This window comes from Castor canadensis, chromosome 7, assembly GCF_047511655.1.
Source record: "Castor canadensis chromosome 7, mCasCan1.hap1v2, whole genome shotgun sequence".
Classification (NCBI taxonomy): domain Eukaryota; kingdom Metazoa; phylum Chordata; class Mammalia; order Rodentia; family Castoridae; genus Castor; species Castor canadensis.
This window is the reverse complement of record NC_133392.1, coordinates 49,987,757-50,057,411: the sequence shown is the minus strand read 5'-3', so window position 1 is coordinate 50,057,411 and position 69,655 is coordinate 49,987,757. Positions and strand designations below refer to the sequence as shown.

General features: G+C 36.7%; 2 protein-coding genes across 6 annotated transcripts; both read right to left on the bottom strand.

Annotated features, from left to right (window-relative positions):
• Positions 1-11,825: 11,825 nt before the first annotated feature.
• On the bottom strand, positions 11,826-22,065 carry Tfam (transcription factor A, mitochondrial). Of its 2 annotated transcripts, XM_020167401.2 has the most exons (7): positions 21,824-22,065; positions 21,129-21,247; positions 19,581-19,651; positions 19,078-19,227; positions 16,845-16,940; positions 13,506-13,562; positions 11,826-12,639 (listed from the first exon to the last, which is right to left on the bottom strand). In XM_020167401.2, the coding sequence occupies exons 1-7, from the start codon at positions 21,922-21,924 to the stop codon at positions 12,478-12,480; spliced, it is 756 nt and encodes a 251-aa protein (XP_020022990.2). In that variant the 5' UTR covers positions 21,925-22,065; the 3' UTR covers positions 11,826-12,477. The 2 variants fall into 2 exon arrangements, with proteins under 2 accessions (XP_020022990.2, XP_073934990.1); XM_074078889.1 differs by lacking the exon at positions 19,078-19,227.
• A 15,916-nt stretch (positions 22,066-37,981) lies between these two features.
• On the bottom strand, positions 37,982-68,041 carry Ube2d1 (ubiquitin conjugating enzyme E2 D1). Of its 4 annotated transcripts, none has more exons than XM_074078891.1 (7): positions 67,811-68,041; positions 59,070-59,154; positions 45,776-45,839; positions 45,651-45,682; positions 42,391-42,496; positions 39,493-39,586; positions 37,982-38,855 (listed from the first exon to the last, which is right to left on the bottom strand). In XM_074078891.1, the coding sequence occupies exons 2-7, from the start codon at positions 59,097-59,099 to the stop codon at positions 38,810-38,812; spliced, it is 372 nt and encodes a 123-aa protein (XP_073934992.1). In that variant the 5' UTR covers positions 59,100-59,154; positions 67,811-68,041; the 3' UTR covers positions 37,982-38,809. The 4 variants fall into 4 exon arrangements, with proteins under 4 accessions (XP_073934992.1, XP_020042546.1, XP_020042545.2 ...); XM_020186957.2 differs by lacking the exon at positions 59,070-59,154 and adding an exon at positions 43,550-43,627 and having other exon boundaries at positions 67,811-68,034; XM_020186956.2 differs by lacking the exon at positions 67,811-68,041 and adding an exon at positions 43,550-43,627 and having other exon boundaries at positions 59,070-59,146.
• Between the last annotated feature and the right edge of the window lie 1,614 nt (positions 68,042-69,655).

The following is a 69,655-nucleotide window of genomic DNA, read 5'->3' as shown; positions in this document are numbered from 1 at the left end:
AGTGTGCTGAGTTCCTGATTAGTCTTTCTAAGCTGTCTCACTGCCATCTTCCAGGTAAATGCTTGTTGAAAGAATTAGGGCTATCTTCAGCCTGCAGTCTGAGAGATGGCCTATCACATCTGTTACACTAGCAGCAGCCATGGATCATAGGTACTTACTTTAGAAGTGGGCAAAGCACAGTTGTTACTCCTGAGGTTTCATGTTGGCACTTCCCTTCAACTCACCTGATAGCTACATGGTCTGAGTCAATAACAGACACATGGTCATGGTGCTGTAGCTGGGTTGCAGCTTTTGCTACAGTCATCTAGTATATCATTCCAGGTCAGTTAATTAAACAGGAAGGGATTTAAGAAATGCAGATGACTGGGTGCATATAAAACAGTGGAAGCTAAACAGTGGGAAAGGTAGAGAAGCAAATTTGAGGGTGGGCCTCCAGGAATGCTCCTAGATCAATATCATTAGAACTAGGCCCCAAGGGACCAGCTACCCTTGCCATAAACAGAGTAGAGAATCAGTTCTAGAAACTCATACCCTAAACAACAATTATTCAGGGATAAGGCTATACCACTGCTGTAGGTGTTACCTTCAAAGTCACTCTACCCCTGCAAGAGCTGCACCAGCAAAACCTGCATGCTTGTCAACCTGTGCTTGACCCCCTGGGAGCCAGTGACCGGGCATCCTAAGACCATACAGAAAGCCAGTCCCTTTACACCAGGCTCGGTCACAGGTACAGAAGCAGCAATCACAATCCTCCAGGCACACTCGTGCCTTATGAATATCTCACCAGCCCATCTGACACATCAAGCTTAAATCACATCTTCAACCTTAACCACAAGGGAATTGGAGGTGGAGTCGTTGTTTTCCAAGCCATTCAGCAGAGGAAGGCATCCTAGAAGGATGAGCACTAAATGAACCTCTGTCAGCTCCCTGTGTCTCTAGAGGAAGAAGGGAACAGTGGGTTGTGGAAAGCCATTGGTAAAGGCATTTCCTGGCTTGAAAACACAAGTAGCACCAGGGAAGAGAGAAGAGCAGAACATTTAGAGATTGGACATGGAACAGCTGGTCTGTCTATTTGGAATCCCTATCAAATACTGCCCTCTGATGTCTGTAGAACAAACTACTTTTGAGACAATGCTGAAATACAACCTGATTAGACACTGTATCTACTTATGCTTTTCTGGGATAAATATCCATAGAAACCAGGAAAAATCTACTGAACTGTACACTAAAAGTACTGTAAAATGATTTGGTCAATTGATATCCAGATCAAGTTTTGCCCAGCTGTTATTGACTCAGACTTCAATGCATAGGTTATTTTTTCCTCCATAATCAGAGCGAGGAAGTTTTAAGCATTCCTTGTGGTTTGGAAAACAATCAAAAGAGTAGATGACCAATTAAATTATGGTTTGTAAAAACTATGAAGATTTCCAATAAAGTGTTTAACTTGTTGCCAGTATTGTGAATTTGGCTTTTCTTTGCTTTAATTTTTTATCATATTATTATTGTACTGGGGGTACATTATGACATTTACAAAAGTGCTTACAATGTATCTTAGTTAAATTCACCCCCTCCATCATCCTCCTTTATTCCCCTACCCCCATTCTTAGAATAGTTTCAACAGGTCTCACTTTTTCTATTTTCTACATGAGTATGTAATATTTCTACCATATTCACCTTCCTATACCCTCTATCCTTATATTCTCCCCCTTCCCACTGGTACCAACCCCCAGACTGGCTTTTCTTTGTAACCTATCTTTACAAGGTCTCCTCCACTAACCATACAACCATCATGGGTGGTGATCAGTAAAAGTGACATCAAAGATTTTCAGAAGTGTATATGCCAGTAGGAAATAAGTGTCTACCAACAAATCTTCTGGATAAAGTATTCGTCATCGCAATGACAAAAGTCATTGTTTAAAAATTTATAGCTATCAGTTCAGTTCCCAAACACCTGCTAGAATTGTGAACTAAATAGTAAAATCCCAGAATCAGGGGAGTTCCCATGGACATAGCAAGCTCCTGATTTGGTGTCCTTACTTTTCCCTCTGCTTGGAATATATTGCTCCCCAATATCATATCCAAAAGGGTGTGGTTCTCTGTTGTCTTCCTTCTATACTTCTAAAGTGGTACGATCTAGTATCCATGCTCAAAAGAAATAAGCCACAGTCACATTTTTCTCTTCCCTCTCCTTTCCTCATGGTCATTTTGTGGTAAACTGGAACTGTAGCCTAAGATGTTTGTATGGATTAAGATAGATTAGAGTAGGTCTAACTTTGGACAGTTTTATCTGAGCTGTCTACATTGGGGTTTGGGTCAAAAGTATATTCATCAATCATGTGATAAAGTGTTTTCCTTTGATGACCTCCCTTCAGTGTATACCTTCCTTTGCTCTTCTTTGACAAGATTTAAATACTTCTTGGTCTCTCTCTTCTCACCTAATTTCGAATAGCTTCTCCATCTCATTCTGATTTCTAATTGGAATGCAGGCTTGAGAAGTAGATGAATAAGCAAAAGCCATCATGGCTGGGGATGTAGCATTCTTTTCTAAGAACCATCTCCATCCCAAGACCACCCTCTCTGAGAACCTCTAAATATTTGCAAACACTTTGACAAACAGTATCAAACCATCTGAGTTTGGGGCTAGAGCAGTAACTAAAATACAAGCAGGAGACCCTCCACAGAAACCATGTCTATCTTTTCCTTTGATTGCTAAATCTTCAGCTTCAAGAGCTGTCCCCCATTCTCACTTCTCCCTTCAATCCTCTAATATTAGGGAAAAGTATTTGCAAACAAGACAAGGCAGAGATCAGAGGGTCCCTCCCCTCCTCTGTGTAGCCTGGGGGCATGCATCATGCTCTCTGCCTACTCCACTGTTTGCTTTTCCCCTGGGGAAGAGATGGGCTTCTCTTCAAGACACAGGGATGAAAGGCTTCAGAAAACAACAAGCTTGGAACTGTGTGTGGGGTCAGGACCATGTGTAATCAGTCATTAGGGGGCCCTGATCTGCTGATCTTTTCAAGGCTTTGGTATTTGACTTAAGGGATATCATCCTGCTGGGTTCACAGAAGAAATTCCCAGGGGCTAGAGGTGAGGTCCAGTCACAAAAGTGAGATCATAGATGGAGAAACACTGAGCAAAAGAGTTTGTTATGCTGTTGTTATGATAATGAGAACAATAATAAGCTAACCTCATGGATCCTCCCAAAATTGTCAAATCTCCCATGTTGAGTAGTTTAGTCATAAGACAGTAAAATAGTGTGGCTTTGAGAGCTAAATAAATGTGGGATAAATAATTACAAAATTCACGAACAGGAGATAAATAAATCATAGTAACTTTTACAATGGCATAATATGTGGTCAATAAAAATTATGTAGTACACACATTGCTAGTGAGTATGTAATTGGTACTACCTCTGTGGAGGGCAACTTAGCACAAGAGATCAAAATTACAAATGTATATACCTCTAATTTAGCATTCTACTTTAAGAAATTTGTCCTATAGCTAGATCTCTTTTGTACAAGGCAGGACAAATGGTCTGAGGTACGGCATGTAAGAGGCCTTTTATGGTCCTTAGAGACAAGCCCAATTACGTCATCAATACTCTCTGAAAAGACAGAACTTATCTTTGCAGCCCATGTCCGCTCTGGAACCTCAAATCCTTCCCACCATAAGCAAAATGCCACCTCATGCCCAGTCACATGAAGTGGTTCCTTCCCAGACTCTGGGACAACTCCTCAGGCCCCAAACAAACCCATTTATCCCACCATGCCTGAACCAACCTTGCCCAGTCAGCTCCAATCTCCCTTGCTTGTATGCCCACTCCAAGAAGTACCTCAAAGAGAATCTTGCCCTCTTTCATGGGTGCTGGTGGTTCACACCTGTAATCCTAGCTACTTAGGAGGCCAAGATCTGGAGGATCACATTTCCAGGCCAATCTAGGCAAAAGAAAAAAAAAAAATTGTGAGACCCTATTTCAATGGAAAAAAAGCCGGGTGTGGTGGCACACACCTGTCATCTCAGCTAAGGTGGGAAACATAAAATAGGGAGATCATGGTCCAGACCAGCCTTGTAAAAAGCAAGACCCTATCCCCAAAATAACCAGAGCAAAAAGGGCTGAAGATATGGCTCAAATGGTACAGAGCCTGCCTAGTAAGCATGAAACCCCAAGTTCAAATCAAAGAAGTGCAGAAAAAAAAAATTGAAATCATAAATCTACACTAATATTAGTCAGGCATGTTGTACACTCCTGTAAACTATAGCTATGTGGGAGGCAGAGGCAGGAGGATCATGAGTTTGAGGCCAGCCTGAGCTAAGGCAAGACCCTGTCTTGAAAACTTGAAAAATGGCTCAAATGGTAAAGCACTTGCCTAGCATGTACAAGGCTCTGAGTTAAATCCCAGCAACACACACACACACACACACACACACACACACACTCACACACACAAAAGGGAGGGAAGGAGGAGAGAAAGAGAAGAGAGAGAGAAAAAGAGAGAGAGAGAGAAGAAAGGAAAGAAAGAAAATATATCAATACTGACCCAAAAGAACTCATTTTACTGGGATACTGGGACCCATTTTATTAGACAATCATCATGAGACATCAGAAGAAATCTCCAAAAGTTAGCACTGCACCTCCTCAGACTCAATTGCTAGATGTAACTTTCTCAGTCTTTTAACAACTAAGATCAAGCAGAAGAATAAAGACATAGGGCATGAAATGAGAGACAAAATCAGAGGCTACATAGAGCCACTCACTCACACATAAGAGGCAAGCCAGGTTTTAGGTCACCCTCTGATGACTTATGATGCCTCTAAGTCACTCGGGAAGTACTCCCTTGCAGGCCCCAAGTAAAGGGGTTTGCTTTAACTAGGCACTGGAGCAATGAAAGTCCTCAAGTATGACAAAAACCAAAGATGCCCTGATCCATATGTAAACAAAAGGTGAAATGGAAATGGGATTGCCCTCAGCTATGAAGGGAGCTGCTATCAAGTCCAGAAGGGCAACTGTTGGCCATGTCCAACTGAAGCTGTTAAGGGTCCTCTATGGCTCTCTCCAGGACCATCTGGAGCCTTGTGTGAATTTGGACATGTTCAGTAAGCCTATCCAATCCCATATTGATATGGAGGGCCTAGAGGTCAGGGAGGAGCACCTTTCTGGTTTTATTCTCTCATCCTGGTCCATCTTCCAAAACCAGCACTATTATTGGGGTGGAGGAAAAGCCTCCACAATGGAGGTTCACTCTTCCTCTCTCCTGTGCCTGGGAAAACCAAATAATTACCCATTAATTTGCCTGTTATATCCTATACTGCAATTACAGAATTAATAAAGATTTGGGGCTCTTTATGTATTTTCTCTCCCTTTGCCCTTTTTCTTGTTTGTGCTATGATAGTTTTGTTGTTCAAGGTCATTTAGGACTTAGGTTGTCTTAGCTGTCCCTATCAGGAATGTAAAACTCTGTTAACTCAAAGGCTTATGTGAGATCAAAGGAAAAGAACATTAAAGGGGCCTTTTTTGTTTTTGTTTGTTTTTCTGGCAGTACTGGGGTTTGAACTCAGGGCCTCACACTTGCTAGGTGGGTGCTCTTAGTGTTTGAGCCACTCAGCCAGCCCTTTTTTGTAGTGGGCTGTTTTTTTTTTTTTTTTTGAGATTGAGTCCCAAGAACTATTTGCCTGGGGCTGGCTTCAAACCACAATCCTGCTGATCTCTGCCTCCTGACTGCTAGGATTACAGGTGTGAGGTTAAAAATAAAACAAAACAAAAAACACAACAACACAATTTCTCAGGGAGGTTTTGAAGTTCCAAATCAGAACAGAGCTTCTACAAAAGGAAAAAATGGCATGAGCCACCATGCTTCTCTGGGCAACTGAGAAGTGCTGCAAGAATCCCAAGGTGGATGGACCCCTATGTGTCAAAAGCCAGATCCCTGACAATTGGTGTATCTCTACCAATACCTCAGATGGCAAAATTAGAAGCAAGAACTGCACCCCAGCTTCCCTCTGACTGAAAGGTGAAAATAGCCAGAAAACACTTTCTCAGTAAGGTTTGGAAGTTCCAGATCAGAGCTGAGCCACTCACTACACAGGACTGCTGTTGTAAACCACCATGATCCCCCCCTCCCTGTGACCAAAAGCCAGCTAGAAAGCACTGCAAAAGTGACCCTTGCAGGAACCCTGCATGTCAAAAGCCAAACTCTTGACTGCTGGCACAGCTCTGCCACTATGCTCATTGATTCTTAGTGTGAGTTGAATGGGAAGACAGTTGGAAATCTTGGCACAAGCTTAAGTGGCATGGGTGCAGAAAGTGTCAACAAACACAGAACCTAGCCAAGAATCACCAACAGAGAACTGTGCAGGCTGAGAGAACAACTTGTAAGCTGGTGAGGATCTGGGAGACATAGAAGTCACCACGGGCCAAGAAGGAGGTAAAGCAGCCTGCAGTGAACTGGGAGCTTAGGAATCTGGCTCCTGGGAGCCAGGGTGGGAATTTGAAACAGCTCCCGAGCCAGACAACTACGGCTGGACTAACATGTTCAGACTGAAGAAAAAAACACTGTGCTCAGGGGCACCCTCCTCCCCAACTTTTTATGTTTGTTTGGAGGTTTTCTATTCTCTTGCTTAATTATTTTCTTTAAATAATTGGTATCCTCTTTCCTGTTTTTTCTTTGTATGTATTCTATTGTGTTCTCTCACACAATTATTTCTAACACCTTCATAATGTATGTTTTTCCCCTCATCCTTATCTTGCCTTTTTACCTTTCATTCCCGATTCCATCTTCTTTTTATCAATTATAATGCCTGTACCTTTCATTTTTTTTTTAATTCCTAGATTATTCTACAAATATTCTAGCTCCTTTCCTTTATAACCTTATTGGGGGAGTAGCTAATGTGTACAATTTTTTTTACTACATTTAAATATCAGGTTTGTTTTTGAATTGTTTATTTTGTTATTCCTGACCACCTTTTCTCTGAGTTGTAGTCAAAGAGATGTCCAACCTAATAGATGTGCAAATCACAACACAGAAACACCAGTAATATTAAAAGCAAGGCAATATGACCCCTCTAAAGGGCAACACTCCATACTAGTGGACACAAATGATAATGAGGTGGTTGAAATCCCTGACAAAAAATTTAAAAGAATGATTGCAAGAATGACCAATGAAATAAACGATAACTTAGATAAATACCTGAATAAACTCAAAGAGAATACAAATAAACACCTGAATGAAATAAGGAAGTCAATGTAGGATATGTAGGAAGAATTCAATAAGATACAGAACTTCTGAAAAAAAGTCAAATTGAAATTCTGGAAAAGTTCAACAAGTCAAATGAAAACTTCATTGAAAATCTTGCCAAAAGACTAGAAAAAGTTGAAGACAACAATATCCAGGCTTAAAGACAAAGTAAAGAAACTAGAATATTCAGAAAAATATAAAGAAAAAAATTAAAAAGTTTTGGAAAGGAACATGTAAGACCTCTGGGTCACCATTAAAAAAAAAACCCATGAATCATGGGCATAGAAGGAGAAGAGGGGCAAGTTAAAGGTATATAAAACATATTCACTAAAATAGCAGAAAATTCCTGACACATTGAGAAAGAGATCCTAATCCAGGTTTAGGAGGCTTTTAAGACATCAAACAGTCACAACCAGAAAAGAACATCTCCAAGGCATATTATAGTTAAAATGTTAAGTACACTGAACAAGGAAGGAATTCTGAAAGCTAAAAGAGACAAGTGCCAAGTCCCCTATAAAGGCATCCATCAGAGTAACAGCATATTTCTTAACAGAAACTAAATGGAGAGCATGAATTGATATATTTCAAGGTCTAAAAGAAAACAACTGCTAACCTAGATTAATATTTTTGGTAAAACTAGCTATCATAATTGAAGAAAAAATAAAAACCTTTGATGATGAAACAAAGACTAAAAAAATTCATGGCCACAAAGCCAGCACTGCAAAAGATTCTTAAAGTAATCCTATGCCCAGTAAAAGAAGATAAATGCAACCATGAAAATACAGGGAAGAAAAAAATCTCACTAGATGAACAGATAAGCAAATGAGGACTAGGGAAGAATTAAACACCACATAAACAACAAAATGGCAGGATTTCTGTCATTTAATAATAAACACTGATTGTTAAGAGTTCTCTATTCTCCAATCAAAGGACAAAGACTGGCAGGTTGGATTAAAAACTAAGACCCAACCATTTGTTGCCTACAAAAAAACATACCTCAACAGTAAAGACAAACACAGGCTAAAAGCAAAAGGATGGAAAAAAGATATTCCAAGCAAATGGAGCCAGAAATTACACAGGAGAGCCTGTACTTATATTTGATAAATCAGATTTCAAATCAAAATTACTCAAGAGATACAAAGAAGGTCACTTCATTTTGATAAAGGGAATAATCCATCAAAAGGATATAACAATTGTAAACACATTGTACCAAACACTGACAAACCAAATTTCATAAAACAAACACTTCAAGGCATAAAAGCACAGATAGACCCCAACACAATAATCATGGGTGGTTTCAATGCCCAACTCTCAACAATATATAGGTCATCCAGACCAAAAAAATCAACAAAGAAACCTCATAATTAAATGACATTATAGATCAAATGAACTTAACAGACATCTACAAAATATTTGACATAACCACAGAATAAATGTACAGTGCCTGACTAATGAGCATAAGACCATGAGTTCAAACCCCAGTACCCCTTTCCAAAATCTAAATTTAAATCTTTTTGCAGAGGATATGTGCAAAGAGTATTCAGAAAATCTTTTATGGAGGTATTACTTATAAAAAATTATAAGGGTACAGTGACATTTAGAATTTAGTTGTGTAATCATCACAACTAATGATATCTGAAAAGTCAGAAATAACTAATCTGAGTGTAAACAGGGATAGGAAAGCAAGAAGTGATTCTTGCTTTTCTTCTATGACCCTTGTGACTAATGTTTTTATTTCTATGTTTCTAATATCTAAATCGTTTTAAGTGTATGTTATGCACATGAAAAAATGCTCACCATCTCTAGCAATAAACGAAATGCACATTAAAACCACACTAAGATTCCACCTCACCCATTAGAATAGCCATCATTAGCAACACCACCAACAACAGGTGTTGGCGAGGATGCGGGGAAAAAGGAACCCTCTTACACTGTTGGTGGGAATGTAAACTAGTACAACCACTCTGGAAAAAAATTTGGAGGCTACTTAAAAAGCTAAACATTGATCCACCATTTGATCCAGAAATACCACTCTTGGGGATATACCCGAAAGACTGTGACACAGGTTACTCCAGAGGCACCTGCACACCCATATTTATTGCAGCACTATTCACAATAGCCAAGTTATGGAAACAGCCAAGATGCCCCATTACTGATGAATGGATCAAGAAAATGTGGTATCTATACACAATGGAATTTTATGCAGCCATGAAGAAGAACAAAATGTTATCATTTGCTGGTAAATGGATGGAATTGGAGAACATCATTCTGAGTGAGGTTAGCCTGGCCCAAAAGACCAAAAATCGTATGTTCTCCCTCATATGCGGACATTAGATCAAGGGCAAACACAACAAGGGGATTGGACTTTGAGCACGTGATAAAAGCGAGAGCACACAAGGGAGGGGTGAGGATAGGTAAGACACCTAAAAAATTAGCTAGCATTTGTTGCCCTCAACGCAGAGAAACTAAAGCAGATACCTTAAAAGCAACTGAGGCCAATAGGAGAAGGGGACCAGGAACTAGAGAAAAGGTTAGATCAAAAAGAATTAACCTAGAAGGTAACACACATGCACAGGAAATTAATGTGAGTCAACTCCCTGTATAGCTATCCTTATCTCAACTAGCAAAAACCCTTGTTCCTTTCTATTATTGCTTATACTCTCTCTTCAACAAAATTAGAGATAAGGGCAAAATAGTTTCTGCCAGGTATTGAGGGGGTAGGGGGAGAGGGAGGGGGTGGAGTGGGTAGTAAGGGAAGGGGTGGGGGCAGGGGGGAGAAATGACCCAAGCATTGTATGCACATATGAATAATAAAACAATAAAAAATTTTTTAAAAAGTATTTTATGATTTGAACTCAAAATGTCCCCCACTCACAGCCCTATCAGTGCATCTAGGAATACGAACTGAAACTTCTGCAACTGTGACCAAAATTAGTATTTCCCCTAAGTTGTCAGGTAGTTTGTCACAGTAACAAAACTAACACAGCGGAGAACTGAAATATCTCCATATATTTTGAGGAAAGGAAAACAACAATGAACAACCCAGTCCCAGAGTTCTTAAGGGGCTGGCTGGGATTTTTGGGGGCAGTACTGGGGATTGTACCATTCTAAGATACTACAGGAAATTGGGCTTAATTTCTCCTGGAAACCTACTTGAAAAAGACTGGTGAGGCACTAGATCACTTTGCCCTCTTTCCCTCTACTTCCAAACTATCCTGGCCTCAACCCCATGGAATCTATTTTTCTAATGTCAGACTTTGCCCTGTATTCAAATTCACAGAGGGAAATTGAAGTCTGACCATACCCATCTTTTTTTACTTGATTTTTGTGGTGCTGTAGTTTGAACTCAGGGCCTGCACATTCTAGGCAAGTGTTCTATCCCTGAGCTATATCCCCAGCTCAAAACACACACATACGCTCTTGTTTCTTCTCAACCTATACTCTTCTCTTCAGTTCCTACCTTTGTCAAGTTCAGTATGTAACAAGTCATCTTTTTGTGACTTTTTAACTCATTTTTGATCCATAAACAAAAATCTTCAAAGCTTTTCTGGAAATCTAAAATATACAATTTCTAAGTATTCTGAATAATTTGTGAAGTACACATAAATTCTGAGTTATCCTATATATTTGAATTCATGACGAAAGATAAATTACTCTGCTCAAAGAGGTGGTGTAGGTTTTTAACACTTTTGCTTGACTATCCTAAGAGAATAAGCAAGTCCTAAAGAATAATGACTCCCAAACACAGTGAGGCTTTTGTGAAATGTGCTAGCTAGAAAACTTACGGTATATTACCGAGCCATAGCAAATAATATAAGAGAATTTCATTCCACAAACTAAGGATTTTTTTCTTTATACCACAACATAATGAGACTAAAAATTATTTTTCTTGCTAACATTGAGGAGCAACAGCTTATTTAGCTTATACAGTGATGATTTTTTTCTCTTAAAACAAGGATGACAATGATTCTTAAAAAAAGAACATCTGAAGCAGTTGAGAAAACTATCCCAAAACATCAGTACATCAGTACATGGGAACAGTAGCCATGCCACACTATGCTATAAACCTTGGGTTGGCAAACTGTCCAGAAAGGGCTGGAGGGTACAGATTTTAGGCTTTCCAGGACAATCTCTGTAGCAGTCAACCAACTCTGTCACTGTAGCTCAAAAGCAGCCATACACAGTAAGTAGAAGAATGAGTATGGCTGTGTTCTGATAAAACTGTGGTTGTGATACTAAATCTCATGTTAATTTCCATTCACAGTCTTCTTTTTAAAAAAATCTTTAAAATGTAAATGTAATTCTTAATGTACAGACTATAAAAAGCAGGGAGTGAGCTAGACTGGACCCACATACCATAACTGGCAGTCTTTCATATGTGACTTTATATGTTATGCAAAATGCTTCAAATTTGACTTTGGAGACTTTCAGTTTTTAGATTTCTCATTTAAAAATTTATACCACACGTTTTCTTTGTGATTAAATACACTCAGATGAAAAAGAAAAATTCAGAGAAAAGCACAATCCCTTCCTTTAAAAAAAGCTGTTAAACAAATATTTCTTTTAAAATATACAGTTCAGAAACATGTAAAATGAAGTATTAGAATTTTTATTCTATGCAATATAAAACAATACGCATAGATTTAGTATGTAATTTCTTAGTTGTTACTTTACGAAAAAGACAATGAGAAAATGGTTTATAAATCTCTCCATCTCTTTTATAAAAAGTTGCTACTGAAACCCACAATCACCTGCCTGTACAACCCTCAGCTCTGAGTATAACATGAATTACATCTAGTAAATGGGATTTACATTGATAGGAGTTCTGGCTGCATTTTAGAACACATAATTGTATCATAGAACACTGTGGCTTCTACAGCATGTAGACAATTTTGAAAAGAAACTCCTGCCTCCGTAACATAAGGAAACAAGAGTATCTTTTACACAATCGGCATCCAGTATAAAAAAAGAAAAATCTCAGTCTGATTTACCTTTATCAAAGGTAAAACAATTTGCTGCTACATCTGCACGAAATATTTTGATCCTTAGTAGTTCTTTAAAATGTTGCATGAACTTTCACCTATTTGGGTTTCAAAATACAAAACATATTCGACTCACAGGAATCCATGGACTAAAGAAAAAGGATTTGGATATAAAATGTTTACCAACTTTATCGTTTCTAATTTTACTACTTCACGTATTGAAGCCTAATTGGTTTCTTGTGCCTAACCATCAAGAAGACAACTCAATCTTCTATTTTGAACATCATTTCAGTGCCATCTTTTGTTTGGTGCTTCCCTTTGCCACGTACAAGGTCACTTCGCCCAACTTCAATCATGTGTTCTTCCCAAGTTTTCATTTCAGTATTGTAACGAATTTTATCATCTTCAGCAAGCTGAACATACACCTGAGAAAAAGCATAATTATTAAAATAACTTGTTTAGAGAAGAGCAATTAATTTCTTGAATGCTTCTTTATGCAGTAGACCACTGGTATCCACAGATCTATAGATTCAAGGAGGCCACTGTGGAGGAAAAACCATGAATGCTCAAGATACACAGAGTTCAGTACCGTACTGTAAATGCTTAATTCATTTTTCCCAAAATGCCCTCCAACTTCCACTGAAGACATGCCGCCTTTCAAAAACTTTAAAATTTTCAATTGATCATTTCAATTAAGGACATTCACTTTTACCTTACTTTTTGGGAGACATATTTTCACAAAACTAAAGGCAGCAAATCACAAAATAATTTAAACACAACTTAATGACAATGGGACTAAGAGTTTCTCTCCATCAACTGAGCTACAAATACATATTTAAAATTTTTGTTTGTGAAATTTCTTTTGATTTAAAAAATATGTATGATTTTCTTTTGACCATGCTTTATTGATCAAAGCCATAAGTAAAAAATCTGCAAATAAGGCAGACTTACTGAACATGAGATATTTTGTCACTATTTTCCAATGTATGAAAGGGAATATTTTTGTGAGATAGATGTTAGATGAGAAAAAGGTTTTAAGAGAGACAGTTTTTATATGTATTAGTCAAGTTGTTAAAATTTCACAGGTTGGGGTATGAGAAAGTAGTAAAAGTAGGATAAATACAGTGGACACTCCAAGATTTAACTGATACTTTAATTCCCAATTTTATTTATAGTCAAAAACTACCAAGAGAGAAAAGCCAGATTGGTTTTTATACTATGAAAATAGTTTTAAAATACTATTACTAAAATATATTCTCACTGGGGCTGAGACTAAAAGCCTAATACTTACTTGCTTTTCAGAATCAGACAAATTTTTCCAGGATTGATTTACAGACTTCAGCTTTGCCTGTAAAACAATATATATTTAAGTAGTGCATATAAGGATTTCAGCAAAGAAAAAAAACCATTTTTAAATTGTTCATTCAAAAACTGAGATATCAATAATTAATAGGCAACCTGCATCAATTAATAACTTCTGTTTCTAAACAAAAACTATTAAACTGTTAAAATTTGCAAAAATGAATTGAATGAAGGTACCTACTTTTTTTATTCAGAAACATTAATATCCAGGTATACTCTACATTCTTTTGCAGACTAACTTCAAAGGTTGTTTTTACTTCTTCCCTGTCATTTTATATTTAATTCTAAAATTTGTGCCTAAGCGTTTAGGTATAGTCATAGGGATCAAACAACACAAGTCACTAATTCTACTTAGCTGAACTTAATTTTGTGACCTGAAAGCCACAACTTTGGCTTGATTCTTCAACTATAAAATTCAACTATATAACTATAATATAGAAAGATGTTGCTCCCTCCTGAAACTGCATTGAACAAATAATTGTTAAAACGTAAATACAAGGACAAAATAAACAAAAGAGGGCACTGCCAGCATGAAATTTTAGAAAGTGAAAAGCAGATGGAGAAGTGGTAACTGAATTAATTGACAGAGCTAATTGCTAAGGGCAATCTAAAAGCAATTTGATTTACAACACAGAATTCTAAATGGCAACAGGCACTGGCAACACCAGTCAGGTAGGTATAAAACAGAGGTAAAGGCAGGACTGGTTGAAATAGTGTTTAAGAGGAGGTTAAATCCCCACCATGGCAGGTTCTCAGACATTTTTCTTTTCAAGAGTAAAGCAGTCACTCTGTGAAAATCAGGTATAGTTGAGGATCAACAATATCATACAGAAAACAGAGACTAAGTGAAAATATATAAAATATTATAGGTGAGGGGGAAGCCAGAAGGCTAGAGGAAAATAGTACAAAAGTCAAGAAAATTAGAGGATCGGTTCAGAAATCCATCCAAAAATAGTATTTTATTTAGAATCAGAGCAAAGAGAAAGAAAGTTTTGAAAAGGGAGAAAAAAGAAGCTAGATCATACTCAAACGAGCAATAATCAAAATGGCTTATTTGCTTTTTTTTTTTTTTTTTTTGAGACCAAGCATTGTATGTCCCCCAAAGGCTGGGACTATAGGCATACACCACCATGTTGGACCATTGAATATAATACCATTTCTATGCTCAGTCTAACAAGCATGTGAAGACAAGCACAGTTTTTAGACCTGTAAAACTTAAAAAATTAATCTCCTGTGCACCCCTACTGGGGAAAATGCTAGACTAGAATCAGGGTAAACCAAAAAAGATAATAGAAGCAAAAGGCTATATAATAGGCATAGAAGGCAAGAGCCAGGCTGGAAAAAACCAGAAGCTTCAGATTGAAAGTAACAGACTATCTAATATATCTAAATATACTGAAAACTGGCAAGCAGTGAAGAGGTTGAGATTGAATTACAGACAAGTTTGTATGCCCTCCCCCACAATGCAAACAAAAGGTTTGCATTGGAAAATTTTACATGAAAGAAAAAATAACTGAGCATATGGCACAGCTCAGCTGTGAATAGGATTCACATAATCATAATACTATAAATATGCTCAATACTGACCTAACTAAAATTATGATAACCATATTGGAAGGCAGAGGAATGGCAACATGTGAAAAACGAGCTTTAAATGTTTATCTTAAACAGTGGGGTAAGGTTTAAAATATAAAACATAATGCTTATGATTGAAAAAAATCAAGAAGCAACAATACAAGGAAGTTAAGAGATGATGTGGAATAAATAAGAGAATGTTAAGAGATATGGAATGTTTCTGGAATAAGGAATATGACAGAACAATGAAAACTGCCTTTTCAAAACACCTGTAAGAATATTTTGATTCTTGTAACTATGAGAGTACAAAACTAGTATTTTTTAGTTAATAAAAACACAAACAAGATATATTTTAATTTCCAGGGATAAGGCCCAGCTTTCTAGGTGATTCACATGTATTGACAGAGTTGAGCTCTAACTTAGGATTCTCCAGCATGTAACCTTCCTATATCCGTAAGAAACTAAATCCAAGCTAAACCAGTGACAGCAAATTCTAACTTAAAAAAAAAAAAAAGATACACTTGCATTTTGGTAATATAGACCCACAGAATTAAATAAAGTCCCAAGAGGAGTAAGTAAATGAAAGGACATGTAGCCAGGGAAGACGCTGTTATATACAGACATTATTTAATAACATGGTGAACCAGATTCATGACATGAACTACAGACAAATAACCCCAAACAGGCAGTGTCAACAGTCTCATTTTGCATTGACAATGGGATTTCTTTCACCATGTTACATTATATATATTGTACACACATATTACATATGTATTATATTCCATTTCTTTCACCATGTTATATTATACAAGGAAAAATACAATTGCCCATTTGGATCTCCTAGGAAAAAACAAAATGAAAAGACTAAGCCCCAGAAATGACTGACAAGCTTTATTTCCCTTTTACACATTCACATCAGGACAACCACATGTATAATATTCCCATGGGCATAACCAAAATTTTATTAAAGGATATACTCAATTCCCAGAACAAAATATTACAGTTCTACTCTCATTCTTGCCAGTGATTGTAAAACAGTTAACATCACTATAAATGTGAAAAATTTATAGTTTTTGTTTTTGGTGGTACTGGGGTTTGAACTCAGGGTTTCTCGCACTTGCTGTGCAGGCACTCTACCACTTGAGCCTTGCTTCCCCCTGGTCCTTTTCTGCTTTTTAGTAATTTTTCAGGTAGGGTCTCGTGTTTTTACCCAGAGTCAGCCTCAAACCACAACCCTCATACCTATGCCGCTTGGTAGCTGAGATAACGGGCATGTGCCATCACATCCTGCTTGTTTGTTAAGAAGGGATCTCACTAACTTTTTGCCCTGGCTGGTCTCAACAGTGATCCTGCCTGTCTTTACCTCCTGAGTAGCTGGGATTAAAGAAGGGAGTCACCCTGCCAGGCTGAAATTTTTTTTTAATTTAAAAAGTTGGTAAGATATGTATGTATTGGCAGCTACATACTAAAATTAATTGTATATGATTCAAAAAAAAAAGTGTTCCACCACTGAGCTACATCTCTAGCCTCAAGGATTTTTCTTTAAGAAAGTCAAACAAGAAGGCCTTAACAAAAGAGTTTAATTTCTGTAATCCACTACTTTCCTTCACCATCTGCTATTGAGACTCCTAGAATATCCAAAGTCATTTTTAAGTTAAACAAAAATCTAAGAAAAAAATGCCGTTCTATTTACCTGTGATGAGTTATCTTTGGCTTCTTGGAAGCTTTCAGATACAAAAATGTTATAAGCTGACCGAGGTCTTTTTGGTTTTCCAAGGATTGTTAATTCCTGAGTAACAAAATAGAATGGTTAGATATAGTTTAATCTTTGTGATGATTAATTTTACCCACAGAAATTATTCACTACAATGCATTACAGGATTAATTAGTGAATGTGACAATTTTTATATAAAGTATGTGTTTATTATATATATTGGAGTACGAAATTTTTGATAGCATTAATTTATTTTTTTGATGGGACTGGGGTTTGAACTCACAGCTTCACACTTGCAAAGCAGGTGCTCTTCTGCCTACAGTTCTTTTTGCTTTGGTTACTTTGGAGATGGGGTCTTGCAAACTATTTGCCTGGGCTGGCCTCGAACCTGATCCTCCTGTTCTCAGGTTCCCAAGTAGCTAGGATTATAGGGATGAGCCCCTGGTACCCAGTTAATAGCACTAGTTGTAAAAGTTGTATTTCATGAGTTACTTTCCATATAACAAGTATTTCCTGTTATTTCATGTTTTCAATTGAATAACTGAGCATATACATACAAAAAAATTTTTCTAAAGATTTCAACAAATTCCAGCTTCATCCTTGCAAACAGTACCATCACATTGGTCAAATCACTACATGCCTCCATCACAACTCAGGAACACAGAGACTACCTTTCTAACAATGTCTCATCCATTCCTTCTCTGAAAGTCTCTTAACATTTAAAGTTCAACAGATGTGTTACATTCAAGTCTTTTTACTAGGCAGCAAGGGAAAAAGAAGTTATGAAAAAAGACAAGTATCCTTTCCTATTTCAGTTTAGTTCCCAAATTCAGAGAATGAGGGACACTGCATTATTCTATTTAGCTTATGAATTTGGATACTAATGTTTGAATTTATAAAATTCTGTGGTTCCTGACAATTTGTTTCTCATCAATAACAATTTAATTTTTATCCATATGTAAAAGTAAGGAGCCTCTGATTTATATGTAGTGATCACATTCTTTTTCCTGAACCTTTCAATTACTTAATATTGAAACTAGTGTAGACTCCAAAGACTTCAATTTTTTTAAATTAAATTTAACAATTTTGCCCTTTGTTTCTAGAATTGCTGCTAAAGATTTCTGTTGTTTACATGCTTTACTTATAACTTCCTGGTAACCCACAATTCTCCCTTAAGCCAGTTGGTACTGGGAGTCTTTAAGAGGAAGAACAATTACACTAAGGAGTAGACTAGAAAGGGAAAATCCTTATGTTTGCCCAATCCTTATTTCCAGTCCTCTCCACCCTTAACACAGACTGAATGCACTGAGGAGGAAGGGAAAGGGAAAGAGGGAGAATACGCTTTGGTAATTATTCTTCCAGTGACCATCTCTATGCAAATGCTTTTTCAGTCTAAGCATACTTTCTGGCTCCTTTTTACTAATTGAACTGGCAGCCTTAGATTATCATCACTGACTAGAAACTGGGTGAGTCCTCAGCCCCAGTGCTTAAAACACTACAGCTTAAAACATTAGGGTTAGGGAAAGATGCCTTGGCATCTCACATTCAAGGCTGGAATTTACTTTTTCAGAGAAATAGTTTTAACTCTGATGCCCGTATCTTTCATCACCTAATATTGGTTCTACAAAAAATAGTCTAACTTTCAAACAATGGCCTTGATGTTGACTAACATTTTAAGCTGGGAACTACAAATTTTAACCCATGCTGAATTTCTCAGTTACTTCTTCGAAAAAAAATGGAATTCTAACCTAAAGACATTTCTTACTTGATTAGATAAACTGGCACTTTTCTCTGATGTTTTAATGAATGAACTCAGTCTATTCAGCAACATTAGTATCAAACTCACCAGTACCTAGGAACAATTCAAACTGGAAATTGAATTGATAGGGTAAGTCTAAATAAGACTCAGAAGCAAAATTCTTTCTGTTCCTCGTTTGGCTGTTTCATTACTGATTCTATAACCTTCATACTGGTTCTCCTAACTAGATATATATGAAAGCAGCGACAAGGATTTCCAAGACAGCCTCAATGACAAGTGGTTGTAGTGGAAAACGATAACTATCATATTTTTGCCTAACTGGAGTACACATAATAACATTCTATCACCTCTTCTCTAAATATTATCATTGAAATAGAGAAAACTACCTATATTCTATAGTTATGTAATTTTCAATTCTTTTTCATAGGGAAAGAGTATTTCAATGATACTCACTCTCTTTTTTATTAATGATTTCCTTTTTAAACGTCTTTGCAGCATTTCTTTTTCCAAAGATAGTCTCTGACTTGGAGTAAGCTGCTCTTGAATTCTGTTTATCTCTTCTTTGTATGCCTGCCAGTCTGCCCTATAAGCATCTTCATACAACTATTAAAAAACAAAAAAACAGCAAGTCAATAAGCTGTTGCTGGAAGATTTAATATAACATCTGCCAGAGAAAGACAATGGCATGACTTCAGATAAAGAATGAACCACCAGGTGAAAATGTGCTGTGGGGTAGAATGTATTTTTAATATACTTGCTAACCAACGTGAGAGGAGCATTTAGCTTCCATTTTCAAACTTCTGCTAACCATTCACTTCTCCCCTCTTACATCCACATTCTCATCATCTACCTGGGCCAGAAAGTATAAAGTAACAAAAAAGTATAGGCCATCTGGTCCTTTACAAGACATGACAACTGTTCCTAACCGGTCAGCAATATTGAAAACTTATACTTACTTTTTTCTCTGAATCAGGAAGTTCCCTCCATAGCGCCGCAATTTTTCTAATTAGTTCTGAATTTTTTGCATCTATGAATTGAAATAAAATGAAAAAAGATGTCACAATTTTATGTCTCAGGGATAATTCCTACCAACCTGCAGGAAAGCACAATCCATTAGTTCTAAAAACAAGCTATATTACAGACATCTCTCTATCACACCTAAAGCACCAATTTAATTTTTCCTTATTCAACGATTTAAATATGGTCAATAATTTAAAACTTTATGCAACAATGTTAAAAAATGTAATTTAATAACTAAGAAGTACATCAAAACCATCAAAAATAGTCCTCAGAAATCAACTGAGTAATCAATTGCTTCAAGTTTTTTACTTTCATATTTCAATTGAAACTTTTTTTAATCTTGCAGGAATTAAGTTCATAAAATATGACTACACCACAAAATATACTCTTGGTTCATATAATACAACCTTGCATTTCAATTATAACTTTTTAATTTGATTTTAGAATAGTTTGAAAACAAGCTATTCTTTTTTTTTTTTTTTGCACTACTGGGGTTTCAATTCAGGGCTTGAAGCTTGCTAAGGCAATCACTCTACCACTTCAGCCAAGTCCTCAGCCCTTTTTGCTTAAGTTACTTTTCAGATAGGGTCTTGTGTCTTGCTTAGCTGCCCTGGACCCCTGATTCTCCTACTTACACCTGGGACATAGCTGAGATTACAAACATGCAATGCCTTGCCCAGCCTTATCCAAACTATTTAAAAATTAATCCATTATTAGAATATTTTAAAAGCAAACTATTCTAAGATTAATCCATTATTTGCCATTTCCGTCCTTGTCTTAACTAGAATGATGATCTAATAACCACCTGTTAGTCCCAAGTCTTACTTTTAAAAAGATGCAGGTAGTACTTAAGCATAGCTTTAAAAACTAATTCCTTATTTATAATATGATTGTTTTTATTACAGCTCATTTGATTTTTGCAAGTGCCCTGTGCAGTACTGCATATAAAGGAGCTTCAGAAATCATAAGCAAACTATATCTATTATTAATTTAGCTATTCCCTTCATACTATAACCCAAAATAAAAGTCTTAATTATCTTTCTATGGAACTCAGAAATGATTTTCGGTGAAAAGGCTCTTAAATTTAGCAGTAATTTGCTTTACAGTTTATAGAACACTTCCACATAAATTATTTCATTGACACTTTAGGAACAATGTCCTAATACAGAAGCAGCAGTAAAGCAAGAGGTAAGCCAAAGGCAACTAGGCCCTAAATTCAGCTTCCCCCGCCCCCAACACTACAGGCTTTTTATTTATTTTTTTTAAAAAAGTATTTAAGTATTTTAAAAATACTTTTCAGTAGTTCTCATTTATATTTAAAGCATTTGTATTTGGTATGAAATGTTATACAGACCATCAAACAACATTATTGTTCCAGCAGCCACTAGATGCTTTGGTACTGCAAATTTAAGTTTGCATGTAAGTGTTTAGTGGCCTTCTTATTACATCAGATAAGAAAGAGTACAAGCTCCTAAACTCCTTACCTGGGTTCTGAGCTTTAAATATGGGTAGCTGTTCTTTAGAAAATCGAAGGTATGAAGTCATAGGTTTCTTCGGATAGCTACTCAAGGTGGATGAAAACCACTTGGGAACATACAGAAAACTATATGTAAATAAAAACAAAATAATGTCAGATTCTTAATTGTCAGTATTCACGTGCACATGAACAGATTCCAAATAAGATGTCATGAAAATGCTATACGGCTGACACCTTCTTCCAAGAATGCTAACGCTCTGCCACTGATCCCCTATGACTTTTAAAACTCCCTGCCCAAGCCAGAAGGACAAGCCTGCAGGGCTCAAGTTCACAGCCCTTACATCCTACCAGAGGGGAGGAAAGCATCTCTTCTCCAGCTCCTGGGCCCCGCCTCCGCAACGCCTGGATGACGGCGGGAGACTGCGGCGACATCGCAGGGACGCCGCAGCGGTGCTGAAGCTGGACAGTGGGGGTGGGGAGCGGAGGGGACTAGGAAGCACGATGCGGGGTACCTAAAGAGCACGGCCTGGTATCAAAGCCACCGTCCCCTTGGCAAAGTCGCGATCTGAATCAGGTGGCCAGGGTGGCTCTGATCGTTTTGGGTGGGGTAGGGAGAGGAAAAAAGTGGAGGGCAGTGTCTACACTGCAGCCCCAGGACGCCCTGGGCCCAGCAGTCAGGTAGGCGCAGGTGGGCGGCCCTACCTGAACGGTGAGCGCAGTCGGCTTCCACAACCCGCGCACAGCTCGGCTCCAGACCTTCCCAGGGCCCTCAGCGCACCCCACATGCCCCGGAGCAGCGCCATCGACTAGGCAGTGGACGCGCCTCCTTCACACTTGCAGAGCAGCTCCGACTTTGACAACCTGAACCCGCGTGCAAATCTCTGGGATTTGTTATCATGCCCGCCACTCGCGAAGCACTATGGGAGGTCAGCTAACATCCGGTCTGGAGGGAGGGCGGGGCAGCGCAGAATTGACGCCGGCGCCGTGGTGCTTCCTTCTGGTGGGCGGAGCTGAGAGGAGTTGAAACGCTGCGGCGGGGGCGACCGCACCCCGCTCGACTGTGGAAGGCGCTGGCCTCCAGGGGGCGCTGATGAGTTGCCTCTGCCCAGGGCCGCCCCCCGCCACCGCAGTTGGTTCTTCTGGGCCCAGAGGGTGGTGGTGGGACCCCGGCGGCTTGGTGACGGCCCACGCGCCGTACGTACGTAACAACGGCCTTCCCGCCAGCGCACGGGAAGGGCTGTGCCGCCCGCGCCGCCCGGCTGGAGCTCCAAGGCCAGCAATGATGCCCAGAGGGCAGGGGAATCGCAAGCCTGCAAATGCATGCGGTCGGCTGTGTGCCGCTCCCAGCCTCGTGTTTAACAAGTTCTGGCGTCAGTGGCCTTGGGACACTGGATCCCGACTGTCTGCGATCTGCTGCTCAGTCTTCAGGTTTCGCCGCCAACAGACTTAATTGAGCTGAGACTTTTTGCCTCGCTAGTCCTCAAACTCGAGTTCTAATCCCAGCCGTAACCACTGACGTTTTGTCTTTACGTCTTGTCCTGGGAACGCCAGGTCCCTCACTAAGATTCGGCTTGTCCTTCTGCAAATGAGGAAGGGTTAGATGAGTTCCAACAACCAAAGCCCCGAGAACGTGTGGCAAGGATCGATTGGTGTGATGTAGTTTTGGTTTTTGTTGTACAAACACCGTTTTTATGTAGGCAATGATATGAAAAAGATTAGGAAGATCTAAAGCTATTTAAGGGCTCTTCCAGCTGTTAAATGCTAGTTATTAAAAGATACCTACCTCCTGGGACTGTTTTTATTCTGTTCAATACTTGTAACTGTTTAAAAAAATAATCCTGTAATGTAGGATTGAAACACTGGCCCTGTGGATCTGGAGGACCAAACCCACTTCTTTTAAGTGGTAAACAATTATCACCACTTCCCTTTTTATCAGTCTCGGGTGAGGGGACCTTCCAGGTCATCTATTAAAACTCCCTATTCTTGTGACCTCGTGGCGCAACGGTAGCGCGTCTGACTCCAAAACTCCCTATTCTGTCATAGGTTCAGCAAGATTTTTGTTGTTGTTATTGTTTTGAGCATATACTATGTGCAAGTCCCCAAACATAAAGAAAAGACAGCATTTCCTAGTCTAGTGACACAGGCAAAGAAGTAAACAATTTATAACAGTGCTGAGATATATGGGATAAATTCCTTATAATTACATTTAAGGTGATTTCTAAAATAATTTGTTTCCCTCCATGTTCCTAGACATTTTTTCCCTCCCAGATACTTGATTTAAAATGAAAATTCCTTTTTTTGTTGCTGCTGTTTTCAAGTTTCATTTTGAGCATTTACAGAGGAAACATAGCTCCACCTACTTACTCAAACTGTCTTTGAACAAAAAGATACATAATTTTTGTATCTTTCAGAACCTGAAAGATTTTTTTATTCTTTCAGAACCCTTTCCCAGGGTTCTGTTCCTTTATTTTGTTTTGAAAGTTCATCCACTCACATGATTTCACCTGCCTTCATGAGCACCATATTTTATATTGAATCCAGAGCTCTCCTTTTAGTTCCATATCCACATAACCACTGTCTTCTGAAGTGGTTATGAAGTACCTTTATATCTCACAGGTACTTCTATTTCAATATTCCCTGAATAGAAATCACTCTTTCCCCGTCCTCAATGCTCTCTTAGTAAAGGCACCAGTTTTCCACTTTAATCATCCAAGACAATAACGTGATAAGTCATTTTAAAATCTCCACATCAAACTCCCCTTCTGTTAACCAAGTGATGATGACTATTGCTGAGTCTACTTCACTCGTTCTCCTAATACGTATTCCCTCCTCTTTAGCCCCATTTGCTTTTATCTTTGTTCACTCTAGAAATATGCTGTTACAACAGCTCCCCAAAAAAGAAATCCCTAATTTGTAGTGTTAGCTGAGTTCTGTGGTGCAAATACTTTCACCAAGGTTGATTTCAGTCCACCAACTTGAAGTCACAGAATCTGAAGTTGGAAAGAGATGAGCACAGTTGGTTCTCCACAGCCTAGCAGCCAGTTCCTATGAGCCACAGGCTTTAATTTTCCTACTTCAGTCTTACTTCCCTCCAAACCACATACCACATTTATAATGCCAATCTTTCTAAAAGGCAAACCCATTCATTCATTTATTCATTGAATATGTATTGAGTACCAATTCTATTCCAGGCAGGCAAAGGTCCTGTTTCTGTACTTAAAACCTTCAGTGGCTCTTGATTACCCACAGAATCAAGTTCACATTCTCACATATGACATGCAAATCCTTTGTGAACTAACTGCAATACTTATTTTTTCTTCTGATTTAACAGACACATCAAATCACTTCATTTGACTTTTGGATTTCTCACTGCTTTTTGTGGGACATGCCAATGCAAATTACTCAGTAATAATACAAGCTCCGACCCAGAGATTCCCCCTTTGTAAAATGGGGTTAATAGTTGATTCTTAGGACTGTTGTGAAGATTAAATTATACAATATACAAAAACTTCTTAGCAGAGTCTCTATAACATAGCAATGGCTCAATAAATTACAGCAACTTTATCCTTATATTTTCATAGCAATTACATTTGGTTTCTAAATTACAAATGTAATATGGATTATCTTCCAACAAAAAGTCAGATTTACATCATTTTCTTTATCTATCATTTTCTCTCCTACTCAATAACATACATACACACTAAATAACCAAGATTAATCCTCTCTTCTGATTGAATTTTTAATATTTCTCGAATCAGTAATTTAGAGAACTCTGTGATAGTTGGTGAAATATTAATGCAACACATCCTTACGTTGGAATCATACTTTAATGTTTTCAGACATTTTAAGTAATTTTATTTGTGTGATTCATAAAGAAAAAGAAGTTACTGTCATGATCATTGTTCTCAATTTCTGGATGAGAAAAATTATGAAATTCAGAGGACTCAAGTCAAATGGTTCCAATAGTTACTTGTAGAAGTGAAAACTTGGTCTTCTAATTCATTGTCCTGTGCTTTTCCTATTATATCAAAGTATTCCTCAGACTTGGTGAGTGCACCAGATCTTTCCAGTACCACATGTCTTTATTGGATCTTCTATAGTGTATGAGTTTATATCACTTACTATGACTTATCATATGCCACTCTGATTTCTAGGCTTCCTTATAATCCCTTGTAGGACCTAGTTTAGTCCAATGAGCATGGTAGATGGATAAACAGATGGATGGATGGATGGATGGATGGATGGATGGATGGATAATGTGAGAAGATTAGTATCTGCACAAATTATTTTTATACAAATTTGGTTCCATAGAAAATAACAGTTTCCTGTTAGAAGAAATGTCATTTGCCAGTAAAGGGTCAGTTGTATGTAGAGATGAGAACTACATACAATCTTGAAACATACATATGAAAGAAATTATCTTGATTAATACTTGTACATTGGTGAGGCAGAAGGTAGTGCCAAATAAATAGCGGTACTGGCAAGAGGCTTGGATAGTTCCCTGCTGAATATGGAGTTAGATGCATGGATCTCACACAAATGAAGGAAAAATGTTCCCAAAAGAAAAGGCAGTCTTGCTTTTATAATTATAATGGATAAATTTAGCCACAATAGGAGCAATCCCCTAACAAGTCTAACATAACAGATAAGTGTGATTCTGAACTTATAAGTAAGACATATTTCTGAAGATAAGTTCATACTGCAAACATTGAATTACAAGATAATTTACTCATCAGCAGTTATATAGCACTGAGATAGGAACTAGAAGGGGCATACAATGATAAGAGAATGTTATTGTCCCAAAGAGGTCACACTCTGGAGAAACAAAGTATAAATACACAAAAAGTATAAAAGTATAACAATTCATTGCAACAATATGTGAAAAATTTATAACTTGAATAAATATCAATTTATCTTTTCTATAAATCAAAATTTTAATAAAGCATATGTATGAAAACTACATGCATAATTTTTCCAAACATTTTCATTCACTTAAGGTCTATTTTCTCACCACGGGATTTGCCTTTAAAATCTTTATAAAAAGGAACACAGAGAAATTAGAAGGAAAACCTATTGCATCTTAATAGTTCCCAGCTCTTCAAATTGGTTTGTGAATTACTTCTTACCTACAACAAAGTCTGCATACAGCCTTCCTCATTAAGGACATATCAGAATTATTTTTAGTCATTGCTGTAGCAGCATTAAGAAAAATAAATATAACCTTTCTATTTTAAAGCCTATTCTCTGAGTCATCAGGAGGTAGGACAAATAAAAATGACCACAATAATTTTGTGTAAATGTATAAATCCCAATTTATATTACTGGAAATTCCTGAGAGCTGACTTAAATATTGGAAGAAATCCATAATGATTGTATTGATGGAGTAATGCTATTAATGAGACAGCCTACTGTGTCTGCCCTTATTGTAAAGCACCAATCAATACCAATGATACAAATTCATTGTTCAACTATATGTCAAATGTTTTACATACATTTCCTCTCAACCCTTCATAAATCCTGCAAGATGGTATTACTTCTATTATGTAGGCATGAAGTCTGGTATTCAGAGAGCTATATAATAGGAAGGATATCTTACTTGTTACATCTTGTTAATAAAAATTTATATTTCTACATCCATTGTTTGCAGCTTTTAAATTTTATTCTATATAGGTACAACATAGGCAAATCAGTCATGGATTGTAGGTTTATTTTAACACCTGTTCACATTCTATTATTTCTTTTCTGTTTCCACAAATACTTTCTTGACTTTTAACTGAGTGGATTATTAACATAACATCTTAATTTCCTTTATTCACTCTCATTCAGTCATTCAAAAACACTTAGTAAGGCTTGAATTTAAAAAACACATTTACATATGCATGGGTATGCATGCATAAAAACGAGTATGGATGCTGAGTCTAGTGGCTCAAACCTGTAATCTCAGCACTGGAAGAGCAGGAGGTTCCTGAGTTCCAGGCCACCCTGAAATACATAGTGAGACCCTGTCCCAAAACAACAAAAAAGTGCAAAGTAATACAAAATTTGGTTTAATAGTGATTATATCTGAAGATTAAAGGGGTGAGTGGGTGGAATTCATTTTTTACTTCATATGTATGTATTTGTATTTAATTTTTTCTAAAATACAATTCATGTTTTGTAATTTTTTTAAAAAAGCAATTCAGTTCCTAGGAGAGACCAGTACTAAGTTAGACACTGTGATAAATTCTAAAAATACAAAGATGACTAAGGCTTAATCCATCTGTTGAAATCTGCCTGGGAGAGTAGGAGATGACTTCAGAGAGTAAGTGACATTTGAACTGTTTTTTCAAGTAGAGAAAAGTGAAGGTGCTTTCCAAAAAAAACAAAAAGGAGACAGTATGTGCAAGTCACAGATAGACATGCTATGCTTAAGAAAACAAAATATATGTACAAAGGAGCAGTATGAAACAGAGTGGTCAAGTGGGGTTAAATCATGAGGGACTATGTATAGGGAGATTGTTAGCAAAGCTAGCAGAACAACTTCTTGGCATGTTAGAAGCACAATTAAACTTATTTTTAGAAAATCTTTTTGGTAGGAGCATAGCAGATGACAGGAGTGAGGAAACTGAAAAGGAAATCAGAGAGGAAGCTGTTGCCATAACCCAGGAAAGAGGAGCTGAGGTTCTGGGCAGAGAGTGCCACAGTTCACACTCTACAGGCATTTCCAAAGCAATGTTTATGTACAACCAACAGGATTCCATCAACCAGGTAAGCCCAAGGAAACTAAGAATTAAGGATTCTAGACTGATAGACAATTCTAATTCAAATTGCATACTCTGCTAAGTAAATATCCCTAAGGAAATGCTTTCATTCTGTCACTTTGATAGTTACAAACTTACATGGACTTCATAAGGCTATCAAGTCATTACATCCGGTGGATCTGTCTTCTCCACCTACTATTTTCTCTAATTGTACAGACCTTCTAATGCCATTCTCACTTATTTCTACCTTGTTACCTTTGTTTTTACCTGTGTTCATTTATGCCTTCATTGTTTGAAGTAAAAATATAGGACCCAAAACTAAACCATTAGCATCTCCTTTCTTTTCCTCCAGGTTCCTCTGCAAAACCACTGCTGCCATCAGATTTTTTAAAGCTGATGACTACAAGATCAGATTTGGGTTAAATAGAATATTTTGCTACATCTGTGTTTAATGGATCAAAAGGATTTAAGGGCACCTAGAGCGTAGATAGGGAAAAGATAAGAGATGCCATCAAAAAATGAAGAAGTAGGGGGTTTTTGCTTCCAGATAGGTGGTTCCACTAAAGAATCAGGAGAATTGGATGTAATAAAAAATTAACTCTGAAAATGTATAAGAGCGATGCAAAAGGCATGAGACTTTTGGAGGGGAGCTCTGGATATGTGAAGTCATTTATCACATGGCTGAGAATTTGGGGTTAGCACAAGCAGGCGCCCACTGTGGTTGTACAATGCTGGAGTGACAAAACTAAGATATAAGTGACCTCAACATGCTACAGGTTTTCTCAAGATACGTGCTAGTCTTAATCTATGTTGGATAGGAAGCTGAAGAAATAAGCTTCTGAAAAATGCAATAAAGTTTTCTGCTGTCTCACAATGTTGAGATGACAAAGCCCTTCCAGGGAAGGGGACCTCAAAAAACAGACAAGGAGATTAAAGACTGAAATGGTGTTAAAATTAACTACATTTGGCCTGAGGAAGCCTCTGCACTGGACTCCTTGGGTAATGAACTGCAATTTGACTTAGGGTGCAAAGCAGCTGAAAGCCTAAACTAGGAGGAAACTTTATAACAAGCTGTTAATGTCTTAACCAATTACAGCAGTCAAGCTTCTGTGAATCCCAGGCATCCAAAAGTTTAAAGTGTCCAAATAAGGTAAAGGTGAAGCTATAATCCATTGGGCTCTCTGTATCTCATATCAGTTTTCTGCCCCAAAATGCTTCCCAACAATATGCCAGACAGGAGGGCTCTGAACCTGACCTGGTTTAGAGGGCTGTCAATTCTAGGATCACAAATAAAAGCCTAATTAAGATCTATGAAACTAGGGACTAAACATGGTGGAGCACGCTTGTTGTGCCAGCTATGCTGGAGGTGGAGATAGGATGATTGAGGTCTGAGACCAGCCTTCGCAAAGTTGATGAGACCCTATGTGAAAACAAACTAAGAGCAAAAGGACTGGGGAGTGGCTCGAGTGGCAGTGTTCTTGCCTACCAAGTGTCAGGCTGAGTTCAATCCCCAGTACCACAAAAAATAAAATAAAAAACCCTGAGAAACTAGAATAATTTTAACAGTAGTGAACTGACACTAAGGATTTACAATCTCTTTACCCCAAGGCACTTAACAATTTGGTTGTGGCAGCAGGCTGAGAATTCAGGCTTGATTCCTCACCCAAGATTGCTGCTCTTGACAGAAAAACTAGTAGTACTTTCATATTTTCATAGAGCAAAGTAACAAAACTATAGATATGAAAGGCTGCAGACATAAAACTAAGATTTCCCTCTCCTGGTGTTTGCCTAACTCTGAATTAAAAAGCTAAAACTCTGAATTAAAAATACTGAAAAGCAGGGTGGAATTTCCTGTAATCTGTGCTGAGGAAACAAAGACAGTCTTAGAGGGCTATACACTATGAACAAGGACAAACCAGACCCAATTGGAGTGACAAAACTTCAAGCCATCCTCAACTACACACAGGCCCTGATTGAACTAAGATGATCATCTTCCACTCTTTGAGTAACAGAGCCCAAGGATGAGCTCTCTGGTGGAAGATAACATCATTTAGAGTTTCTCTACTTTTTATGTACGATGTCTGGCATTCAGTAAAGCAGATCAAATGTGATCTAGATACAGAAGTCAGCAAGGACTTTAAGATACCTGTGATTGGGCTAGGAGTGTAGCTAAGTGGTAGAGCACTTACTTGCCTAGCTTATATGAGGCTGGGTTCCTTCCCCAGTACTGAAAAAAAAATAGAGAAAATAATTTAAGAACTCATCAAAAAACTAAAATGTGTTTTAAAAAAATCAAATGGTAATTCTAGAACTAAAAAATACTTTTGGAATAACTACAGTATCTGAAATTGAGTGCATGGATTTATGAACATGTTGAACACACCAGAAGATAGGATTAGTGAACTAGAGAAAAGGTCACTACAAAATTCCAAACTGAAGCAGATGGTGTGTATATGGGGGTGGGAAGCAGACCTGAAGCATGTGGGACAAAACAGCCTAATATATTTTATATTGGGGTCTTAAGAATGGGCAAAGCATATCTGATGAAATAATTGCTGGGATTTTCCAAAACTGATGAAAATATAGCAATCCACAGATTGAAGAGGCTCTGTAAGTCTCAAGCAAGATAATGACAAAGAAAACTATACCTTGTAACATCAAATTAAAACCTCTGAAAATAAATAAAGAATAATCCTAAAAGTAATCAGAGATAAAGGACACTTCACTTTTAAAGCATCAACAGTAAGACATCTGATTGCTCCACAAATTATGGAGTCCAGAACACTTATGGAATAATGGAACAATTGTAGAGTTCTATTTCCAGTGGAAATATCCTATAAAAATACAGGAAAATAACATTTTCAGAAAGCCAAAACCAAAAAGAGCAATTCTTGCTAGGAGATATACATTAAAAGAAATAGTGAAAGGAGTTCTTTAGTCAGAAGGCAGATGATCCCAGTTGGAAATAGGAAGGCAATGAATAACCCTGGAAAAAGTAAATAAGGAGGTAAGTGTAACAACACTGACATATAACAGAGTAACATTCATGTCTTGTAGAATATAACATCTACATAGAACATGATACGTGGCAGTAATAATGCAAAAGTGGGGACAGAAATAATGGAGTTTAGGGACATGGGAAAAGTAATAATTTGTATTAAACTGCAATCAGTCAAGATGAATTCTTAAATTTAGAATAATCATGCACACAGATTAAAAGAATGTTTCACAAGTTATGAGACAGAAAAAAAATGGGACTACTATAAAAATTAGTCCAAAAGAAGGGAGGGGAGAGAACATGGCTTGAAAGAAAAACAACAGGAAAATAGCTGGTATAAACCCATTTACATCAGTAATTCTATTACTACAAAAAAAAAAAAAGATTAAAATGGCCAAAGACTGGATGAAAAGTCAGTCAAATAAAATACAACTATATGACAACTTCAGGAACATATACCTTAAAAAGGACACAGATGGCTATGGGTATGGTACAGCACCTGCACTGACTTCAAATATAGTACTGCAACCCCCCCCCCCAAAAAAAAAGACACAGAAAGTCTGAAGTTTAAGATTAGAAAAATGTATATACTGCAAAAGAAAGCCCTGGTAATATTAGAAAGAATGGGCTTTAAGGCAAAAGCATTAATTCAGTTAAGAGGTGTTTTTCCTTATGTGACATCACAATTTTATGAGTATGTACATTTATGCAATATGACTTGAAAATATATAAAAAATAAAACTAGCAGCCAATTTACAATCATAAAGGGAAACTTTAACACATCTCCAATTGCTGTGAGAACAAGCAAATAAAAATTGTATATGCAATGAACAAATGATCTAACTGGCACTTAGGAACAATTTGTATAAATGCAGTATTTAAAATAATTTCCATGTGTTGGCTCATAAGGCAAACTTTAACAAATTTCAAGAACTGAAATCATTCAAATTATGTTTTCTGGTGAAGGAGAAATTAAAGTAAAAATCAGTAACAAAAATATAACTAAAATTTTTTAAAGTCCCAATCGCCTGGAAATTAAGTATTCATCCCTATATACAACTCATAAATACATGATATAGTCAAAACAATAATTAGAAGGTATTTTAACTGAATGATAATAAAGGTAAAATATTTCAAAACTTGTAGGACACAGCTTAAGTGTTTAGGAGAAATATAAGATCTTAAGTGGATACATTACAAAAGAAGAAAGGCTAGAAATGATGTCATAATTTCAAGGAGCCTGAAAAAAAATCTAAACCAATGAAAATTGATCAATAAATCAATGAAATGGAAAAATGTACAAGAGGAATCTTTTAAAAACACTGAATCTTTGAAAGATTAGTAAAGTTGGTAAGACTAAACAAAAAGGGGAAGAAAATTTAGAATGTAAGGAGATATGACTACAAATACTTATTATATTAAAAATGATTTTATCATAACTCTATACCAAACAGATAATTTTTTTGTTATTGCAGTGCTGGGGTTTGAACTCAGGGCTTTGTGCTTGCTGGTCAGGTGCTCTCCCTCTAGAGCCATACCCCAGCTCCCAAATAGATAATTTAGAACAAATGCATGAATTCCTTAAAAAACACAAAACTGAGAGTAATAAAAAGAAAATCTATCTAGTCCTATGTATGTATTAAAGAAACAGTACTTACTAAAATTTTATAACTCTTTAAACTTTCCCATAACTCTAAGCAAACAACAACACTCTAGACACAAATGGTTTCAGAATATTCCTTAAAATATTTATGGAAGAAATAGCTGAAGTCTTACACAGGGAATGCTTTTCAACTCTTTATGAGACCAGCATAATTTGAGATATCAACCTTGGCAAAAATATTCAAGAAAAGAAATTATGTTCTCTTGTGAATATAGATGCAAAAATTCTCAAGAAAATATTAGCAAGCAGAATCAGTAATTGTAAAGAGGATAGTATATCTCAAAGTGGGTTTTTGTCCAAAAATGCAAGGGTAATTTACATATGAACATTGGTTAATGTAGTTCATACTTCACCAAGGAAAAAAGATGAAAATCACAATAAGAATCTTGATGATAGGACTGGAGGTATGGCTCAAGTGGTAGAGTGCTTGCTTTGCAAGGGCAAAACCCTGAGTTCAAACCCCAATCTCACCAAAAAAACAGTAAAAAAGAATGATGATAATAATAATCTAGGAATAAAAGGGAAATTCCCTAATATGAAGGAAACATAATATTGAAATAAAAACTTTTCCTTGGAAATCAAAAAAGGTTGCTTGTTTTCACTGTTTCTATTCAGCATGATTCTATAGATTAAGAACTCAGAAATAGGAAACAAAATGAAAACTCTCAAATTATGTTTTAAAATTGGATACTTAGGAATTAATTCAATGAAAAATGTGCAAGATTTGTACACAACTACAGAACAATTAAAACAATTATACTGTAAAACAGAATACTAGAGACCTAAGAACAGTGAGTGATATACACTCATGGCATGATTCAACAAGGAATAGTGGGGACCCCAAATTCTTTCCAACATTCTTTTTGAATGGTAGGGGTCTATGTGCTTTTGCTCTGAATTTGAGTGAGTTTGTGACTACTTCAATGAAATACAGTACTAGTGGCAATATGTGGCTTCAAAGGCTAGATCATAAAAGGTCATTCAGTTCACCCCTCATTCTCTTGGAGCACTTTATCTGCAGATGATCCTTCTTGGAGCTGAGTCACCTACCATGTTGTGAGATGTTCAAGCCACAAAGAAAGGCTATTAATAAATGCTTCATAAGATCATACCTGCCCAATTATCAACATATGAGTGGAGAGTTAACCCTGGCTAACACCCTAAGCACCACAGAGTGATAAGAAACACTTATTGTGCCCCATCCCAATTTCTGATCCAACAGAATCAATGTATATAATACAATGGTCGCTCTTTTACAACACACCTAGTTTGAGGTAGCTTGTTATTCAGCAATTTTAAAACAAGAACAAAAGAATAACAAAGTTACTCTATAGATTCAATATAATCCCAATTAAAATCTCAGCAGGAGAAATGGAAAAGTGATTCTAAAATGCATATGGAATTACAATGGACCTGAACAGCCAAAATAATAACGTAAAGTAACAAAACTGGAAGACCCAACACTTCCTTATTTAAAAAGTGACCACAAGCTACGGTAATTAAAACTGTGGGACTGGCTTAAGGCATATAGGTGGGTAGGGCAGAACTGAGGGTTCAGAAATAAGCCTTCATGGGCAGTTGATTTTCATCAAGACCATTCACGGGGAAAGAATAGTCTTTTCAACAAATTGTATGGAACTTTTTGCAAAGGCCTGTTTGCAAAGTTGGCCTTTGGCTGACATCTAAAAACTTGGCTTTTTAAACTTTTTCTCCCTAAGTGATAAGGTTGTGCCTGCTATACTAGCCCAACTAGACTTTAAAAACAAACAGTGATTTATGGTGAACACCTGCTTCCCTTCTGGGGCACTAGAATTTTGAAGGACACAGGTTACCCACATGATCAGTACCCAGTAAAAATCCTAGACTTGAGTTTCAAACTGACTTCTTCAGGCAGAAGCATTGTGCCTTGTTACTGCTGGAACAGTATGCTCTGATGTGGCCCCTTCAGGGAGAGCACAGGCAGCCTGCAGGTGGATTCCTCCAGACTCTGTCCTATCTCTTTTCTCCTTACTGACCCAGCTGTGTATCATGGTTGGGTCCTAATAAAATCTTACATGCAAAGATGACCATGTGCCAAGTCCTGTAAGTTCTACTGACATACCAAATGTGTTAGTGGCTACCACAACCTGTATATTAGGAATTTATACTACAGTATTTCATACACGACTCAGTGATCTTCTTCACTTTTGGGGGGTGCGGGGAGGCTGGAACTCAAAACCAGGTCTTGCTCATACTAAGCACATGCTTTACCACTAGGCAATATTCCCAGTCCAGAGATTCCAGAGCCTTTCCTAACAACGAAATTACATGGGAGTGTATTTCAGACCTTACGCATGTCCCATTACACTGAAGTACACTAAAGCTTTCTCATGAGGTCAGAAAGGCACAGCTCACCCTCTGTAACAGCAGAACCTAATAGGATGGTAAAAGTTCTTAAATAAATGTATTTTATTGTACAAAGTGCCCCAAATACTCACACTTTTAGGTGAGCTTTCTCTTCCTATTAGTTCATTTACAATTTAAAACCACATTCTTATGTAACAAGACAATGGAAACAGAAATTTGAATGTAACAAAATACTAATAAGTAATAATATCTATCAGACTGTCATCAAAATATGATTGCATTACAAATTATATCTACAACCAAAAACATCAGCTGTTTATAAATTTTCAATTATCACTACTACTGAAAAAATTTCTGGTGAAAGTTTATGAGTTACAAAGCTTAAGATGAGCTAACAGACATCACTCAGTATGGAAAAAAAGGAGGAATGACTATTTATGCACAACATTTTTTTACAAGTGAAATTAGGGAATCTCTAACTGCTGCCTCCTTTGTAAAATGCAATTGTCAGACAATAAAAAAAGATGCATGGTAAAAAATGAGTGCTGGGGCTGCTGCTCAGTGAGCAAGCAAGAAGCCCTAGGTTCAACCCCTAGTACACACACACACACACACACACACACACACACACAGAGAGAGAGGAGAGAGAGAGAGACTTTTCACAAATGATTTGCATTACATTTAGAATTATTAAATTGTTAGTAATATTCTTTAAAGAAAAAAACTGAAAATTCTGTTACAATTGACAGTGATAGAACTGAATCTTTAAAAATTGATGTTTTATATTAACAACCACTTGGAAGATTTACACAAACTAAAAGACAAGCAGTATTGTCAGCAATAAGAATATACTGAAGCTCTGTATGTATGTTCATTTTTTCATGACTGGTCCTAAAAAGAATGAATAACAGGACTGAGGATTCTACTGCTCAAAATTTTAAAACTAATGGACTGGACTTTGAGTCCAAACTGACTACCAATAAATAAGACATGATATAAATAGCTTCATAACCAAGAATCTCTTTTAATCCAAGAGGAAAATTAATATTCCTAACCTCTACATCTTAGAAAATAAAGAACTGGGGCCAAGGGTATAGCTCAGTATATAGTACTTGCCAGGGGGAGGCCCTAAATTCCATCCCCTGCTGAAGTGTTAGACTCAGTGTCGTATTATTGTTCAATACTATTTCTTTAAAAAGTAACTCTTTTGAAGAATAACTCTGTTGTTCTTGTGTTCTGTGCTCATGATCTAGTTCTCCCAATTCCACAGTCCTGGTGATTGAATTCAGTGCCCATGCTTACTAGGCAAGTGCTTTACCACTTGAGCCATGCCCCCAGTTCTTTTGCTTTTAGTTTGTTTTTTAGACAAGGTTTTGACTATCTTTGCCTCTCCTCCCCAAACCATGATGCTCCTCCTGTCACTGCCTCCCGAGGACCTGGGATTTGTGTAGTATCTTTTGATCCTTTTAGTATGTAGTTGATTCACAACCAAAGTAAAATTTTAGTTTCCCCTATCAGTTTAGGGGATATAATGAATAATTATGTATAGTTTACACAGGCATGTTTATAAAGCTTCAGGAATCAAATCCTTTTGAGACAGTTGGGGGATTGTGGTGAGATTACCCTTGCAACTTCTATCACTGATTTATTGTATGTGGCCTTTAGAAATACCCAGAATCAAATGTGAATATGGTTTTCAGCTATGTCTGGAAACATACATGACCTCATGAGCCCTAAACCCTAAGACTACCCATTTTCAACAGTCCAAGGAGGTCCTTAAATTAATGCTTAATTTATGAAAATTCTCTTGGCTTTGGATTTACAATCTTAAAATGTAATGGATGTTTTTGTTAGCATTAAAGAAAAATGACATACCCAATATGGTGATCTATGATCGTCATGCCATCTTTGAAGTTATTAAGAGAACTTGGGCTCACTCTTTAGAAGTCTAGTTATACAACTCACATGTAGGCAAAGGAAAACAAATTAGGCAACTTTCAAAAACTTTAATAAACAAAAAAAGACACTTCCAAAAATAAATGCCATACAAGTGAAAGTTTTAAAAAAAGTGATATTCGAGAAACAAAACCCTTTACTCTCAAAACATACTAAACACTTAAAATCTAATGATGTTGAGTTACCAATTCAGAGCAAGTGTAACTTATTATATCATAGGTAGTAGTGTTTTCATGATATGGCATATGGTTGTTTCAAGACATCACTTATATCACTTCTTAAAGCCTGTATTTTCTCAAAAATCCACTTCACAGCTCATTTAACTATTTTACATTCACTCATAAAGACACATTTTCTAACAAGCTATTTGTGCTTTAATAGTAAAATGAGTCATAATAAAATAATCAAGTGACTTAAATGTTTTGTTAATGACTACACCATCACTGGTTCTTAAACACCTATACAACTACTGTAGTAATCAGAAGAGCTACAAGTCTTCATAAAAATGACACACTCAAGTTTGATATGCATGCTAAACATTAATGAGATGCATTTTCCCCAAGTTGAAACATTAGAACTTTCTTTTTTCTTTAAAATCTAGATAATAACCTGCTTTTTATATCAAATTTAGCTGTCAACTTAAGAACAGAAGGAAGCATCATTTTAGAATATTTCTGGTAACTTCTATACTAAAAAAAAGTGGAGGTTTTTCAAATTGTGATAACAGTGAAATTCTATTTTAGAAATTCTAGATTTTAAGATGTTCAGAAATATAATGTTAGTTACATCTAGAGGGGAATTTTTAATGAGCTAATCTAGTGACTCTCAGATCTACAGACTTTTCTCTAGGGTAGGTGACACTGCTTTACACTCATTTGGTACTTTTGCAAATAGTCCATCTTTGACATGATCCAAGACAAACCCTAACTTCTTCTAAATTCTAATCAATAACAAGCAACCAAGGCAAATCATCTTACACAAAATTTAGAAAAAGAGATGCTAACTAAAACAACAAAATTTATATGTAACAAATGATGATTTAAAATGCAAAATAACAGACCTCATTTTCATAATCTGGAAGTAATTTTCATGCAAAATTTTGTATGTTTTGACCCTTAAAGACAAGCAATTTTTGCTTTTTAAGTAATCAAGACAAATAGTAGAAAAAGCAGTTTATTTATATGGAAAAAGCTACAGTAAGATCTGTAAAAGGTGTCAATGTAATATCGCCTATACAGAAAATAATTCAAATGTGAATAGCAACAAAGAAAAGTTACACATCTTCCTACCGAGCAGTGCAATTAATTCACATTGCAATAAAGTTAAGTCAAGTATAACAAAATCAAAACAAGTGTTTCTCCATAATCAGTATACTGAGGATTACAGTGTAAAGATCATTTCAGGTTTAAGAAATCTGCGATCAATCTAAGTAATATCCTAATACAAGGGAAGTACAATTAATCCATCTAATTTTCAGCTGTTGGGTCTTTCAATACTGTTCACAGGAAAAAAGTAATGAGTTGACATACATGTAAATAGAATATATTTAGTCTATACAGTAAAAAAATACAAATTATAAAGTGAGCTAACAAATAATGAAATCTGAATACAGATTTATAAAAGTGACAACATCTTAGACAACACATACAGTATTTCTTATGTAAAAACATCTAGTTTCAGCAAAAAATAATTTGGTTGCTTTTCAGCTGCATTGTAGATCTTGTAAGCTGAAGATGCAGATGTCCAAGTATCTTAAAAACCATAATAAATGTCTTTCTCAATGCATACAAAATGATAAATGCTCTCATCACAGTCTTAAGGTATTTTTGGAAGTTTGTTTTGTCTTGCTTCAGAAACACATTTAAAATGGATAAAATCAAAGGGTTTCATGGTACAATGAAACAGTAAACAGTGCTCAATTTACTGCTAATGTTGAAAAAAACCTAGATTACAGTACTCTGGTATATGTGAAAGTTTTTTTGATTTTACATTGCATATTTCTGAGTCCATTCTCTTGCGTGTCTGTTGTATCTGTAGGCATACAAAAGAGATACAAATTTAATTTTTAAAAGTACCTATATAGAACTGTATCTTCTACCTTCTCATGCTTATTGCAATAATCATATATATGCCACTTACTGGGTCATTGTGACATAGACTCATTCATGAATATAACAAATGATTTTTAACTCACGGGTTTCTCTGCACCCTATGTGAAAATGTGTTTATAATTTAAAAACAAAACTCAGAATAATTTCTAATAGAAATCTATAAACACCAACTCTGAATATAAATGAACCGACAGTACTAGCAGAATGAAGCAGCTTGAAAATAAGGTCAGGTGGGCATGGAGATAACTTCTCTTCCCAGAAGAAGACAAGAGAACACAATAGTCAATAATTTCCAATGATTTAATTCTTTCATTTAATGCCTAGAATTGTGTAGTTATTATACAAATACAGAACATGTACCATTAAGCAATAAGTGGAAAGGAGTAAATTTTTTTGTAAAAAGACTAACAGAGTTTAAACAGAAAGTTTTACTTCATTGGAAAAAGACAAACAATATAAACATAACTAAAAGCACTTCAAATGTACTGATAATACTCATGTTTTGCAGACTATATACAAATATACCCAAACACAGACTAATATAAGTAAAGACTTACTTTTCTTTGTCTGATTTATAGATTTGTGCAATATCTGGTACTAAGGGGTCATCTGGGTTAGGATCACAAAGTAGAGAACATATGGACAATAAAACTAGATTTAAAAGAGAACATTTTATTAGACAATGGTCTTTCTGCTTTAGACGAGTTACATATGTAAGTTTACTGAATACAGCTATTGAACTTATAAAGAAAACAAAAGATACAATGAACACATTAGTAGCCTGGGATGCAGCTCAGTGGTAGAGTACTTGCCTAGCATGCACAAGGCCTAGGATTTAATCCCTAACACCACAAAATAAATGAATAAATAAATAAATACATCATTTATCAAATCACATTTTATACTGTGATTTTTAATGAAAATATCATTAAATTATAAAATGCCCATATAATGTGTATGTGTATACAGATGTATATGAAATAATTATTCCCTTTGAATTTCTACTTATTTAAAAAATGTGAATCTCCAACCTTTCAACTCAAGAGTGCTCTACAAAGCAATCAAATTATAGCTAGCAGTCCAAACGTTTCAGACATTGTGTGCATGTGCCCATTCACTTTGGCTTAGTAATACATGCTGTTTACAAAGAAGGAAGATTTATATGCTTTTTTCCAATAAGTATTTTATCTCATATACCTTATTTTTATGTTTAAAAACAACATGGACAGCTATCTTTACATTATTTGTATACTTGAGAAGTACTTGTTGCTAAATTATGTCATAACACTTTTGCAAATAGCTGCATTTAAAAAGAAAAGTCTAAACCGGGCATAGTTGTTACATGTCTATAATTCCAGCACTAGAAACCTGAGGCAGGAGGCTCACCAGTTCAAGGCCAGCCAGGGATACATAATGAATTTAAGATCAGGTGGAACTATTGAAAAAAAAAAAAATCACTCACACACATACACACACACACACACACACACACACACACACACACACACAGAGCGGGGGGGAACCCATGAAGAAAGAAAGAAAAAAACAAAAAACCCATCCATCTAAGTCTCTGTAGTAGGAGGAAACAAGGACTCTGGTCCTTACTTGTCTACTTCACATGCATGTGACCACTTCTGAGGGACTGCACTATTTTTGGGTTGACTTCCCATTTCTACCCTCACCTCTGGTACTGTTCCTATCTTTTCCTTTTTCCAGTCTAAAGGTGAATTTAGACACAGCTTACTCGTAAATGACAGGGAAAGGGGGATGCTAAGGACTACGGAAAAAAACCAATATTTTATTTATCTTTCTCATATCCCTACCTAATGAAACTTCAAGCCTTATATACTAAGCAAACTGAATAGATTCTCTGGGCTGACTTATGTCTCCAGAATGCTTCCAACTAAATGCATGATAAAAAGCAAAATAGGACATTTAAAATACAGAAAAGTAAAAAATGTACAAATGAGTGAAGTCTGAGCTACCTCATAAAATAAACACAGGTGAAATGCTGCCAAAAGCCATTTGCCCTGATTTTTCCTATCATGTATACAAACCAAATGCTTTAAGATGAGGAATACAAGATAACATTTAAGAGCTACTCCAGTGATCGCTCCGTGCCAAGTGCATGGTGACCCTATTTTACATATAAGGAAACTGAGGCTGTTTAAGTTCTCAAAGGACAGTTTCCAGAAGTCAACAATATTAATTCTTTTTTACAAAAAACTACAAATGTCAGAAGATAAGCATTTGGCATCTGGCAATCTGCCATTGCTTTTAGATGATAAAGACTTAGCTACTTATACCAAATGACATTCATTCTGTGACAACATTCTAGTGTATTAATTTGAATAACCATTTGACACAGTAGCCTTCCTTTACTCCAAGCATGAGAGGTTCACTATGTGAAGGATTTTTAAAAAGGATAGTAGAATCTACATGAACATTTCAGAAGAGCATTTTAGGTTAGAAAAATTACCAGTCATAAATAATTGATCTGAAGGCCCTTAATTTACTTAATACTTGAAACAGTTATGGTTTTGGACCCTACTTCCTATAAACCGTATTTCTTTTAAAAACAAGCTATATATTCAAGTGGAATTTATTTTTCAAAATTAAGAAATAACCATGGATTCTTCCTGTGAATCATTCAATTTCCTTTAATTTTATAAAAAGGGAAAATGTGGTAGTTACTTTGGGGGCAGAGCTGGTAACTCAAATAATACCAACTGTCACATTCTCTTCTGTTGGAAAAACAAGATAAAAATCAAGAGTTCTGGCATAGTAAATAGTACTGGCTAATGGAACAAACTTGGCTTCAGAAGACCTATTTACATAGCTGCAAATGTAGTAAAAAAATAAAAGTTGAGAATCGGCATGGGTTGTATGTCAGTCATAATGATAGCACTGATTATTCAAAATTTAGACTAACATGTTATCTGTACTGCACTATTCTAAAGTGTGAAATATGTCTTGTTTTATCATCCAAATCGGTTACTTTTTCTTGGGTTCACCAAGTAAAACTACTAGTTTTACTTGATATTGTCAACAATTCTATTTAATGACTGGGACAACTAGTCCCAAAAATTTTTCACTACTGTCTCTTATTCTGTATTTCCTAGTTTTAAAAAGATAAAAATCCAAGCTAAAAGGGTAAATATCAGTAAGCTTATCCTCATATTTCTAGCTCTAATATTTTAAATTTCTTACTTCACTATTTAGATTTACCTACCTATACCCACCCCCGCCACACACACAAAATTTAACTGCTAAAAAGCCATAGTAATATAAGATCTGTAAGAACAAAGTGAAATTCAAACAGAAGAAAACATAGTGAATTATTTTGTTTTTGTTTAAAAAAAAAAACAAAAAAACTTTGGTCTCTAGACACTTGAGCTATTTTTTTTTTCTGTATCACTGCTATCAAATGTTTTGAATTTTTTAAATGAAATTACCTTTTGATACAGTCAAGGCTGGTGACCACTGAGACCTCAGGATGTCAAGACAAATACTTCCATTACTGTTTATATTTGGATGGTAAATTTTTGTAGTGAAAGCAATCTAAGTACAAAACAAAACAACAACAAAAAAAATGTGACAATGCATGAAGTTTAAACAAAACAGAAGCAATCTGCTCTAGGATAAACACCTCCAATTTTACAGAGGAGAGATGCATTCCATGCAAGTTGAATAAGCATCTACTTTGGTTACATGGTTCTAGCTATTGGGAATTGGAAAGCAAATCACTCAGTTCCCTTCATCTTCCCCTCAAAAGATTTGAGAAATATTTTAGAAAGCATAACAAGTTGTAGTAGCTAGCATGACTAGTTGAGTAGCACCAGGAGTAATTAAATCTGGCTTTCATCATACCTCAAAGTAATCCTCTTCTTAATTTGGCTATCAGTAATACATGGAAGTGCCACTTGGATCTACAAACTCTGCTTCAGGGCAAAGTTGAGAGGACTCAGCCTCTTACCTATCCTAAGAAACCCACCAGACTCCTAATCTTCCGCAATAGTTGCTATGATGTCATGTCATATATGATTTTAATCAGGCGTTTTTTAAAATCTTAACTATTTTCTGAGTGATAGATCTGTTCATTTTTTTCCCTTCTTGATAATCTCCATTATTTCTTTTCTCTTTAGATTTTATCTAAATTAAATCTAACAAGACCATGTTTTTATGCCCCTGTGCCATTAAACAAAGTAACTGTGCCATATTTACTGTTGTATTCCCCATTGTAGTAAATCATGGTAGGTGCTCAATAAATGTTTACTGAATATTTAAAAAAGTAAAAATGGGTCAGCTTTGGAAAGACAATCCCATGAATAGAAAAGTCTGGTTCTTGACCATAAAAACTCCCCAAACTACATTATTTAATAAGGAGGAAAAGTAAGCTAAGGAACCTAATTTGTAGCCCTGCAGACACTGCCTCTTGTTTTACAGACATCATACAGCACTTGAGCCAGAAAGCACATTGCAGATTCAGTGGTTTTTTGCAAGACAGTTTGAGCATGCTAACCTACCCAAGGTCCTTGACATCATGAAATCATCTCTGGAAAAAGAGTAAAATCCCTGACATGGGAGTCACATCAATCATAGGAATAAAAATACCTTTGGTGGTTTAAAAGGATAGTCTGTCGGAAAATGTACAGTGAGAAAGAAGACTCCACCTTGATATGCGCTATCAGGCTGAAATTACAAAACAGTATGCATCAATGCTTGATTATTGTATTTATTTAATAACTTCAAATGATTTCCCCAAATATTATCAGCTTGAAAAAAATCGTATTTCAAATGTCTTCATCAAACATTACCAGTTTGCAAAAACTGCAATCATTTGTGTCATAAGGTTCAAATAGTTTAACTTGAGAACCAGCTTCCCTTTGCAGGTACAAAGGGGAATTTTTCAACAATCATGCCCCCATGATAAGTTTAATAAAACAAAAACAGACATAGTGGTGTGGTTTGCCCAAACAAATCTATGTATAAGTACAAACTTTCAGAGATCAGTATACACACGAAGACTGCTGTGAGAAAAGTTAACTTTCTGCAGCAGTAGGCAATATTTTCAAAGAGGGTTGGTTAGGGGTAGTATTTACCTTTCTATTTATAAAACTTACATTCTGATATTCACTGAAGGGCAACCAGAAGAGACCCAAGTTATGAAAAAAAAAAAAAAGCCCAAGTGATGCTGTTACACAATTTATCCCTGAAATCTTCATTTGTTTATAAAATCTTCAGTTTATAAAATAATGCAGAAATTTTTGAAAGGCCAAAAGAAAACTAAATAAATTCAATATTAGTGGGACATCAATTTTACAAGAGAAGTTTAAATTTGGTCACTTTTTAAAATGACCATAAAAAAAAAGATTTAAAAAAAAAACAAAAATGATAGCAAAATATACCTAAAATTCTATTTTAATTCTTGTATATTTAATTAAATATATCACATTACATTAATATTTTGATAATAAAAGGAAGAGTGTAGTTACTTCTTTAGTTTCTGCATAAATATTACAGGATTATATTGCATGATTATTTTTACAGTGTATATTATTTCATTTTAGTTCATCAACAATTATAAAGAATGTAAGAGGACCTAAGCAAATTACAAAGATACATACGGTCTGCTTGGATATTCAAATGATGCTACTGAGTACTGCAGAGAATATGTTTACATTACTGAAATAGGGGAGGCAGGAGCAACATAACTGTAAATCACTTGCTACGTGATTCATCTAAGAAATACTTGTGGAGAACTACCATTCAAATGGTAAGGTGGGCCTTTAAGTGACAGTACTTGATGGTTCTTAGTAAATAATGAAAAACAAAAACAAGTAGACTGTTATTAAAAGTAGTTATATAAACATGTTGCACAACTTAATATAACAATTTAGAAAGATTCCCAAAAAAACTTTCTTTGAAATTCAGTACATTTTTTTGTTTTTAAAGTAAACACAAGGAAATATGATTAAAAAACAACTTTCTACATAAAGTTCCTTTGGGGGAAGGGAGAGAGCAGGATGTTCATGAAAACATGTTACTGATGTACTCTAACCCAGAAAGCAGATTTGAGCAGAACACCCACTCTGCTGCAATCAGATTTTTGCTTATAGAAACAAAAAGCCTTAGAAAGAAATGTTAACAAATTTAACATATTAAGAGGAGTTAGTTACAAAACAGTGGGTAATTTTGAGTCTGAGACAATGCAACAAAATTAAAAGCAGGAAACTTAAAAGGTGGCAAAGTCGGACCCATTACAATATGGATCAACTCTCTTTTGCAGACAAGAACAGTGATGAAAAGTAGTACAAACTAGTGCTTGCAACCTGTAGGAATCCCATTATTGGGTTAGACTTATTTCTAACTTATAAAAACTGTAGATATGAAAATGACTATACTTATGAACAACTATGTCTTTAAAAAATAAAGCAAGCAAACACAACGACTGGCTGCAAATTGTGGGTGATCCATTACTATCTGTAATGATGAGGATTTGGCAAAGGAAAACATCACAGTGATCCTTCTAAGTATTTACCACCAATGTCAATGCTTTAGAAAATCATCATAAACCCTTAATCACATTTTGTTGCCTGGGTGATTCAAAGTGTAAGACTATTCAACCTTACTCACAAACATCAGCTCAAAGGTGAACAGACAAGAGTGGAGAATGGACAAGGGGATTAACTTCACACGTGTGAATCATACTTACAGGTCCCATAATAGTTGCTTGCCAGTGGAACACTGAAACAAACAAAGGAGTTTTGGAGTCATTTACAAATGTTATAACCTGTATTTTCAATGGCAGCAAAATCCTCATAATACAGCAAAGCTTACAGTCATCTCCCACAGGTCCAGCTGAACAGTGAGCAGGTGGATCACGTTGTAGATCACTTAATTCCTGAAAGAAAGCAAAAATACTTAAAAGTTAACTCTTTCTTTTTTAAGGAAACAGGCATAAGAATCCATTAAGATACAATCTACTAGCTTCACTTTAAAATTATTTTAGGAAGCTCTATTCAAAATAAGAAAACAAAACGTACTCTGTCATTGATTGGTAGAAGAATATGAAGAAGATACTAAATATCTGTACGAGATCCCGCTAATCCTTGAAATATTCAGCAGATTAAAATATGGTCTTTCTTTAACATCCATAAGACAAAAATATTAAATTAGCTTCTCCTGAAAGCAAAGTAATTTATATTGTATGCTAGGCAGATAATATATTAAAAACAAAACAAACAAAAAACCAAAATGGGTCTGGCTAAGGGTATAGTTCATGCATGAGGCCCAGGGTTTTACTCTCCAATACCAAACAACCACTTCCAACTTCCGATAGGTCATGATTTAAGAGGAAGAGTGAAGGCCTGGAAAGATGGGTATTTAAGGAACTACTTGAAAGATAACTAGAAAGGAGGAGAACAACTGGGCCATGTTTTGAAAACTAGGCATTGATTCATATACTTTTTCCTGCTCTTATGGCGCAAAAGAAAGATCATAGAGAGGACACAGCTTTTGGGTTGGTCAGTTCTGGCTCAGAATTCCAGTTCTAAAAAACTAGTTCTGCCTACAGGTTGGAGGAAGTCACTTAACTTCCTTAGCCTCAGTTGGAAAGGAACTGATCATCTCCAAATAAGAAAGGTAGAAATGCAATATAAAATTGTAACTGGGGCCAAGGATGTAGTTCAGTAGATTACTTGCCTGGCATGCACAAACACTAGGTTTGATCACCACACTACAAAAAGAAAAAAAGAAAAAAAGACTATAACTAAAGAATAGAATTTAGTTTGGAAGATCAAAGAATGTTTCGGAGGAAGTGACATTTAAATTGAACTCCAAAGGATGAGTGGGAGTTAGTTTTGGGGGAAATGAGTGACACTGGGAGGTAGAGTGGCACAAGATGGATTTGGAAAGGTATGGAGAACAGTACACATCCTATTTAAGGATGTGGGGTGTGATACCAAATGTGCCTAAGACGGATTCTAAAAAGTGCCATGCTCTGATTTAAACGATGGTTCTGATCTTAAAGGATGGGAAAAAAGAACAAGCTACAAAATTACTTTACTACAGGTAAGATAAATGAGGGCTTTGATTGGAGAGGTAGCAATGAGACAAAAGGCAGTGGACTTGAGATATTTTGAAGGGCAGACCTATCACAGGATCTGGTGATGAGTTGCACATAGAGTAAGGAGAGGTCACAGATATGTATAAAGATTAGTGGCAGCTAACATTTACTCAATGTCTTTGTCATTCCAACAAGTTCCAACAAGTTGAGTAAAGGAGACCCAACTTACTGTATGACTACATAAATAGTATCAGATAAAAATGAGGTTCAAACCCAGGGAGCCCACCTTCTTACCTTTTAGCTATTCAGATATACAAATAAAAATTTCATTTACTGAGATAGGGAATGCTAGAAGGCAAGCTGATTTGGAAACTAGAAATGCTGAATCTGTTTCTTGTGATATTAAGGGAAAAATTAGTTCAACATCCAAGGATGGGGCAAGGCTATAAGTCAGAAAATTATTGCATATGATTGGTATTTAAAACCATGGGAATAGTATAACACTTTTGTGGGAAGACATATAAATAAATACTGCACTTCATCAAATCTAAGATGTCATCAACTATAAATTGCACCCTTACTTTATGTACCAACAATTAAAGATAAATGCTGCCAATTTGTTTTAAGACACCATTAATTTTATGTCCAGACTTTAGAAATATTAAAATGTGAAAGCTCTGCACCTGAGAATCACTGCGACAGTAATTACAGCAGGAAGTTCAGTGCTCTAACAGAGGCAAACATGGAAGAGGCTGTGATGGGGAAAGGCTTTCCTAAGAAAGAGATATGAGAGCAAAATAAGGAGCCCAGCGCAAGCTCAGATGTCCTCCTTAAGTTACTTCAATATTGTTTTTCATGTATTTCTGTACTTGCATTTTTGTCTTGCTCCTCTTTTGTTGATAACTGGTGTTGTATTTCTATTTCCTAGCAAAGAATTAACTAATAAAGTTACTGACTTCTTTGGTCTATATACAGCTAAAGCAATAAGAGAATTCAGTCTTTGATTTAGCTACAGTGGTTAAAAGCAAGGTTTTGAAGCTCAAGTTTGGGTGCCACCACTCATCACATGATTTTGGGAAAATTTTTTTCACTCCACACCTCAGTTTTCTTTCATGTAAGGTGACACTACTACCTTTACCCATAGGTTTCTATGACAATCAAGTGGAATGCTCAGGTCAAGTGTGTAACATAGTCTCTGGCACATAGTAAGCATTCAAATAAGTGTTAGATAATATAGAATTAATAACAACCATCCGCTTGTCTAGGAATACAATACAATGATTTAAGTAGTTTAAAAGAGTGGGAGAGAAATAGTTCCTAAGTCATAACCCAATTTTGAAATGACTGTGCCTTGTAACGGTTTTCTAATTTGGGCTTTTGGGAGATTGCTTCTGAAATTATTCATATTGAGTTCTCTAAAAATTAATATAAATGGCAGCTCTTTACCCTTATTTTAAGCAAAATACTAATCAGAAAATGACAGTCCCTGATTGGGGTTTAAAAAACCTGTTAATGATTTGCATGAATATATTTTACATAGAAATAATGTGTACATGAATAAATTGTACATATACATAAATACATACAAATTAATTTGGTTTATTAACAAGACAAGCCAAAACTGTATTTTATTTAGAATAGCCTTGAACCATATTTAAATTTCAAATGTCAGGCTGTTCTTCAAATCTCTTTAAAGTATTATATAAAAATAAAAATTACCTTGTTCTTGTTATTTTTTTTGTCCTGAATGTACCTTCTCTTTAAACTAAGGTAAAGTTGAGAAAGAGAGAGAAAAAAACCCCACAAGTTAACTATTGCAAAGGGAAGGTTCTTGTCTATTTAAAGTTCACCCATTATAGAAAAGAGAGCGAAATATCAAATATTCCTAATATTCACCTTGATTGGTATTTATTAATAATTACAGTAATGCTCTGGAGATGAGACCTACATATCCTAGACATTTTAGGAGAGTCTAGATTTCTAATGTTCTATCTCCTTGCCAATCCTGGTGTCTGGATATATGCCATTATGTTGTCTGGAAATGTGCGAATAAAGCTTTGGTGCATATGTGTAGACAGAATGACCAGCAAAAACCAAAAAATGCAATGTATGTATACCTCCCCCATCTACAAAAATATAGATCTTAAAATTTAAAGATAAAAATAAAGGTAATTTAGAAAATTCTGAGAAACTAACAAAACTTACAACCAAACCAAAACCCTTTCTACTGCTGTCCTTTCAGGATGCAGTGTATTTTTAGATGACACAGGAAATTCAGGATCACTTCCTCTGCCTTATTATACAATGTGTGCTTTCTCTGCTGTACCTGGCATTCTTACTTATCTACTTCTAGCATCACACCACATATTTGGTATTAAAAAAATAAATAAGTAATTCTTTAGTTATTCCAAAAAGATATGCTAGGATTATCAGTCTCTTCCCTTACTTCTCTCTCCTATTTTCTCTATAAGAAATGACACTAATTATACAACTTGCTTTAAGCACTTAGCATTCTCATAGGACCCAAGCTTAACTCTACATTCCTCACTAATATAAGTCTCACTAAAGAACAATTCATAATCCCAGAATTCCACTTCTTGAGCACTTCTGATTCTACTACTACCCTTAAATCTAGGATGCACCCTACAGACAGCCTTCTAGTAATGGTTTCATGAGCCCCTCAGCTTTCTGTCTAGAACTCTTCATGGCCATGCTTTATATCATGTTGAACTAAGATTTCAAAGACAAAACATTTAAAGTCATGTGTTTTAAAAAAGCAAAACAAGCCAAACAGTGATTTGTAGGAAAGAAATAGTGCAATGTATACATCCACAAGACTGTTACCCAAATCAAACCATTGTTAACAGATTAGATTACTTCCATTCACAGCTTTGCTGGGAAATAAGCATGACACTGTTGGAAGGAGTCTAAATTCAGATACCAGGTTTTGAAGGGCAATTTGGTAAAAACTGTGAAAGCATGTGGTCATTGATCTAGTAATTCTGCCTCAGAAATAACTGCAAATAGTCAAGGACACATATATAAGGATGTTTAGTGCACAATCTTGCATTTCAATTCTTTTTTTGGCAGTAGTGGAGTTTGAACTCAGAGCCTTGTGCTTGCTAGGCAGGTGCTCTACCACTTGAGCCATCCCCCTGTCCCCCAGCCCCAGCATCTTATATAAGTAGGAAAAACTGAGATTAACCTAATGGTATATCAATACCTAGTGGTGTATTAATAAGAGAACAGTTTTATAAAATTATAGAGCCATGTTATGAAATATTGGGCAACCATTAAAAAGGAGACAGATCTGTCTTTGTTGACACTGAAGATACAGAGTAAATATAATATTGTGTTTGAGTGAAAAGTACAAGTTTAGGACAGTATGCCCATTAGAGCTACAATACATACATCAACTGTAGATGCATAAAAAACAAATACATAATAAGATATACAGAAAACTGTTAACAGTAGTTATCTCTGAGAGTAACTTTTTGGGGGTTTTGTTTTTTGTTGTTTTTATTGTTTGAGACACAGGGTCTTGCCATGTAGCCCAGGCTGGCCTTGAACTAGAGCTCCTCCAGCTTCAGTCTCCTGAGTGCTGGGATTACAGGTGTGTACACTATATCCTGTCTCATTACTTTTACTTTATGCCTACATTGTTTCAACTTTCAGAAGATTTTGTAACTTTTTAAATTAAAAAAAAAAGACTTTTGTTCAGGTTCTTAAGCTTTTCTTAAAGTGCATGTTGGATCCTGGAATAGGAACACAACATCAGTGGAAAACCTGGTAAAATCTGATTTAGGTCTGTAGTTTAGTTAACAGTACTGTACCAAAGTTATTTTCCTCATTTTAATAACTGTGCTATGGTTACATAAATTGTGAACCTTAAGGGAAGTCAGGTGAAGGATTTATGTCAACTTTCTGTATTATTTTTATAGCTTTTCTGTATTGTTAAAAATAATTTCAAAACCAAAAAGTAAAACTTTCTATACATACTCCAAAACTTAATTCACTATTTTCTCTACCAAGTTTGCTTCTTTTCCTTTATCCCAATATCCTCCCAGTTTTGACTTTTTCTCTTGTCCTTCAGTCAGATTCAGAGTACAATATATTCAATATATGCCTCAATACAATTACAATGCTTATCACAGTTACATCAAAAATCATTCTATAGTTCAACTATAACTGCTTCCCAATACTTTATGCATTACTTGCATAAAAATCTCCTAAAAGCATAGCTTTTTCAATTCATTCTTCTTTAGAAAATTTCAGTGACTCCCCATTACTTATTAAAGATCAAATTCCACCAATGAAGGTCTTTTCATTAGCAAGCCCCAAGACCACATTTTTAATTGAAGATTCCCTGTCGTGAACTTTCACAGCAATTCTCCAAAGAACTCCACTGGAGGTCAAAATTTCACAATAAAACTAAGAGATTATCTGCTTCTTTCACTCCCAGTATCTCATACTTATACAGTGGATGGGTTTTTTTGACAAGCTGGGGATCAAATCCACACATTTATGCACACTATGCAAATTCTCTACCACCAAGCCACACCCCAGCCTCTCCTCCCCTTCTGAGACAGGGGTCTTACTATGCTGCTCAGGCTGGGCTCAAACTTGCAATGTTCCTGTCTCAGCCACCTGAGTAGCTAGGATGCGATTATATAAATACACACCCCCACACACAGTAGCTTTTTTTCAGAGAGTAATAGGCAGATATAAAAATCCACAGTCAGATAAGACTATAATGAGATCTGAAACCATGTAAAAGAATGGTACTCTATATTTTATGATGGTTCAACACCCAGCATTAAAAGGAGGGAGCTATTTATTTTAGCATGTAATGGATTTCCTGTAATTTTTAATTTATATATTACTTCTAAATTTCTGGTTTAATTTCTCACATGGTAATAAATGGATATAACCCACTCTTTGGGGTCCTCAATACTTTTAAGAAGATAAAGGGGTCCTGAGACAAAAAAATTATGAAATTTTCTAGTCTAACTTGACTATCTGGATATTCCCTGTACATGGCTAAGTTTTCTGACTTTCGTAATTTTTCTTCTCCTGAAATAAACTTCTTTGTATTTACCCATGCCCAAATTCTACCCATTCTTCTTAAAAGTAGCTATCTTCTCAAAGGCCATTTTAAAATGTATTCATTCATTCATTTTTGTGGGACTGGGGAATCAAACCCAGGGCTTTGTGCATGCTTGGCAAGCACTTTGCCACTGAGATAGATCTCCAGTCCTTGCAGGCATTTTTAAAAATATGGGTTTTGGAGTCAGATCTGTATTAAATCTAGTGCTTTGCTGCTGACCCTTAGCTGTGTAAACTTGGGCAATTTACTTAATATCTCTGAGTCTCAAGTGTACCATTTGTAATATGGGATATCAGTGGTTACCTTAAAGAACTAAATTGTATTGAGAAGTAAATGAAAACAAAGCACCTAGCTTAATACCTGGCATGTATAATAGATGCTTAATAATGCTAACTGCTAATTTTTCTCTCCTTTTTCCTTCTTTACCAGAAGTTTTAAACCAAAACTTTTATACATTTTTATTCATGCATTCCTCTACAATACTGAATACAATGCTTTTCCCACATGGATACTTGGTAACATTTGATTTTTTTTTTTTTTTTTGGTGGCACTGGAGTTTGAACTCAGAGCCTCATGCTTGCTAGACAGGCGCTCTACCACTTGAGCCACTCTTCCAGCCCACTTGGTAACATTTGAATCATGTGATAAGATTTAAGGAATAACGTGAACAGCAAAATATAAACATCTCAAGTTTCAATCTTTTTTGAGACGCAAATGGCTGGATTTAGCAATAGAATAAAAATCAATTATTCCCTTATATTGATATGTAGATTGTGCATACTAATACCTTTAGCAGGTGTCACTTAAGAACACTGCAATGCCCTTTTAAAATAACATAATGACAACTAAAAGAATCATTTAATATTCATTTGAGTATCAAAAGAATATTAGTCATTAAGATACTATGCCAGTGTCACAAAGATTTCCAGTTTACATAATGTACGATATGTTCTAACAAAGTGTTCCAAGACACCTAAGATTCCCATTGGAATTTTGTTTTGGTGCTTTCAGTTTAGAAAATCTCAACCTACTGTTTATTTAGGACGCTGCTGACCTACTTTCAGGACACAGCTTTGGGCTGCTCTTCCAGGAGGAGTCTGGGGTTTGTGCTGAGTTGTCCCAGTCTCACAGTAAATTATATCCAAACCATCACAGGCAGTCCTCAGTGACAAAGCTGCCCACACAAGGCTGTGGTCTGTGGCATGGATGGAGATTTTTTTTTTAAATTTATTCCATGCTCAATTTAACCAGCTGGACTAATTATAAAAGTGTATTAAGTACTTCCCCACATCTTTTCTAATAGGCATCATTCTGATCTTATAATTTCATCCCAGTTCTATCTGCCTATCATTTTAAAGATTTAATGTAATTGTATCAGATTGTGATGCTACTAAAAATCCTTCCAAGTCACTGGTCAGGTGCCTTTATGGAAGATTAAACTGAGGCATAAAATTCAAGGAGAACTTGCTCATTTGTAGAAAATATAGTTTCACAAGATATAATTTAGAAGATACAAAGAGAGAGGTCCCCTAGTTTCTTAGAAGTTTAAAAGTAGCTACAGCAGTTGCACCTCCAAAGAAATATAGGTAAGAGTAGTACTAAGCCCCACGGGTCACCTTCTATATACATTCATTAAAGTTTGAAACACTCTAAGGAGTCTTGGGGAAAAAAAGACTGTCCTACTACAGAACAGTGATCTACCATTATAAGAACTAATAGTTTGAGATGCAAACTATCTTCCAAATAAAAAATAAACACTGATATATGAAACATTTAAAAAGTCAGTTTAGCAGGACGCCAGTGGCTCACATCTGTAATCCTAGCTACTGAGGAGGCAGGCAGATCAGGAGGATTGCAGCTGGAAACCAGCCTGGGCAAATAGTTTGTGAGATGCTATCTCAAAAAATACCTAACACAAAAAAGGCTGGTAGTGGCTCAAGATGTAGGCTCTGAGTTCAAGCACTGGTACCACAAAAAAAAAAAAAAGTCAGTTTATAAGATCTGGTCAATTCTGAAGTTGTAAGGATTGCCATAGAATTTACTTCCCATTCACTCCTCTAAACCTATGGCATTCTTCAGTATTGTTCTTTTTTGGGGGGTGGGGGACCTCTTGCTAGGTAAGAACTCTATCATCTGAACCGCATCCCAGTCCTTCAGTGCTGTTCTGTTTTTTAAGAAAAAAAAAATTATATTATTGCTGAACTGGGGGTACATTATGACATTTCAGTGCTGTTCTTAAATATAGTCAGCCCTCTGCATCTGCAGATTCAGCTAACTGCAGATAGAAAATATTTAGGAAAAAAAATGCATGTATATTAACCAACTGCAGATTTTTTTCCTCTTATCATTATTCCCTAAAGGACATACTATAACTACTTACATAGCATTTACATTGTATCAGGTAATGGAAGCAATCTACACAGGTGATTTAAAGTATCTGGGAGAATATACAAAAGTTATATACAAATACTAAGACAATTTATATAGGGGACTTGGGCACTGGAGGATTTGGGGATTCTCAAGGGGTAAGAACAATCTTGACATCCCCCCAACCCTTTTTTTTGGTGGGACTGGGGATTTAACTCAGGACTTCACACTTGCAAAGCAGGCACTCTACTGCTTGAGCCACACCTCCAGTCCATTTTGCTTTGGTCGTTTTGGAGATAGGGTCTCGCCACCTATTTGCCTGGGCTGGCCTCCAACCTTGATCCTTCTGATCTCAAACTCCAAAGTAGCTAGGATTACAAGCATGAACCACCAGCACCTGGCTAGCCCTTACTTATTAAAAGGCAGAATGCTGGAGGCATAGGAAAAGCTTAAAAAAAATTATTTTTGCCAGTTCTCACAGTGGTGTTCAGAGCTAATGCATTTTGCCAAACAGATAATGTATTACAACTCCAAGGGACACTATTCTGACACACTCCAACTGAGTGGCTGAAGTGCTGCAATGCTCCATTACAGAAAGTGGCACACAATGGCAACAAACAATACATCTTTCAAAGTCAGCTTAGGACATCATTACTGTTTGGGGCAAACAAACAGCATTTCTGATGTGGAAGCCAAACTGATAATGTTTGACAACTAAGTGAGGCAATGAGTATTTAACTTCAGTTATCTGACAATGTGTTGAAACTGGAAAGAAAACAATGGCATCAAAAATGAAAGTGGCAATGTTCTAGTAGAAAGAAAATGAAAGATTTTTTTTTTTTTTTTTGGTAGATGGTACTGGGTCAATTAGGTATCTATATAGGGGAAAAAATTAACTTGACCCCCCTACTTCAAAACATACACAAAACTCAATTCTGGTTAGATTATAGGTTTGCAAAAGAAAAATAAAATACAGCTTTTAAAAGAAAACATAAAATGTCTTCATGATCTTAGGGGAAGCAGAGATTTTAGTTTTTTAAATAAGGCCCTGAGTTCAAATCCCAGCACTGACCAAAAAAAACAAAACAAAACAAAAAAACTTATGCTATTATATATCCAACAGAATTGTTAAAATAAAAAAGAAAGTATAAGTGTTGGCAAATGTGAAGCAATTAGAACTTTCATACTGCAGACAGAAAATACAGAAATACTATACAACACAGCAATTCTACTACCAAGTATATACTAACAGAAATGTAAATATGTATGCTTAGCATTATTTGTAATAGCCACAAAGAAAAACTCAAATGTCTACCAACAGCAGAGTAACCTATAGCACATTTACGCACCAATATGAATAAACTACTGTTTCATGAAACAATACAGATGAGTCTCACAAATATATTGAGAAAATCAGCTAGATACAAAAAAAGTATATGCCACTCAGTGCCTTTGAAATATAATTGGAAAAGAGGTTAAATTAATCTCCAGGCTAGAGGTCAGAACAGGCATTTACCCTGAGGGCAGAGATGGAGCTAGGAAAGGAAAAGGGTGTCTTGGGCCCTTGTGATGTTATTTCTAGGCTAAGTGCTAGGTTCACAGTTGTCTTCACTCTGTGGAAATTCATCATGCTATATGATTTATGCATGTATTTTATATTTTAACAGGAGTTTACATTATAACTTTTAAAATGGATTTTCCATAAATAATTATATATCAAAAAGGTGGGCAAGGATATATGGAATTCACATAGTATAAAATATGGCTATTAAATGAGACCAGTTATAAATCCATATATAGGAACTCATTACAGTAAGCACACTGTGAGTCTAATACTTATATTTGGTGTGTATGCATACCAATGTTATTTCCGGTTACTTTTAATATAAAATTGAAATGCACTGTTGATTCAGTTCCTTTCTTCAGCTTTGAGACAAATAGAAAAATAAACCAATCCTGTATAGAAATATACATCAAGCAATAAATACTATCAAACTGGTGAAAATGAAGCAGTTTTCTAACCCGATGTGATTAATGTTCAAATTTAAAAAATTAACTAGGGGTATCTAAATTTCAAAATAGGAATATAAGCTATTAATAAGTGGTAGATTATAGAATACTGTTTTTATATCATAAGTAGAACCACAAAAACACAAGACCACAAAATGTGTACTTACTGAATTTACATAGCCTTACATGGTTACGCACTTCTATTCTAGTTCAGATTTCTGTAACAAACTAGACACAAAGAAAAGTACTGAAAGGCCTGAAACTGAATTTAAATGGGCACAGATGGCATGTTTATAACACCCCCACAATATGCTGAGTGTTCTCCATAAAAACAACCAAGACACAGTCCCTGCCTCTAGGGGACTTAAAATCTAAAAAGTACATGAGGCTGCCTAATTCAAAGAAAGTAAACAAATAAAAGGAAATAAAGACTGGAATGTCAGAGAAGAGGCCTGTGTTAATCTCCTGGCTCCCAGAAGGGTAAGAGTCCAATTTGAACAGTGGAGAATGAATGCTAACAAGTAAGAACTGCCTATTTACCATAAGATTTAATATGACACTATGCAATAAATATTTCCTAAAAAATTATGCTGACCAGACTGAAAATGCTTCACTGTTTTCTAGCTTCAAAAGGGAGAAAATCTAAATCTGTATAATAGATATAATTTATACCCCACTGGGTGTGTATAAAGGACACCACATAGCCCAAGCTTTGAGTCTGATTTATACTTCAAAATTTATATTACTCGCTCTAAAGAATATGAAAGCATTATATCAAAAACCCCAGTTTGATCAGAAATTAATTAATGAGATATAATCATCTTTACCTCAAAACCCCTAAAGCAAGACAGTGAATCTTGCTGGACTGTATTTTTGGTGCCTGCTCTAAAGGATAGATGAAATAAAATTTGGTTTGTCTGTAAATGTACATTGCATGGGCTTACAGTTGAGGTTCTGATCTCCTTATCCAGTTGGCTGGAGCTATTTCAATAGAAAGAATGTCAAACAATAGTCAAAAATGTCTCCAAACACAGTCTCTTCATGCCCTTTAATTAAAGTACATCTTGGGTTTTTTTTTCCAGTTTTTTTATTAATCATACAAAATATTGGATTTCATTATGACATTTTCACATATGTATATGATGAAGTACAATATGATTTTAAACCAAGAGATACTTCCTGGAAGACTTCAAAATGCTAATAACATCCAATTAAGTTATAGAAACCAAATTCACTTCAAATATTGGTCCTGGCTGCTCTGATGTCTCTTTGGATGAGGTATCTCTGGCAAAGGTTGCTTATTTAAGAAATGAGTGCGGTCAAATTCCATAAAAAAGGAGGAAAATGAAGAAAGCAATGACCCTGTTGACTTTGTTGCATCTGAGTGATATTTAGTGCATCTGAACTATAAAGAGTGCAATTTAGAATAGAAGATTGAGGTCAGAATAAGAGACATTATCTACCTAATGCATCATATCCGCAACCACTTTCCCAGTGATTTCCTGACTGCTATCTTGCCTCTAGTTTCCAAAAAGCTTCATTTTAAATAGAAGGCTCTTCATCACTTCCTTATGTACATATGTCCATCAGAGGAATTACATAAATAAAAATCTATTTTAGACAAGCCCAAGGTAGCCAATTAAAAGCTGTATTTGAAGGATTGGTGGAGAGGCTTGGAACACCTGCCTAGCAAGAGCGTGGCCCTGAGTTCAACCTCTAATACCACCAAAAAACAAAAAAAATCTATATTTGAGGGTTGGAGGTGTAGTGTAGCTCAAGTGGCAGAGCAGCTGCCTAGCAAGGCCAGGCCCTGAGTTCAAAACCCCAGTACCATCTCCCCCCCAAAAAGTTGTATTGAATTTACTTTATGAAGTTTTCCAGTGAACAACACATTTATTCATTCCAATAACCCAAACTCTAAACCTTGTAATCATCACCTGACTCCTTCCCTTTCAGTCCAATCCCATCCTCCCAGGCCCTCACATCAATCAGTAACAAAGTGTTCAGTTCTTCTTTCCAGATCTCTCCCCGTGCAAGGGTCCTAGAAGACGGCTTCCTATATGACAGCTGAGGCTCAAAGGGAAGAAGTTCCTGGGAAGAGCTGCAGCAGAGACATATTAGGATAAGAAGCCAGGTAGACCCTATTAAAATACGTGAGACCAGACTGGATAATAGAAGGAGGAGTATGGTAAGACTGACTAGCCAGCAAACCAAGACTTGACTTGAAGGGCCAAACAGAGAGAGGCACTGGTGGGTCAGACCAAGCATAAGAGCCAGATAGAATAAACCCTGTAATTTTTCTCACATATCCCTCCTTTCAATGTCCTACCATCACCCAGACTCAGACCTTCCCTGGATATTGAATAAGAGCAATGTCTTAATTGCCCCATTGATCTCCTACTTCTCTACCTAGCACATTGTTGCCCAAATCACCTTCTTAAGAGTAACTTGCCAGCCTTTTATTGTTTTTAATTCATCTTAAAGTAAGACTTACAGCAGGGTGTGGTAGCCTATGCAGAAACCATCCTGGGCTACAAAGCAAGATGAAGTCTTAAAAAAAAAGTAAGACTTATAAGTCTTACCAGACTTTTCAGGTAATTCCTCTCCATCATGCTTGAAAACCATGTTCCCCAGTGCTCTCTGCAACATCCATAAGGGTTTTCAATTCTGCAAAACATAGGGGCTGGAGGTGTGTCTCAAATGTAAATCATCTGCCTAGCAAGCACAAGCCCTGAGTTCAAACTCTAACACAGCCTCTAGTTTTGAAAATGACTTCCTTTTAGGTAGAAGACTCTTAATACCTCCCCTCCCAACACACACACACACACACACACACACACACACACACACACACATTTTCTCTCACTCTCTCTTTCCCATTTTTCCTATTTGACTTTTACCTTCAGGTCTTATCTTAAGCATTATTACATAAAGGAAGTTTTCACTGACCCCTTCAATGGGCCCCTGCTGTATTCCCAAAGAGCTCAGTGCTCCCCTTTTCATAATATTCATCAAAATTATCATCACAAACTGAACAATAAGGGCAGGGATGCCTACCCAGCACAATGATTAAGAATTTCCTGGGCCAGGCATGGTATTTCACACCTGTAATTCTAGCTACTCAGGTTGGCTTGGGCAAAAGCACAAAAACAAATTAAAGAAGCCCTGAATTCAGTCTCTATTATCGTAAACCAAACTAACAAAACAGACAAACTAAAATGCAAAAGGATCAGCAGTATGGCTCAAGGGGTAGAGTGCGTGCCTAGCAAACATGAGGCCCGGAGATCAATCCCCAGTATTGTAACATAAAATTTCTCAACACTGAGTGTTCAAGGTCCTCCACAATATGAAACAGGGTTTACCATTCCCCAAATGCCTCACAAAAGCATGTTTATCTGCTCCTTCCCAAACAAGCCATGTAATTTGTAGTGTCCTTATTTCTGTAGCTTTCTGTACAAGCCTGGCTTCCCTACATCTTTCAAAATGCTACCCGTTCTTCCAAACCCATATGCAATTCCATCTTTTCCACAGATTTCCTCTACGTTTGGCCTTTCCCATCTTTGACTTTCTTCATGCATAAATATTGTATAATCTCCTTATGGTGTTTTCCTAATTCTGTCTACTTACAGTTACAGTATTTTTCTTACACTTATTATTGGTTATACCTTACTTTTCTCTATATCTCCTTATTGCATTTAGTATATATAATACATTCTTACATCAGAAGGTGCTATATAAATGCATTAGTTTGAATCTCAAAAAATCTATTATATAAAGCAGTTGTCTAAATATGTGGATAAAACAATCTTCAAAGGACAAAGACACCTGTGAAACAGATGGAGCCAAACAGAATAAGAAAAGCATGTTATGTGACCAATACCTGATGGAAATGTGTCTTATTTGCATCACAAATAATTACTTTTTAATCCAAGAGTAACCTTTATTAATATTATATTATAATTAAGATGCAAACATTTTTTCAATTTTGACATCTGAAAGCAAACAGAACTTATATCAAGTCTTATATAGCTGCAGAATGCAATGCCAGTGCTCAATTTTACTTTTGTGACCAGTTTTGATGTTTGCTGTACAAAACAAACCTCAAATAACATTATTTAGGTTTGCTTAAAATTAAACAGGGGGCTAGGGATATAGCCCAGCAGTGGAACACTTGCCTAAGCATATACAAAGTCCTGGGTTCAATCATCTCCAGCACAATAAAAGAGAGGAGGAATATACACATACACACATACAAACACACAAATATATATTGATACATATCACACATATCCACAGAATGGACCACAAAAATTATCAAGTTCAACTCATCAAACTTCCAGATGAGGAAATTAAAGACTGAGTTTCTTGGCTAAGATCACAAAACTAAGGCTAGGAAAAAGGTTCAGACCATCTGACTTCTACTCCAGCACTCTCCTCACCCTAACTTAATACTCACCTGAAGACTAGAGCACATTATTCTCAAAAATGGTCCAGTACTGAATTAAGGCCATTTCCACACTTTTAAGCATGCTCAAGAGAAACAAAAAGACTGAACAGTGAAAGAATGAAAAGGAATTTGCTTTATCTTTTCCAAGAACCTTGCATCTTATAAAGTTAGAAATGAACACTACTTCCTAAGCTTTGAGGACAGTGTTTGTGTTCAAAGACACAGAGAGGCAAGAAAAACATGACAGGAAATTACATACAAGTTCAAAAAATGGATGACAATTTTGACACATAATGGAATATGCTACATATAGCCTTCTGAATGCCATATTATCAAAACTTACTATGACAAGAAAGATGGTGTTCCAGGAAAAAAGAAAACCTAGCCACTTATTTCTTAAAATATACATAAAACATGCAAATGTCTACCAAATATTTGTTATTAAATATTACATCTTACAGCTCTATACCTAATAAATGAAATACAGTAGAAACTTAGTTAAGTGTTTACATAAAAAGTTAATCTTACACTAGATTGGGTGGCACAAGTCTGTAATCCTAGCACTCAGGAGGCTAAGGCAGAAGGACCATGAGTTTGAGGCCAGCCCGGGCTATACAGCAAGACTCTGTCTCAAAAAGTCAAAATAATAATAATAATAATCACCATCTTAATATCACCTAGTGCTATTCCTGAATACTGTGGCTGGACATCAGTGACTATAAAATGCTGCTACTTGTACTATAAAAACAGTAAGTATCAACAGTGTGTATCAAAGGGAAATGTTGCCAAGGCTAAAACACTTACTATATATGTGTATTGGTATATATGTGCTCTCCCTATAATACGTATGTATTTATATTCATGTATGATTGCCATATATTTTGTTATTATTAATTTTACCTAACAATCTTGTGCTGTGGAACAGTGATTTTCAAGCTTTCCTGACAGCAATATAAAATAAGAAACGGGTTTTACATCATGACTTAGTAAACACACATACACAATTCCTTGAAGAGCAATCCAACTGCACTACTTCCAGTCTTTACTCCTCACTAATGCAGGGATAGCCACCTGGAGTGAGAACAAGCAGATTATCATTTGAGGAAGTTTAAGGTGAAGAGTGAGAGAACCCCTCCCCAGCTCACCTCCTTTCTTAAGTCTGAAAGGAGCCAAGGAATCCAAATAAGAGTATGTTGTCATCAAAGGACACAGCCATACAAACAGTATGATATGAACAGAGAGCAGTGGTAGAAATACCCAGGTAGAGACAACACAGGAGGTTGTGGGATCATGATGGTGGGATAGGCAGCACTAGACCTTTTGCTTCTAGATGGGAGCTTCCTGAGGACAACTCCCGAATGTGGTAGCCTCTTTTTAATTTTTTTCACAATTTTTATTAGTGCATTTTAGTTGTACAATGTGTGGGGTTCATTGTGTGGCAGCCTCTTATTACTGTTTTATGTGTATAACTGAACTTTTATAGATCCATTCCAGAACCAAATTAAATACAGAAAAACCTCCACTTTTCAAAGGCCATTTAGACCAAGACAGTCTAGAAATAGAACCTGTCTTTCTTTCCTATAGACAAATTTTGAGGTGGCCTGAGAACTCCTCTGATACTCACATTCCAAATCTGAGTTATATTATATATTCTCATATCATCTATTTCAGCATTTCACGTGTGAGAAGAGAGGGAACAAGTTTTTAATGAAATATCAGTTCACCCACTATTTTTAAAAGGAGGGGAGGGTTAACACATTAGTAGGTAGCCATTAACTCAGTTTGTGAACTCAGTATTAGGTTAGTAGCACATAAAGGGCTCACATGTTTTCTATGCGTATTTCAGGGAACCGATGGAGTAAGGATGCTACTCTGCCTTACTGAAGGCAGCCCCACATCCTTTTTATTTTCATGTGTCTGGCTTCCTAAAATAGGCATAACCAGTCTTACTTAGTTTGATGCTATTTATTTTCACAGAGAAAGAAATCTCAGAACTTTTAAGCTATAGGTTATTTCATATTTTTACACCTTTATTGTATTAAAGAAAAAAAGTAAATATGGGGGCCAAAGAAATACAGCTTAATTATAAAGACTGAAAAGCTGAAAAATTCACATTGTAGCTTATTAGAGAAAGAACATTTTTTTCCTCTCATCTTAAGGCAAGTCATTTATCTAACGAAAAGCATAAATACTGTGTTCCTCCTCTTTTTTTCCTTTTCTGAAAGAACTAGAGTTTGAATTCAATCTTGCAATCTGACTAGTTTACTATTCAAAGCCACAATGGGAACCAAACAATTATATCAATTTGAAAACAATTATCCTAAATGAAATGATGCTTTTGACAGAACATTCATGAACTACAACCAATTTTTCTAAAACTTTCTCTTCTAAAAGGATACTCTTGGAGGAGAAAGTTTTAGTGGCACACAAAGATGAGTGAGGTTACACTACACACTTAAAATGTTAAACGATCCGTTATCATTTCTTTGCAGTAGAGGTGACAACGCATAATCAACACACTGAGCAATGCATCAGTGACAATGATTAAATGTGCCAATGTCTTAATTATAACACTACTTTACATCTGTACTGAATATTCCAGTTTGCAAAATACTCACAATAATGAACTCATTTGACTCTAAATTTCAGTTTAAAGACAATAAATACAAGATATGAGTCTATGAAGCCAACTGTCTGGTTTGGAATCCTAGTGTTGCCACAATTTAGTTATATGATCCTGAGTAAACTCCTTAATATATCTGTACCTTCATCTCATCATCTGTAAAATGGGAATCATATTGTTTCTACCTCTTGGACCTTACAAAGATTTAAACCAATTAATATACGTCAATAACTTAGAATAGTGTCATGCACGGAGTAGCCATTAGATACATGCTGGTTGTTGTTATAAGCAGCAATGTTGTATGAATAAGAAGACTGAAGTTAGTAAGCCACAGAACAAATGAATCTTCTTCCCCCAGTTGATAAGCCATCCACAGAGGGATAGGTTTTTTAAGCATCCTGTTTACTAGACTGACATAGACAGTTCTATGATTCTATGAATCAAAAATTCAGCAGCTCTAAACATTTGCAAAGTTGTATTTCAATCTATGTTCATATACTTTAGATTAAATTGATTACAAAGAAACCCCCAAATATTCCATTTCTGGAATCATATGCAATCTACTTTATTTTAGTTTGTGATATGGAGGATCAAATCCAGGGCCTTGTTGTACATGCTAGACAAGTGCTCTCCCAGTGAGCTGAACACCTACTCCTAAATGGAATGCTTGTGAGATAGTACTATACACTACGGAATACAGTAAGCCCACCTTATTTGCAAGCATGATCAAAAATAAATAAATAAATAAAAGAAATTTAAAAAACAAAAATTCCAAATGTCTGCACATATTATATAGTTATTTGATGCAGAGAAGCTCAGTCAGCCCCTTATAGTCATGTTTAAATCACTGTGGGATCTGCTGTGTGTTTCCTTGCCTTTAATTTTGAGAAAATACAATAGGGCTTCCAAAAAACAAATGGTGCCCAAAAAGCAAATTAAAAGTGAATGTGTTTAATTAAAGTGATAATGTGAAAATCTGAGATTTGTTGAAAGGCGACATGTCTTTAGATGATGTTGGACAGTGTTACAGGAAAAATGAATCAAACATCCACAGTACAGTGCTGAATTCTATGCATCCTTAGCATGTATGAGTTTTCCTCCACAGTGGTCTCCTTAGAACCACAGACCTATAGATACCAAGGGTCTACTGTAGTAATGTATGCTGCTGTATCTATAAAACAAGTCTTTTGTTTCACTTTTCAAGAGACAGACAAAAGAGGCATAACCATGCTGGTATGATGGTCATCGCCTAAAAGTCTTTATCAAATAAAATGAATTTAGATGGAAAGGGAGTACAATGATGATGTCAGTATTATTATTTGGGTTTTTTTTGTTGTTTTTTGGTTTTCAAAACATTCAACATTGTGATACAATAATTGTAATTTAAAAACTGATTCCAAAACAAAGTGTATCAAGGACTAGTAGAAGAAACAGAAATTAATTCTAGAAAACAGATGCATGGCTTAAAAGCTTTTTTTTCCAGATGCTTTAGGTTTCTTTCCTCAGATTTTGTTCAACCTTTTTCTCTTTAGTGATTTAGATGACTACAATAACATCTTTCACTGTGTCTAAAAATAGGGCATAGGTGTGTAAATTTATGAGCTGAAATGCAAAACTGGCACAGGATGTCTAAATTAGAACACTAAATCATTTAGTATATTCTACCACAGAAATACATTTTAAGCAATGATAGCCACATGCTTAGTATATTTAAGTTTAATTCGGCTATCTTTATTCTTTTCATGGGGGAGAAATGTGAAACAGAGAACTTCACTCTCAAATATGCCAAATCACTTCTTAAGAGATTAACCTTTGGGAACTACTTTGCCACTGCAGGCTTTGGTTCCTTCTTCAAATAAAGAGAGCAGACAAGAATCATCAGTGGTTCTCAACCTTCTTTCCATCTCAGTCTATCCAAAGAATTCAACATCTCTCTATTTATACAGTGGATATAGTCTGAAAATGACCCACAGTTGACTTTGCTGCAAGGCCCTAGAAGCTGTTGTCCTGATGGCACCTGTGCTACACTACTGCAGACTTTGAAGTTCCATATGCTTCAAGGCTTGCCATACTACATTTAGGAACATTACAACCCAATGAACTAAAGTTATTGCATCTGATTGTCTTGAACACACTTAAAAAAGAAGGTCAAAAGTTAACAGGTAACTTCATATGATGGAACAGACGCGATTCAAATAAGAATCTGAGAACTGTGAGCTTTGTAGCTGTTCCTATGGCATATAGCATATCTGACCTGGAATCAAGGTGGAATTTGAAGGTGGAATCACCTTCAAATCAAGGTGGTAATAAAGGAGGAAAACCAGAGAATCATGCAAAATAAACACCCCTAAGGTTTGACTGAATGGTCTGAGTGTGTGATTAATGTAATTTATGTAAGTCACCTTGTCTGAATAGAAAAGAGAAGCCAACATTCGACACACAGGAATGTGATGTTTTATGATTCCTAATTTCTTCTAAATAATTTGTCACAGGTTTAACATCAATTCTACGTAAGTGATTTTTTTTATTGGACAACTGTTATAACAACCAATAACTATGAAAAATGTGGACATATGAAATGTAAGGCAAACTCACTGGTTCAGCAACGATGATTGACAAGAATTGCCAAGCATGGTATTTACAAATGATGTCCATACTCCTCTGAATACCCACTTACTATGGATGAATTTCACAGTACCTAGCTATTGTATGTGCAAAGTCATGTGAAAAATCCTCCCAACTAGTAAAGAAGGAAATGGAATTTTAAAACTTCCTTGGAAAACATGTGCTGTCTGATCCAAATGTGAACAAATATTACATCATCATTAGTAAGTATGTAAGGTATGGTAAAGACGCTGACTGGGGTGGACAAATCAGGACTATTTATATCAAAAATGTGTAATTGCATTATCTTCAAAAGAAAACATTAATAACAATAAATGCTGATTGTTCACTGTACATTTTACAGTGAGATGACCCTTAAGAATAACAATGATGCACAGATTTAGTATTTGTATCAAAAAGAAACAAAAATTTGGCTGAGTCTGAAAGTTGCTGTCCTCTGTACCAAAAGACACAGCCAGTGGTGAGTCAGAATACAATGTATACATGTCTACCACCCTTCCAACACAAACCACTCTTGTTTTGACTCATAGTTGAAAAAGTCGGTAAAATTTTTGATAGGCATTGATTTCTTCTGAAATCTACTACAAACACATTGCCCATTGTTGGCTTAACTTGGTGAAAGTGCTCCCACACATTCAATGTTCCCAACACAGACTTGGGTCAGTGAACAAACAGCCCAACAAAAAAAATAAAAAGGAAATGCCAAAATCCCAATTCTGTGAGATGCTCACATCTGAAATTGTTGCATTAACAATATGAAGAAAAGATGATTCCTTACACATAGTTGAGATGAGTATTTGTTGACTGAATACATGCATTTCTTCCTCATTCTATAGCCATGTGTCAAAACATCAAAACAATTTAATTTATGGCCATTTCTGTTGTGTCTACAACTTTATATAGAAGTTTATCATGAGGAACATAAACCTGTTTGGCTTGACTCACCATGAATCACAGCCAGGAGGTCATCTTGTTGTGTATCAGCAACTATGTTTTCACTAGCTATGTGACCTGAAGTGGCAGCAGCAAAGGCACCAAAATAGAAGGGGCAGGAGCCTTCTTCTGGCTTCTCAGCCCCAAATGGGCTTTCCCAGTCAATTCTGGCAACTGAGCAAGAGCCAACCGCAGAGCACAGAAAGAACAACCCCGACAGCACCGAGGAGAAAGGCTGCAGGCCCACCACAACCTTCCTTGCCCTCCCGGGGAGCCGGGGAAAAGCAAGAACATAACAGAGATAAGCTTAAGAAACAGAGTGAAGAAAACACAGCGTGACAGGGGACAAAACTAGCCCTCTGTAGGGCAGAATCCAGCCGTGACCATGAAGCACAGATTTTGGGAAGGGCTAGACATGGAGGAGCCTCCACCTGGAGATCCTGGGCGCAGCCCGGGCGCGAGCGTGCAGTGGCCCGGGTGTCCCAGCACCTGCGGCTACCCAGGACCTGCCCCGGTGTCCACCTCACCTGTCCGGGGCCCGCTGGCCAGGCCGGCACCTCAGACCCTTGTCCCCGCCTCGGTCCACCCTCCCATCCCTTGCCTTCCCGGCACGTCTCTAGGGACCAATGGGCAGGTCAGCCTGGGCAGGGGGCCGATGCCCGCCCCGCCGCCCCAGGCCCGGCCCGGGCACTCACTTTCTGAATCCGCTTCAGCGCCATCGGTCAGGAAGGGCGGCGGGGACACGGGGCGGCTGCGGGGCTGCGGGGCGCGGAGCGCGGGGCGTCGCGGGCTCGGCTCTCTGGCTGCTGTGCGGGCTCAGCCCGGTGGGTCCCCGGCTCGCCGTTCGCTGGCTCGCTCCGGGCGGGCGCCGGTGCTGCTCCGTGTGCGCCCGAGCGCGAGTGTGCGCGAGTGTGCGGGCGGGGACGCCGGCGAGACTCTTTTGTTTCCGCTTTTGCTTCTGGGAACGAGCCTGCGCCCTCCCGGCCGCGCCCCGCCCCGCCTGGCACACTGGGAAGTGTAGTTCCAGAGCTGTCCTCCGCCGCTGGGTCCCCGACGCCATCGGGTGACCAATGCTGACCTCACCCCCGCAGCCTGGTGCTGGAGCTGCAGGGCGTGGAGTTGGTTTTTTTTTTTTTTTTTTAACTGTAGCACAAGTTATTGAATTTGGGCCTGCGCATCTGTAAAATGGGGACCACAAATGAACTCCTAACTCATTTACAGGAGTTTCCAAATTTGCAAAGTTCATCATGCCTAATGCAATAGGTTTTACAGCTGATCTTACCTTTATCTTTGCAGATTTCACTCTCTTCTCAAACATGAATTGCCTCGACTTCTCACCCTCCATCCATGCACAGACTCCTACCTATTACGATTCCTTACTTATCTCCATAGTATTTCTGAGAAAAAAAAGTGCCTCCGTGGTCCAGAACAAATTGTGCGTTGAGGACTTGGAGGCATGGCTCAAGTTGTAAAGCTCCTGCCTAGCAAGCGAGGCCCTGTGTTCAAACCCCAGTTCTGCCAAATCGTGCATTGTCTGCTCCTGTACAGAACTCGGAATTCTGAGCTTCGCTGGTACCATTAGCTCCTTCCACCTGTCGACATTTTTCCAGTCCTTCGGGTCCTATGAACGTGTGTGCTTTCAGCATCAGCAGAATCGGTTTTCTCCAAGGTCACACTTGAGTTTCTAATCACTAAATTCAACTCACTCCTTATCCTCCACGATGTTTTTGAACTATCGGATTGACTGGCCACCATTTCACTCTTGCAAACGCTCATGGCCCCGCTGAATCCACAGTGCATAGTGATCGGGTCTCCTACTTCTCTGACTTTCCCTTCTGTGTCACTAGATCCTCTTCTTTAAGAGCGTTGGAATGCTCTAGAGTTACAGCCTGACCTCTAAGAGATAGAACTTGTGCCCTCCCCACACCCCTGAACTGGGAGGCAGTCCATCAAAGTCCAAGGAGCATGGACATTATGGATGAGCTACTCACACAGTTCTGCTTCTCCGGGCACATCGGTCCATCCTCCTTTTTCAGGTCCCCCGTTAGCTTCACTTGTACTCGACTTGGGATTCACTACTTACAGGGTAGGTGACCACCTGTGGTCCAACCAGCTGTGGAAAGTTTTATTGTTTCATTAATTAATTAATGTTGGTGGTGATGGGTGTGCACCTCATGCACGCTAAGCACACACTCCATCACTGAGCTACATCCCCAGACCCAACTGTGGAAAGCTTGAAGTACTTTCTGTCAAAGGGGCATCTGGAAAACACTAGCAAGGTCTTGCCATCTGCAGAGAGGCGTATTTGAGCTTGCTTGAGGCACTATTCTTGTGCTCCAGAAAGGGGAACATTACCTCTATGCTCTTCCTTTTTAAAAGGCAAGTGGGAGTGTCCTTATAAGTGAAGTTAAGAGAGAGATACAATCTGGCCTTGAGCACCAGCTGCTTGGGGGAATTGCATTCCCATGCGGATAGCATTTAGGTATCATATCAGGACAGAGGCCATGTTCAAATGCTACCACTATGAGAAATCACAAGTT

Excerpts from the sequence above, each read along its gene's own strand:
- Tfam (XM_020167401.2), bottom strand. The coding sequence starts at position 21,924 with ATGGCGCTGCTCCGGGGCATGTGGGGTGCGCTGAGGGCCCTGGGAAGG. Across the intron at positions 16,941-19,077 it reads AATCATTAATAAAAAAGAGA|GAATTAACAATCCTTGGAAA; the intron begins GTGAGTATCATT and ends TTTGTTACTCAG. Across the intron at positions 12,640-13,505 it reads TGTCTGATTCTGAAAAGCAA|GTGTATGTTCAGCTTGCTGA; the intron begins GTAAGTATTAGG and ends GCTTTTTCTCAG.
- Ube2d1 (XM_020186956.2), bottom strand. The coding sequence starts at position 59,099 with ATGATGGAGAGGAATTACCTGAAAAGTCTG. Across the intron at positions 45,840-59,069 it reads GGAATTACCTGAAAAGTCTG|GAATTAAGTGATCTACAACG; the intron begins GTAAGACTTATA and ends GCTTTCTTTCAG. Across the intron at positions 39,587-42,390 it reads AGCCTTGACTGTATCAAAAG|TTTTATTGTCCATATGTTCT; the intron begins GTAATTTCATTT and ends TTTTAAATCTAG.